The following is a 72,089-nucleotide window of genomic DNA, read 5'->3' on the forward strand; positions in this document are numbered from 1 at the left end:
TCACTATGAATCAGTTTTAAAATCTCAGATTCTCTAAAAACTAATTTGAATGGTTTCTTATGAAACTTAGATTCTACACACACTTCACGTTTTATTTGTTTCTTGATTTGAAAAATCAGGTATAGGACCTAATTTCTTCATTCTTTTCGAAACATCTACATTTACATATCATAATCTATTGTGTCATAAATCAAGTTATTGAACGAAGTAAGTAGAACTGGAATTCATCTTATTAATATCAATAGAGGATACATTCAGTACAAACCATCCATCACAACAATAACCCTTCCCAACAAATGTCCCATTCTTGGACAGTGCAACCTTCTCTGAATTAAAAACCAATTTGACACCAACTTTATTAAGGAGGGAGGCAGAAACTAAAATTTTTCTAACGTTAGGCATATGTATAACATTATTTAGTGCAATGGTATTTTAAGAAGTGAGCCTTAAGATCACTTTTCCTTTTCCAACTAATGAGAAGGTTTGAGCATTTTTCATGAATACTTGTCTGTCTCCTACAACTTGGTAGGAGGTAAACATACTTTGATCCTTACAAATGTGACACGTCACCCTAGTGTGTGTTACCCAATGCATTATGTTGACAAGTTTCACTTCAGATACCACCACAACTATTTTATATTGTCCATCTTATTCAGTTAAGTTGGCTTGAGCTTGAGAAACCTTCTTCTTCTGCCTACACTCTCCGATATGATGCCTAGGCTTGCTACAATGAAAATATTTTCCTTTATTTTTTACCAACTTTCCTTTCTTATTTTTAAGCCTACATTATTCAACACGATGACCTAGTTTTATATCGTGGAAACATGTTTTTTTAAGTATCAACATTGATCAATAAGGTGACTTGTCCTTCCACAGTGAGAACAAGATCCTTAAAAAGTTAATAAATAAGGAAATAACGTGTTTTTTGGCATCGACTTCTTTTAATGCATATTTCTTAGCAAATGCCAACCAGATATCATTGGCTCTTTCATATGCAACATGTACGTCATACAATTCATTAAAAATGGAATTTAGAATATAACATTTTGCAGTTGTAGTCATCCCTTACAACAGTTTTTTATCGACTTCATATTGAAAAGTATCAGATAGCACATATAGTACTTTTTTATGTATTTAAAGCAAATGTGAGTTTCTGTTTCGACCTTTTAAAATGGTTCCTAGAAAATTGTTCAATTTTAGATAATTCAGTAGTCAGGTATACTATTATGTTTATCATTGTTACAGATATATAAATCAACAAATCAATTTTAAGATTGTATGATTTTTGGTTATGTAATTATGTAATTATGAAAATTTTGAATTAAAATTAATTATAAAAAGAAATTAAAACAAAATTAGAAATTTGAATAAGGGGTAATTTAGAAAACTTATTTTATTCGAGGTGCGACGAAAGTCATTCGACTTGAAATTACTGTCCTCCTTTGGAAGATGTTCATAGTGCAAGAAGAATACTGGACAATCAACCTGCAGGATACCATTAAATGTTGTCTCATCACACTGGCGCACTTAACGTATGAAGACCCAAACCGTCACTATATGTCTAATCGAAAACTGAACCAGATGAACAAAAAATAAATCTTTGTAGAGATTTGAAGTGAGAAAGAGAGTCAAAAGATTGAATTAATTATAAATTTGGAACTAGATAAGTCCCTTATATAGACTTCAAAGGTTGCCTCAAACGGGTGTATAAGCACCCCTGCCAAAAGTCATGTTGTTGGGTTTTCTGAAGAAGAAACCTTTCCGTTTTCTAGCTCTGTTCAGAAATACAAAACAAATAACCATTCTGGTCAACTGGTGCAAAATAAAATTTTAAAATGTAACAAAAAAAAAACTTTTAAGCTTGTTAGTATACTTATGCATGTGCTTACCACACCACACCATGCCATGTCCACAGCCATGACCTAGCCCGGCCCACGAGCCCCCCCCCCCCCCCAAAAAAAAAAAAAAATACAACAACCCCATGGGAGCCACCATGTTGGGTATACATAATCTAGGCAATTTGAACCTTTCATGTTGCTTGGATTGGGGTACACCTGCACCCATCCATTTATTAATCGGTCTAAAAAATACCTAAACTATGCCCCACCTGTTTATCTACACCCATACGCGACCACATCGAGTCTGACCTTGGGTGCCCATGGGGTGCACCACAATTACACCTCTACATATCATCGTGATCAAATTCATTGAATGAACATAATATCTAGTTTGGATGGTTGGTTATTTCTCATTACAAACATCTACTATGTTTACACATGACCTGGCGCAATATATGTTGTCAAGTGAGAAGCCATCATTTGTCAACATACTTTTATGAATGACGAGAGAAAATCGTATTCGCGCCAAGAGGGACTGTCAGTGCTTATCTTCTAGTGACATGTAGCCTATCAAAAGGAGACAAACTCAGAGTCGTATGCACACCTAAATTAGAAAACGTGGACATCATTGGTAAGGAATATAACTAACGTACGAGCAACATGCTAAGGAAGCTTCCAAAGACCCATTCAAGTCAGATTCTTTGTACTCCAACCTGAGCACAACATGGATGTACACCAACCCAAGCACAACATGGCTATCCCATATCAAACTGAAAAAGGAAATTTCTCTAAGGATGTTGAATATTTTCTTAGAGGCAGTAAGGAACAGCAATCACACATGATGGCATTATACAACAAGGATTTCAAATCCTATTTAAATACGACCGCTATATAATTGAGGATTTATGTAAAAACCACGTTACGGCCACCGCCTCTCAAAAGCCTATAAAAGCAACACTCCCTCACTACAAACAATCAATCTTGCTATAATGCAATATTGTTTATCTTTAGTTTGGCTTCCTAGCTTTAGTCACTTAACTTTTGTCCATTGCATAACTACAATAGGTATTAGGAGTACGTTAAATATCCACAACCACCATTGTTAGATCCCCCGATTATCGAGTTCATACTTAACACATCGTCAATCACATCCTTCTGACTTCACACTATGATCGTCTCACGATTTTTTAATAGTTTCCACGACTGTTTTGCTAGTACAAGCCGTCGTATGTATTTTATCTTTTTTCTCTACTTAGTTTTATTTCTTTTGTTGATTATATTACTTAAACTTTCCAATTTTTTTAAAAAAAAAAATCAACATTTCAACCTTATTTTTAATTCTTTCCAACCTTACTTTTTTAAAAAATATGATACATTATCATCGTTGAAAGAAAAGTCCTTAGTTTCAAGGCAAAAATATCCAATTCTAAAGGACTAACCCTCCCTTTCTAAAATGTCTAGCCCTAATCCGACTAGTTCGTTGCTTGGTGTTACAAGCATTCAATTGATTCAAGTCGAGCACGACTCTGACACACCCAACACTAATGTAATCACACACGTTTGATTAAATTCGAGTTATTCATAACATGTGTGGCTATGTTTTTGGATTGAACAACAACATTATTTTTTTAGCATGACTGGTGGGTGTGCTATATCAAAGTTTCTCAATAAATCAATATGGTCACTACAATGAAATTAAAGGTTGGTAATCCCTCTGAGTTTGTAGAATATTTCCAAGAGGATGGACAACAGGTAAAACCCGTCGATGTGAATATAGGATTCTCTTCCTAACCAAGTGGCACGTTGGAAGAAATCACACAGAACATCTACGACATGCGATGAGACTTATGATAAATTACAAAAGGTAACAAGACTAATGTAGAGAGCCTTCCGAGGATAATTGAAGGCTTCTTCAAAAAGTTTTCATCAATGATGAACCTTCAACCTACCTATACTTTTCCCAAAGGAATTAGAGATAGAATGGTCGACTAAACCTCCAACTACGAGGATCAACCTGTAAGACCCTACCCTGAGTTGCATTTTGTTCCTCTAGATCTCGCGGTCCTACCAATCGAATCCCGACGACCCACGACCTGTGGGTAGCGTTTGCGGTCATCCTCAAGTCCGGTTACGTAGACCCGACTCGAATCGACTCGAAACCTATGTCATTGCGACCGCATCGGTGCCGCGTTCCAATGCTACATCTCATGCATGAATCCAACATGTGCATCTTGTGTTATTGACCCGACAATTTTTAGCCATTCATTATTGCATGGGGCCCACACATTTTTCTATGGTGGGCCCCACCTAATTGCAAGTTCCAAGAAGCCTACTCCGTAACCTCTTACACCTTAAACATAATCATTATTTTTCTTCCCCATAAGTAATCATGCCTAGGCTCTTACAAAGCAATCATACCTAGCCCCTACAACTCATCATAACCTACCCTCTCTCTCCTTATCTCTCTCCTTCTCTCTCTTTCTTCTCATTTCTAGCAAGCTAGAGCCCTCCAAACGTCCATGGCTTCCACCCCATTTCAGCCCATTGCATGCTCCATCTCTTCCATCCCAACCCTTTAAATCTCATCCTCACCATAGAATCTTCTTCCTTGAATCTTGGAGAGTCCCAATATTGAAGAAGGAAGGAGTAATCTTAAGGTGGGTGTTCTTCTTGGCTCCTTCTCTCCTTCTTCTTCTTCTTCCCTTTCTTCCTTTCTCTTTTTCTACATGCATGGAAGCATGTAGGGCCCACCAATCCATGGTGGAGGCCCTACATGGCTCCTAGAATAAGGCTAAGGACCTATATCATCCATGATTCTAACCATGGTGGGCCATTCTCCATGGACCCACCATGATGCCCTCTCTTTCTCATTTCTTGTATATCAAGAGCCATCTACACCTTGCATGCATGAGGGGAAGGAAATCCCCACCATCCAGCATTTTCTTTCCATGTAACTTGCCATGCATGTAACATAAAGAAATGGTAATGGTGTGGATTGTGTGTGGGTGGTCCATTAGTAGCGGGACCACCCACCTATGGCCGATTCTTACTCCTTCTCCCTCTCCTTCCTCTATAATTTTCTTCGATGTTTGCTGATGAGGTGAGGCCCACCAAGGTAGGTCAGCAACCTCTCAAACCCCAAGTAAGGTGGACGTCTAGGCCCAACCATGTATCCATGGTTTGGGTGACCTCCAAAACCACCCTTTCATGGAGGTTTAAATGAACCCAAGGGCCTGGAATTTTGTTGACATGTCAAAGTGGACCCCACAAGTTTAATCAAGGCTATGAGCCCTTTGATTATATTGCATGAGCCAAAATATGGACAGCACATTTGCTGTCCAGATTTCAGCCCAGTTGGAGTATGTGTTTTGGGTTGATGTTTAGCTCTATTTTCATACCCTTTTTTCCCAAATTTCCTTAGGATTTTTGCAGTGTGTGGACCCCACTTTGATGTGGTATGGGGCCCACACCCTACCTCCCATGATCGAGGCCAATGGGTTGGGCCAAAGATGGCTAACTGTCCAAAATTTTCTGGACAGTTCAGCAATGCAGTATGGCAGAAATCACTATATTCACCTGACTTTCTAGAAGAAGTGGGCCACCCCAGTGTACCCCACTTATTGTCCAGATGTATGGCCACCTTCTTCCCCAATTTTTCAAGGGTTTGGGTGGGTCCAGGCCTACTCCATGTAGTCCTAAACATAGGGACAACCTAAATTCCAGCAACAACCAGATTTCTGGACAGATTATGATTTCCTAATTCGTAAAAATACTTCCCATGCTCAAAAAATTATAAAATTTAATATAGAGGTGGTTCATCCTTGTTAGGACCTACCTACCAAGTTCCAGGCCAAACTGGCTACTAGAAATTTTATGCCAGGGGTTGGACTGGCCCACCTAGCTGGACGCCCATGGTAGGGACATCCAGCAAGGCTGGCCGTCCCCACCTCTTTTGTGGCCCACCATGATGTGTGTTTTATCCATGTAACCATCCATTTTTTAGGCCCACTTATGTGTGGTCCACTTGGTGTGGAGTACCCAAGGTGGGGCCCACCTTTAGCCATTGCATAGGGCTGGGCGTCTAGCCCATCGAGACGCCCAAGCCCATGTGAGACGCCCCATGTGGACTGCTGCTGGACCTTTAGTCCAGCAGTGTGACCCATGTAAGACCCGTATTCTAGACCATACCGTTCCGTAGGCTTCCACGGTACTCCCGGTCGAATTTCGGCAACCCTCAACCTGTTACCGGCATTTGCGCGCGGTCCTGAGTCGTGTCCCTTATATCTAAGTTGACTCAAACCAAGACTTATATCCTTGCGACCGCATCGTCGTTGCGGTTCCGATGCCGCGTCTTGCGAGTCGAGGCGATACCCAAGCCAGCAGATGTGGGCCCGCATTCAGTTTGAGAAAAATGCCGTGCGTTACAAATTCCAAGAGAATCCATCACATCAAATGTCAAGTACACTCCCATCACTCACCATCACTCACACCCATCCCCAAGTATAACCAGCCTCCCCAAAAGTTAACATTTTCTTACAACAAAGTACCTACTTATATCACTCACCATCCCTCTCTCACATCACTTCTCTCCCATCATGTCTCTCTCTCATTTCTCCCAAGCTCCATGGGAGCAACTCACGTCCATGGCTTCCATGGGAGAGAGTAGTGTGGCCCACCTTTATACCACCCGATCCCACCATCATAAGCTCATCTCAACCATTGAAATTGTCCCCTTGGGACTCTATCATGCATTGGCGGAAGAAGGAAGGAGAGATCTCGAGGTGGGTGAGTTTATTTGTTACTTTTTTGATGATTTGAGGGCCCACATGTGGTGGGACCCATCTTGATGTATGCATTTTATGAGGGAGGGCCCAATAGTGGCGGGGTCCCTCCCCTTCACACTCTCTCTCTCTCTCTCTCTCTCTCTCTCTCATGAGGGAGGGCCCAATAGTGGCGGGGTCCCTCCCCTTCACATTCTCTCTCTCTCTCTCTCTCTCTCTCTCTCTCCCTCTTTCTCTCTTTCTCTCTCTCTCCTTTTGTTTGTGATGTTGTGGCCCATCCGTTGATGCTTGATACTCAAACCGTCCATCCATAGCTGGTGGGTCCCACGTGTGTGGACCCACTTGAAATCAGATTAGTTGGAGTACCTCGCACCAGCATATAGCTGGATTGATTTCAGTAAGTTCTGCTGGTCCCACCACGTTGTGTGTGTTACATTCTACATCGTCCATCCATTTTTAGCGAGTGTGTGGGGCCCACCCATAGGTGCTGCACGTGTGGGATGGGACCCACCTTGATCCCCATGTTTGATCATCTAGACCATTCATTATATGGACATCTGGTCCCTGACGTTGAAAAAAAGAAAAAAAAAAGAGAAAAGAATAGAGAATGAATATATTATATAATATATATTAACTTGATATTATATAATATATATTAACTTATATATAATGTTACGGTGGGCCCCATGTGGGACCCACCTCATATGGACGTTAATTGGCCGGTGTAAGTCACACCTACTACATGGCTGATGTCAGCCAGTCCATGGGACCCACCTTAATGAATGACTTTCGCACCCACACCGCCCATCTAGGCAGTGCTGGGTGGAGCGCACTGTGATGCATGTGCTCTAATCTACGCCGTCCGTCCTGTTTTGGACGAGCAACAACGCTGCTGTAGCGACGTCACCAAGCTCTGCGGGTCCCATCCGGCATTGGCACCATCCATTCACATGAACGTTAGACGGTGGGGCTAGCCGTGATGCATGGGCTCCATCTGCACCGTCCGTGCAGTGGACCACATCATTCAGTCCACATGTGTGGTTTTGATCACACTGTTTGGTCCAGATTTGGACAGTTGGCCCCATCAAAATACTTGTGTTGTAAATTCACGCTCTGTCCATGTGGGGCCCACACGTGATGCTTGTGTCTTATAACCTCGTGGACCCTAAAATGTGACCCACCTTGAGGACAGGATCCAGGCCGTCCATTTATGGTGCTGCCGCGTACGTCAGCAACCTCTTTGGGTCCCATCTGAACCGTGGACCCTACATAATATATGTATTTTGTCCCAACCGTCCATCTGGACGGTGGGAACCCCACCTAGCTGTTGTATTGTCATCAGCAAGTTATGTGGGTCTGATTAGAGGTATGTGTTATATCCAAACCGTCCATCCAATTGGCAAGATCTTCTTAAGCTTGAGACTGAAAGTGAAGCAGATTCAAATCTCTGGTGGGCCACGTACGTGGACACCACCATGATGTATTTATTTCATCCACACCGCCCAGATTATACTGGACGGTGCTGGACAAGGTTTGGACAATGTTGATGTACATGGAAAATGTTTGGACAGTGTTAATCACATTCATGAGTCATGTACCCCTATGATAGTGTACAATGATACACATGTTACACCTGCAACTATTGGAATGATTTTTGGTGTAGTCCAAGCCCACTTGAGACCCATTGGTGCGGCTCGTTGATGCGGCCCGCTTGACGTTTATGAGGCCCATTGGTCTGATATATGAGGCCCTTGTATAAGGCCCGATATGATGTATTGTGGCCCATCCGTGGGGCCCACCCGGATGTATTTATGGCCCATCCATGTGGCCCACCCTGATGTATTTGAGGCCCATCTTGCAGGGTCCACCTGTTGTCTATTGAGGCTCATGCATTGTGGCCCATTGTGATGTATTTCCGACCCAGATGGCAAGGCCCGATGTGATGTATGAGTGGCCATTACATTGTGTATGAATCCCTTATGTGGGCCACTCCATAGGAGCAATGTTGGTTAGATGTCTACATTGATGGGCAATGATGGTTAGATGTCCACGTTGTGACCTTCCATAGGCTCATTCTTACCGATCTCGATTGTCGTGGCCGATTGTCGATTTCGATTGACGTGACCGATTTGCTGATTCGGATTATCGATCGATCCTAATTGTCGTGGCCGATTGCTAATTTCGCTTGACATGACTGATTTGCTGATTCTAATTGACGTGACTGATTTACCGATCGGTCCCGATTGTCGTGACCGATTGCCGATTCCAATTGACGTGACCTATTTACCGATTCTGATTATCGATCGATCCCGATTGTCGTGACTGATTGCCAATTCTGATTGACGTGACCGATTTGCCAATTCTGATTATCTATCGATCCTGATGTCGTGGCCGATTGCTGATTTCGATTGACGTGACCGATTTGTCGATTCTGATTATTGATCGATTCCGATTATCGTGACCGATTGTCGATTCCAATTAACATGACCGATTTACTGATTCTGATTATCGATCGATCCCGATTGTCGTGGTCGATTGTCAATTTCGATTGACATGACCGATTTGTCGATTCTGATTATCGATTGATTCTGATTGTCGTGACCGATTGCTAATTCTGATTGTCATGACCAATTTACTGATTCTGATTATCGATCGATCCCAATTGTCGTGACTGATTGTCGATTCCAATTGACGTGACCGATTTACCGATTCTGATTATCAATCGATCCCGATTGTCGTGGCCGATTGCCGATTCCGATTGACATGACCGATTAGACGATTCTGATTATCGATCGATTCCGATTGTCGTGACCGATTACCGATTCCGATTGACGTGACCGATTTGCCGATTCTGATTATCGATCGATCCCGATTGTCATGGCCGATTGCCGATTCTGATTGACGTGACCAATTTGCCGATTCCGATTATCGATCGATTCCGATTGTCGTGACCGATTGCTGATTTCGATTGATATGACCGATTGCCGATTCTGATTATCGATCGATCTCGATTGTCGTGGCCGATTGTCGATCCCGATTAACATAACCGATTTGCCGATTCTGATTATCGATCGATACCGATTATCAAGGCCGATTCCGATTGTCGAGGCCGAGTATCGAAGCCAATTTCGATTGTTAAGGCCGATTGTCAAGACCATATGATGTATATGTGACTCGTATTTAAGACCCAACGTGATTTGTATTAAGTTCTTAAGTGAGGCCCATGGTGTTGTATATTTAGCCCTTGTGTGAGGCCATGGGTCGACTATATGTTAGGCCCTATGTGGGCCATTCCTTGGGGGCAATGTTGGTTAAATGTTCACATTGTCGAGGCCGATTATTGATGCCGGTTATTAATACTGATTATGAGTGTGTGATAGCATAATATCATGATACATCCCCATTCGCATCATCTGTATGTTTGTTATGAGATGTGATTGACCATTGCATACGTCATTGGGCAGGATGTTATGAGACTCTCTAATAGGTGAAAGTTTTCTCACATAAGTGCACGGTATGCGCAGGAATGATGCATAACTGGATTGTATGACTCATGCATCTTGTATTGTGTGTTTTGATTACTGTACGCCCTAGCGACATCAGGGCGGTAGCCTCCACAGGCATATCGTGGATGGTCAGATAGGACACCGAAAATATGTTCTACATGGGGTGCTATAGATATCCCTGGGTGAAAGTCCCTAAACCCTCTTGGTTCCAGAGATTGCTCCAACGTCTAGACCGAGTGGATGCATAAGCGCATAAGGGCCGTATACCGATAGGCCGCGTCTCCCACTATGTCGTGGTCGGTTGAAAGGGGGTACAGCCTTACCTGCCCGAGAGGAGGGAGTAATGCGAGGCTGAGTCTGACCAGCTCGAGGAGGGTCCGCTATCGACGAGTCAGGCCCGATATTGGCAAGCGGATAGTGAGGTCTCTTCCACTCACCTTGTTGCGCACGATGGGGCGGCAACCTGGTTTGGAGTGTAATAGACCCTGGTGATTTCCTAAAGAGTAACCGTACTAATATGTGGACTTATTGAGAAGGAATTGCACACTCATTCATTCACTATCTACTTGGGCTAGTTGTGCGTAACTATTTGTTACGTGTACCTTTGCATGGCCAGGATTTCGGTTGGGCGCGCGACTAACCTGAGATCAGGAGTTTACCATGTTGAGTCTGACTATCCAAATTTAAGTATGGGACTGGTTTGGATAGAAGTCCCTTGTGATGGACCCCATAGCCTGCGATACTACGTACTATCATCCCGACTTCACACTCCAGCATGGTCATTTCATTCGCACTGCATATTACATTGCATCCGTAGTACTTAGTATTTTAGGTTGTTATGTTTCTACACTTATATGGCCTAAACGGACTTAGCAGGATTTACATATTGCATTTGCACCCTCGGCATCTGATATTTGGCTCTCTTTGACTCCTTATTTGTATAGCCGATCTGTATTGCGTACTCTGATATTTTATGACTCGTGGACTTACCAGTATAATTCTGCTTACTCTAATATCTTATCTTGTCAGTATTTCCATTTATTCCATTGTATGATTTATGACATTGTATTGCATACTTGGCACTTACCTTGTGCACACACTTACATCACCCTCTAAGCTTTCTATAAGCTTATGCACGATAAATGCATGCAGGTGATGTTAAGTTGCAGCAGTGTTGAGCTTGGAGCGTGCAGCGGTCTTCTGGAGCTTGATTTTCGATTGATATATTTTCCTTTCAGCATTGTACTCAAATGATTATATTAGTGGATATGTGATGATGATGTTACCTTTATGAATTAGGTAATCTTGTGGTTATGCTTATTACGAGTTAAATGTACGTTGGAAAATCCTCCTTGTAGGATCCCAAGATCGGAATCTGGCGTATGGACGCTAGGAGCCGAGAATGGGGTGCTACGGAGGCTATCGGCACCGGATTCAGCGATCGGGATTCCTGTAAATCTGATTTTCGGGTTTGGGGCGTGACAGCCCACCGTTTCCTGATAATTTTGGTGTGCTCCCAATGTGGTGGGGCCCCTATATTTAGTGCTGGACCACCCTGAGCCCTTGTGCAAATCAGGTAATCATCTTATTAGGCTCCAGCGGGCCCAAAAACTAGTAGAATAGAAATTCCAGCAACATATTGTAACTTTACATTTCTTTTGGGCTGAGATTTTAAGGTGTGGGGGCCCACCATATTGTGAGGACCTTACTAGGATAAAACATGTCTTAAACTCCCCAAATCTTGGGCTTAATTAGTGCACTTTTTAGGCCCACCATAGTTAGGTTTATTTGAGTCTGTGTATAGGCTAGATTGTTGGACCTTTTAGGCCTAGATGGGCCGGAATCTTTTGTTAAGCCCAATGGACCCTTGGGCTATTTTTCCCCATGATATTGTCTTGGAATTAGTGGGCCGGATTATACAAGTAGTTGGTCCCTTGGTTGCCCACCAAATCAACTCTATACTTGGGCCAAGTTGTAGGCCCACTTTTCTTGCCTAAAGCATGACATTGCCCATGTGGTTTCAATAGTCGGCTACCCACTAGGCCCACCACAATATATGGAATTGGTGACCCTTGTGTTGAGCCCTAACTTTCCCTATGGGCCCATAATGATGTATATGAGTTGGGCTATGTGTGTTGCCATTGGACCCATGTTTTAGGTAGGTCTTGGGCCATTTATTGGAGGACCAACATGGTATGTATGTAGCTTGATGTGACTACCCATTCTTATGTTGTTGTGTGGGTCTTGGCCTTGATTTGTGATCGATTAGAGATGGGCTACCTCTTGGGGACCAATTGTGGTTGGATGCCCACATTGGTGGCACTAAGGTAGGCTCATAGGCTTCTATGGGTAGTTAAAGGCCCACTATAGACCCTTGCTAGGCCTGTTTCATCTATTTAGGCTCATATCATTGTTCTCCTTAGTCTTGTGGGCTTCCCCAGACTATTGGGCCCCCACTGGAGGTTGATTCCTTAAGGAAATTGTCTAAGTACCTGGACTTGGTCCCTTCTTGGATAGGAGGAGTGTAGTACATTGTACATCACCGCATGGCGCGTCTAGATTCATCTTTATGACCCATGTACATCATTGTATGCTTGGTTGACATTGTGTATGTGGTCATGGTTGTGTCATTGGGCATTATATGATAGCTTCCCAGATAGATGGAGTTCTCCTCTTGAGCACGTTGGATGCTTGGGGATGATGCATGATTCATGCATCTGGCATTGCATTTCATGATATTTTTGCCCTTGCTTCATTAGGGCTGATGCCTCCACTGGTACATCGTGGATGGCTGTTATTAGACACCGGAAATACCTCTTGAGCATTTAGGGCACGTACGATGTCCTTGGGTGAAAGTCCCTAAACCTTCATGGTACCAGGAGACACCTCAATGCCGAGACCAAGTGAAATCATGAGCGCCCGAGTGCCTTATACCTTTAGGCCGCGTCTCCCACTATAGCGTGGTCGGTTGAAATGGGGTATGGCCTTACCCACCTGAGTGAGGGGGCAATAGGTAGGCTGAGTTTGACTAGCTCGTGAATGAGTCCACTACCATCAAACCTTGCTGGTGATTGGCTGTCCACAGGGGGGTAGTGAGGTCTCTTACGCTCGTTAGGCTGTGCGGCTAGGAGAGCGGCAGTCGGTTAGCAATGTATTTGACCCTGGTGGTTTCCCTATAGTGGAACTGTAAATGATGTGTGGACTTGATATGAGGACTGGCATGTACCTGCATTGCATTGGCATTGGTTACGTAAGCCTTATGTTGCATCACCTTAGGATGGTGCCCAGTACTCATGTATTGCATAGCTTAGCCTTGGTATGGCTAGTGGCATTAATATCGTTCATGGTTCATACCGCATTCTCTATATTTCTTTCTCAATACTGGTATTACACACCTACACCACCCTCTAAGCTTTCTATAAGCTTATGCACAATTAATGCATGCAGGAGATCCTAGGTCGTCGCAATAGCTGTGGAGCTTGTTGGAGAGTGCTGAGGACTTGTTGTAGTTTTTCCTTCTTGCAGCTTACGTATTTCCCTTTAAGCCTATGTACCTGTACAAAGTTTTAATTCCTAGTGGATTGTGTAATGCGTTCCTATGGTTACTTTCTGTGGTTACTATGTTATGATCTTAGGGATGCTCTTATTGGATTCATACTTAAGTTATAAATCCTCCTTGTGGGATCCCAGCATCAGAACTTGGTGAATGGGTGTCGGGAGCCGAGAACGAGGCACCACGGAGGCTGTTGCGGCCGAAAACGGCTATTGGGTTCCTTGTGAATCTGGTCACCGAGTCTGGGGCGTGACATAACCAATCTAAACTGCAAGGCCACCCCCTACCACCTTTGGTAGTAGTTAGGAAAAATGACCATTTGAGAAGCTAAAAGGAATATAGAGACCCCCAAAATATCTATATACCTGGGCAAAACTCCATATAGGGGTTGATTAGCTTGAAGGAGGGAGGGGAGAACCTCCTACAATATTAGCAATTCATCTAGGCTACCCTGGGGGATATAAGTGATTGTATTTAAAGCATAGTTGGAGTTGTCAAATTCCGTAGTGTTGGAGCATAAAAAAGTGAGTAAAAGAAGATTGAAGAAGAAAGGTTGAAAGAACAAGTTGAATGAGACAACAAATTGCGCAGGGGAACAAGTTGTACGAATGCGCGCAACTCGCCATAGTTGCGCAGTCCCACACAACTTGTCAATAAGATATTCATGCAGCAAATGCGAAGTGGGTTCCATAGCACGGGATTTAAGGGCTTACACGTGTGGAAGCCTATAAATACCCCCTTCCCCCTTCATTTTAGGGATTTAGATTCTTTCAGAAGATTGGTACCCCTGGCAGGTATCACATAGAGGAGAGAGGGAGAACATAAGGTCGGACCACGCAACTCCTCGAGCTGCACAACTCAGTGCTGAGTTGCGCGGATGATTGAAAGAAGGCTGGTATTTGATAGTTTTGAAGAAGTTTTCTTCATGATGTTTGAATATCTTGTCATATTATTCATAAAGACATATATGTGGAGGAAGATCCGCACAACTCATCTCCTATAGAGACTTGAATGATATAAGCCGAAATGTTATCAAAATTTACATTTCAATCCGTTCAATATTTGTATTTTCTTTATATTGAAATCAAAGGATAGAAATGATGTAAATGAATTCAGAACATAAATCAGATATGATGATCAGTCTCTTCACTTTGTTTCCTTTGTTAATGTTAAGTGAGATAATTCCCCAAATCAAACACTTTTCGTTTCTGGTCGAAACAAAATGGTGACTTTGTTAGGGAATTATTTTATTATCTTGCTTAATATCGACTTAGGGAACTATTTAGAGAATTTCAACTTGGTTTGGCATTATATAAACACCAAAATGGTGACTCTCAACAGGAATATCCTTCCTTTCATCTCCAAGATAAAGCGTATTTGTAAATAAATATTAATTGGTGTTATTTTGTCCTCTAACAAAACTACTCTGCAGCAGACAGGTTCAAATTTCAACCAATGACAATCGCTTCATTCCCACTGGATTCATAGTGGAATACGCTCACAATCATTCTCTGAGTTTGAAAGATTAGCTGATCCCAAGTACGTCAACACTAACTAAAAGTAATACTTCGCTATCTGTATCACCGCTCTCACAAGATAAAGGAGATGAATGGATTGTTGTTTCCAGTTGGAAGTTAAAGGCCCAAAATCGTGCAATTGTTAAGTCAATTCTCCCGCAGATGACCAGAGGACCAGTGATAAGAAATGTTGTGAGAAAGAATCCTGCGCTCGCTCCTCCGACATTTTATCCAAGTAGATCCCCTTATTCCCTAACATCACAAGACTTTCCAACCTTACCCGTTGCGAATGTCGGATGGACAAGAAGAGAGAAGGGTAAATCACCTGTAAAAGATTCACCATCCTTTGTATCTCCGCAAGCAACACCTCTGGTAGTCACGTTACAATCAATCGAATCTTGTGAAAATATAAGGGAATTTAGCGAGACTCCCCTCTTATCAAGCTCTATTACTCACTCCAATGTGCTCATATTCCACTTAGACAATAGTTTCGCCAAAGAGTGAAAAAGCTACTATATATATGAAAGGGACGAATTAGGATCCATTACTGAATGTTGATGAGCGTAAGACTAAGATGACACAAACTCAGAGGATTCTGATGGAAGAATGTCGGAATCTTCGAGAAGCCTTGGCGACTCTCGCCCACAATGTGGCTCAAGTTGTGGCCCCGCCAATGATGGTTACGATAAACGGAAATGAGCAACGGCCTGAAGGGTTGCAACCTCCGAAGACAGGATCACATGACTCTATGCCTGCCATGAGAGCAATAACTCAAGAAGAAATGCGGCAAGAGGTTACAGAAATAGTCAGGGAATGCGAGCATACTAGAAGATTCAGCTATAGAATGTCGTATCCGAGAGAGGTTGAGAACATAACATTTTCGGCTAATTTCAAGCATCCGGACTTTCAAAAATTCAATGGAGATGGGTCTCCAGAAGAACACTTAATGCACTTCATCACCTTGATGGGTAATTTTTCTATAATTTCACAATACTGCATGCAATTGTTTGGTTCCTCGTTAACAGGAAAAGCATTTCAATGGTATTCCAATTTGGCACCGGAATCAATACGGACTTGGGAACAAATGCAAGAGGCTTTCATGTTAAACTTCTTCTCATCAGATTGCGATGTTAGTATTACGAAATTAGCTAATGTGAGGTAAAGAGAGAATGAACCCGTGGAAAAATTCATCGATAGGTAGAAGACTTTGAGAGCGTCGTGCAGACAGTTGCCTAAAGAAAAAGAACAAGTGAAGATATGCTTAAATTCTATAAAAACGGGGATCACATTCGGACTCACAAGCGCTAACATAAGAACCTTTCGCGCCTTGGCTGCAAAAGCACATGCGCTAGAGTTAATGGCCAAAAAAATGCCAATCTTTCAAAATAGAATAGAAAGAAGGGAATCAAATAGATCAATGGTGAATGTCATTGCTCATGAAAAGAAAAGAGATGGATTCCACGAAAGACAAGAAGGGAGGAAAGGAGAAGATTCAGATCGCTACAGAGGTCGTGCGAATGATAAACGATCTCGATTATATGAATCTCACAAAGAGTATTCTTTCGAGAAAGAAGATGTTTTGCCAATGATGGAGCAACTACTGACTGTTAGAACTATTAAGTTACCTCAATCCAAATATCCGAAGGAAGTTGAGATAAAGAAAGAGAAGAACTATTGTCGTTATCATCGTTTCCTGGGACATCCTACAGAAGCTTGCTTTACATTAAAAGACATATTACAGAAGATGATAAAATAGGGTGAGATAGTAATAAAAAAAGGATGAAAAATGAGAGAGGAAAGTAACTGCAAATGTGGCGTCTGCAAAGGATCCATTAAAGACATGGGAAGATAAAAGGAAGGTTATTATGACAAGAAAAGCACCATTTTTTATATCTCCTACAGCAAGTCCCATCAGAAACATTCACTATTATCGTTTACATCTTCCTGCGCCGTCCACTGGAGGAATTAGCCTAAACTTCTTAGCCTCCATATGCTAAAGAAAAGACAAGTCAGTCAAAGCATTTATTGATAGATGGAGAATTCTGGAGGCATCATGTTCACAATTGATGAAAGAAGAAGAACAAGTCAAGTTATGTATAAAATGCATAAGACCAGATATTGCAATGGGTCTTATTGGTCCGAATATACAGACCTTTCAAGATTTGATCATAAAAGCTTGCAATTTAGGAAAGCTCAGTGGGAAAGTGTGTGATTTTTATATGAATTAGATATTTCAAGATTCTGAAAAAGACTTCAGTTGGTATTATCCAGGAAGAGAAAAATGAAGAGTTATCGAGATGAACAAAGAAACTTTAATGAAAGAAATATGAACAATTCTACAGTGGAAAAAATAAAGAAAGATTCGGACAATTCAATAATTTCGAAAGGTATATATTTGAAGAAGATGATATGCTTCCTATGATGAACCAGTTATTGGCTGCAGAGAAAATCAAGCTGTAATGGCCAAAACGCCCAAAAGAGATGAAGATGACGAAAGAAAATGATTATTGTTATTATCACCATCTTCTTGGACACCGAACTAAGAATTGCTTCATCTTGAAGAAAATTTTACAAGAAATATGATGGATAATGGCGAAATTATCGTAAGGAAAATGTATGACGTAAGAGAAAAGGTAACGGCACGCAATCTTGATTGAAGTCAGTCATGATTATTTGGAAGGAAAGTCACATTCTACTATGGACGCAAACCGTTATATCTTTCTGATTAAGAACGTGAGAATATAAGTATTCATGACAATGCCTGATTCACCAGAATATATTACCTCTAAAGATTGTTGCAATTTTGATTATGAAGATTATCAGTATAATACTTCTTAATCAAAAGTGGGCAAGGTAAGCAGAAGGATGAAAGAACTTTTCCTCAGAAGGCCAATGCCATGTATTATCCTTCTTGTATGAATAAAGGGCAAGGTTCTCAAACATATCAAGTGCGTATCAAGTATATCAAACTTATTGCTAATGATTATCGCCGAAATCAAAATTATCGCCAATTATCGCCAAATGCCGATGATTATCGCTGAATGCCAATATTATCGTCAAATTGATATTAACGCCATTGCTATTCGCTGCTGACTACTATTACAAAAGTCAATATCGTCGAACTGATACTATTGCCAAGTTGATACACTATTTTAAACATAAATATTATCAAAGATACTATTATTAGTAATGGCAATATATCATTTAGTGATTTATCATTTATGGCAGCGGAGTGCTACACATAAGTCCTATAAAAGCGATGGCGATTTATCATCTACGGCAGTGGAATGTTATGCATAAGACCTACCACAATCAGCGATATATCAAATATTATGTGGGTAGCAATGAGAAGCCAGTAGCCATAAAAAGCCCGCGAAGGCCATCACATGCTTAAACCTATGCGGGTAGTAGATGGAGCCATCGACTAAAAGCCTTGAGCGGCCAAAGTCCACAACGACTAATCACGCGTGAGACCAATGTCGTCTGTGCAGCTTCCGATAGCGTCACAAGGGAAGGTGAGAGAAAATGCCCTCTCATGAATGGGTCCAACCTAGCAGACAAAGAAAAAATGGGCTACAGTGTGTGCTTTTTGGCTCATCCTTAAATAAGCCAACCATGCATAAGACCCCCCATATTCCTAGTTTAATTTCGGTAGAAACTCATGAGGACGGGTCTCTAAAGCAAACTACCCTCTCATTGATGTACTAGAGACCTTGAATTTAGTACCCTAAGGTAAGCAGAAGGATGAAAGAACTTCTCCTCAGAAGGCCAATGCCATGTATTATCCTTCTTGTATGAATAAAGGGCAAGGTTCTCAAACATATCAAGTGCATATCAAGCATATCAAACTTATCACTAATCATTATCGCTGAAATCAAAATTATCACCGATTATCGCCAAATGCCAATGATTATCGCTGAACACTGATATTACGTCAAATTGATATTATCGTCATCGCTATTTGCTGCTGACTACTATTACAAAAGCCATTATCGTCGAACTGATATTATTGCCAAGTTGATACACTATTTTAAACATAAATATTATCAAAGATACTATTATAAGTAATGGCAATATATTATTTAGTGATTTATCATTTATGGTAGCGGAGTGCTACGCATAAGTCCTACAAAAGCGATGGTGATTTATCATCTACAGCAGCAGAATGTTACGCATAAGACCTACCACAATCGGCGATATATCAAATATTATGTGGGCAACAGTGAGAACCTAGTGGCCTTAAAAAGCCCACGAAGGCCATCACATGCTTAGACCCATGCGGGCAGCAGATGGAGCTAATGACTAAAAGTCCTGAGCGACCAAAGTCCATAACAACCAATCACGCATGAGACCAATGTTGTCTGTGCAGCTTCTGACAGCATTACGAGGGAAGGTGAGAGAAAATGCCATCTCGTAAATGGGTCCAACCTGGCAGACGAAGAAAAAGGGGGCTGCAATGTGTGCTCTTTAGCTCGTCTATAGATAGGTTAACCATGCATAAGGCCCACCAGATTCCTGGTTTGATTCCAGTAGAAACTCATGAGGACGGGTCTTTAAAGCAAACTACTCCCTCATTGATAAACTGGCAACCTTGAATTTGGTACCCTAAGGTAGTCTTGCGAGCCTCGTGAACTCTAGAGAGTTACTATGGCCAACCCTATGCGTAAAACCGACCGAGTTCACTACCCCGATAGCTTCACTGGGCCCCTCTGATGGATCGCGGTTTGTGAACTCCTTAGCCGCGATAAGTCCAACGAACTCATAAGAGTTACAGAGACAATTCATGTAAGACCTGACTCTAACTACTTATGAGTCTAAAAAACTGTGCCTGCTCCACTACTCATGAACTTAAACTGTGTGAAAGTGTCCAGTCAAGTCCAATTAAGTCCAGTCAGGTCCAGTCATGTCCAATCAAAGTATGTTCAGTCAAAAATATACTGTTAAGGTATGTTCAGTCAAAAATATACTAGTTCCACTACTCACAGAGTTTAAACTATGTGTAGCATCAAAATGTTGTAGACACATATGTTCGCCTATTTTACTTAAGATATGCTCAAAGTATGCAATTGTCTAATACGATAAAATAAATCGTGAAAATCTTAAACACTGATTAGACAAACATATAGAAATCTATTTCTCTTTAAACAGGTTCAAGTTACAACGACAAATACATTCAAAATGTCTACAATACCCTATTTAAAAGTTAATCTTCACGATTAGTTATTAGTCTTCGATTGTATTATATTTATCCTTCTAAAGAGAGCTATGGGATTCTTCCATCTCTTGTTTCTTTAACGATGAAGGAAAATTCTCTCGTAAAATTCTCAAAGGGTGAGGAGAATGAAATCGCAAAGAATTATCATTTTCTTCTGGAAGGTTTGATGATTCGAATATATTCTCTGAATTTTTCAAAGGAACACCAAAAGTTATCCATCCTTCGAGGGTATCAACAGGTTTTACTTCATAGATAGTATCTTTTAAGGAAACCCTTACACAAAGCTGACTTGGATAGGGGGCATGATCTGTCTCTTCAAAATAACATATGCCTTGGTATTTCTGATAACTTCTTACTTGTGGTAGAAGAATGCGTATGGCATGGTCTACTGGATTATACTCACATACCAAATAATATTGATGAGCCCACCAGCGCATCCAAGAATAAGAAGTATGAACTGGATAATTATAGCCTGGAATTGTGAAGCGAGATCTGGTATTGACATTCAAGAGTTGCCTCCATATCAAAGCCCAATTATATGGTCCGACACCATAACTCATCATGGATCTTGTAACAATGTCACAAGTCTCCGGTCCTATTTGGTCAAAACCAAATTGACAACAGTATCAGCTTGGATAATATGGTTTGTCACGCCCCAAACCCAGAAATCGGATTCACAGGAATACCGATCACCGAATCCGGTGCCGACAGCCTCCGTAGTACCCCATTCTCGGCTCCTGGCGTCCATATGCCAGATTCCGATCCTGGGATCCTACTAGGAGGATTTTTTTTAATGTACATTTAACTCGTAATAAGCATAACCACAAGTTTACCCTAATCACAAGGCAACATCATCATCATATATCCACTAATATAATCATTTAAGTACAATGCTGAAAGGGAAATACATGAATCAAAAATTAAGCTCCAGAAGACCGCTGCACGCGTCAAGCTCAACACTGCAGCAACCTAACATCATTTGCACGCATCTATCGTGCATAAGCTTATAAAAAGCTTAGAGGGTGGTATAGGTGTGTGTATAAGGTAAGTGCCAAGTATTCAACACAATGACATCATCATATAATACCGAAGATACCGGTAATCCATAAATCATACAATATTGGAATAAGAAGAAATATTGATAAGATCATGAATTATCAGAGTAAGCAGAAATATTGACAAGATCATACGATAACAGGGTAAGCGAAAATACGGACAAGTCTATGAGTCAATCAATGTCAGAATACGCAATATAGAACAATTATGCAAATGAGGAATCATAAATAGTCAAATATCAAATGCAGAGGATGCAATACAATATACATTCCTGATGAGTAACACAAATAACGTCAGCCGTACCTAGGCCATATAAATTTAGAGACACAATAACCCAAAATTTCGTATACCGCGAATGTTATGCAATATGCGGTGCGAATGGAATGACCATACTGGAGTGTGAAGTCGGGATGATAGTACGTAGTATCGCAGGCTATGGGGTCCATCACAAGGGACTTCTATCCAACCAGTCCCATACCTAAATTTGGATAGTCAGACTCAATGTGGTAAACTCCTGATCTCAGTTTAGTCGCGCGCCCCAACCAAAATCTTGGCCATTGCGAAGGTACACGTAACAAATAGTTGCGCACCACCAACCCGAGTAGATAGTGAATGAATGAATGCATGAATGAGTATGCAACTCTTGCTCACTAAATCCACGTATCAGTACAGTTCATCTCTGGGATCATCACCGGGATTTAGTACACTCCAAATGGCACTGTCTCTCTCCCAGCAGCACAGTCCAAGTGAGCGTAAGAAACCTCACTATCCGCCTAGCCAATAGTCTACCAATACCTATCCGGCACGTCGATAGCGGACCCATTCACGAGCTGGTCAAACTCAGCCTAGTATTGTCCCCTACCCTCGGGCGAGTAAGGCCACACCCCCTCCCAACCGACCACGACACAGTGGGAGACGCGGCCTCCTGATATTCGGCACTCAGGCACTCATACATCCACTCGGTCTCGACGTTGGGGCGTCTCCTGGCCACGGAGGTTTAGGAATTTTCACCCAGGGACATCTATGGCGCCCGTATGCTAGAACCAAACATTTCCGGTGTCCCATTTGGCCATCCATGATATGCCTGTGGAGGCTACGACCCTAATGTCGCTAGGGCATACAGTAATCATAATGCGAGATGCATGAGTCATACAATCCAGTCATGCATCAATCATGCGCACACCGCGTGCTCATGTGAGATAACCTCCGCCTATCAGGGAGTCTCATAACAACATGCTCAATGACATATGCAATGATCAACCACATCTCATAACAAACATGCAGATGATGCGTATGGGCATGTATCATGATGCTATGCTGTCACATACTCATAATCGATATCAACAACCGGCATCGACAATCGACCTCGACAATGTGGACATTTAACCAACATTGCCCCCAAGGAATGACCCGCATGGATCCTAACATATAGTGGACCCATAACCTCACACAAGGGCCAAAAATAGAACACCATGGGCCTTACTCAAGAGTTTAATACATATCACGATAGGCCTCTCACATGGGCCTCATATACATCACAATGGACTCCATCGCCTGAACCTCAAATGCATCATGATGGACCTCAACTACGGATCGCATATACATCTATAGGTCTCGACAATCGGCCTCAGCAATCAAAATCGGCCTCGACAATCGAAATCGATAATCGGCCTCGATCGATAATCAGTCTCGATCGATAATCAATAATCGGCCACGACAAATCAGAATCGGTAATCGGCCTCGATCAATAATCAGCCTCGATCGGTATTAGGCAATCGGCCAAGACAAATCAGAATCAGTAATCGGCCTTGATCGATAATCAGCCTCGATCGGTATTAGGCAATCGGCCAATCAAGGCCTAAGGGAAGGTCACAGTGTGGACATCTAATCAATATTGCTCCCAACGAGTGGCCCACATAGGGCCAAACATATAGTAGGCCCATGACCTTACACAATAGTCCCATAAATCAAGTGGGTCGCATCACATGGGCCTAATGCACATCGCTATGGGCCGCATCATACGGGCCAGAAATACATCTCAATGGGCCTCATCACATAAGCAGGAATATTTCACAATGGCCTCACTAAATGAGTCGAAAACACATCTCAATGGGCCACGACGTATGGGCCGAGTATACGTCACAATGGGCCACGACCCATGGGCCACAACCCGTGGGCCTCAAATATAAGTGGGCCATATTAATGGGGCCCATATATAAACCTCAGGTGGGCCCTGGTCATGGGCTTCAAATACATAACATGTGGGCCCTACCCATGGGTCTTATATGCATCAAATGGGTCACGCGTCATGGGCCCAATACATGTCACAATAGGCCTTACATCAATGGGCCGCACTAATGGGCCTCGTACACATCAAGTGGGTTGCATCAAATGGCCGCACAAATGCATAATAGGTAGGCCTTGTACATGCAGCAGATGGGCCCCACTAGATGGTTAGTGTGGATATAGCATGCATACATCTAATGGGTCACTCGTCCCACAGACGGTGGGGATAAAACATACATCGAGGCTAGTCCTCTATGATCTGGACGGTTAGGATGGAATATATGAGGTGGGCTCTGCTCATGGGCTCTAAATACATTTTGATGGGCCTTAACCCAAGGGCCTTGAATACATCTCAATGGGCCTCAACCCATGGGCCCTGATATATATCATAATGGGGTGCCTACCCTGGATGACGTGGTTAAAAATACATCAAAGTGGTCCTGACAAATGGGCCACAAAATACACCAAAGTGGGCCCGACAATTGGGCCACAAAATACATCAAAGTAGGCCCGACAAATGGGCCACAAAACACATCAAAGTAGGCCTCATAACATGGTCATACGTACATCAAATGGGCCACACCACTGGGCCCCATGTATATCAAATGGGCCACACTCAAATATAAGTGGTGATAATGATTTCCACTACTAAAATTTCTAAGGCCCGCCATAACATTTATTTCCCATCTAATCTAATCATAAGATCTCAAGGATTTCAAAAATAGCCGCTCAATCCTCACCGTGCACTATGGTCCACTTGATAAATAAATCTGTATTATTTTCATCCTAAACCTTAAAATCATTTTCCAAAAATGGTTGGATGGTTGGATGAAACACATGCATCGTGGTGGGTCCCATAGGGATGGAAGGCATAGATAAGTCACATATTCTGTGATGGAGGTCCACAATTGTGGACACAACACATACATAAATGGGTCTTAAGTAAGACCCACAAAAATGTTTATTTTCCACCCATCCTAGGGTCCAACATACCGTCCATCCAAACTGGGGCCAACATGATGTTTATTTTCCATCCAAACTGGTCTGATGATAGGGTCACATGGGCCTAAGGCCCGCTGTAGTATTTATTTGCATCCAACCTGGGCCACTGTAATATTTATTTGCATCCAACCTGTTGATAAGGTCATATAGACCTGGGGCCCACTACAATATTTATTTATTTATTATTTATTTTATTTTTTTACCTGTTGATAGGGTCACACGACATTGGGACCCACTACAACATTTACTCGCATCCAATCTGTTGATAAAGTCACATGGCCCAGGGGCCCACTGCAATGTTTACTTGCCATACAGTTTATAAGGTCACGTGGGCCAGGGCCCACCATAATGTTTATTTACATCCACGCTGGGATGTTTATTTGCCATATAAACCGTTCATGGGGTCACGATTCGAGGGCCCACTGTGATGTGGTCCACTGATCCAGCCCGCCCATTATGCGTGTCCCACTTGGATGAACGTTCAGACCAAGTTTCAGCTGCATCCAAATTTCAGGTAGGCCCCGCCAAGTGTTTTTATATGTTTAGGTATGTCTCCACATGATTTTAAATGGTGTGGCCCACCTGAGTTTCGGATACAGCTGATATTTGGGGAAACCTCCTGGTCCGAGGGGACCCATCAAATGCACGGTGTTGATGGTCGACACGCATCACGGTGGGGCCCACAGCTGGAGCCGTAAGGCCCAGCTCGTCCGCTCTCCGTCAGCGTCCGCAGGCAGCGGCAGCAGCAGTGGCAGCAGCAGCGTCGGCGCTGCTTCCTCCTTTGTCTTGTTTTTTTTTAAAGAAAATAGTTTTTCTGCAGATTTTCTATCGTAGGGCCCACATCAACCCGATCCGACCCAGCCATAGGATTCTACGACTCATGATCGACGAAATGAGACTAATATGCAGCATATTTGGCAAATAAAAACATCAAGATGGTTTCTTTAACGGTAACCACTACTATTTCCTATGGTATGGCCCGCTTGATTGTCAGATCTTTTGGCTCAATGTCTAAAATGGGACGAGAAACGAAATGGACGGTGTGGATTTTATACATACACCAAGGTGGGGCCTGCATCAACAGCCCATCCCAAAAGCCCCTCTTTTTTTTTGAACGAGTACACCCACTGTTAGCTCATGCTTCACAGTGGCAACGTCCAGCGTCCCTGGACGCTGGACGGTTGCTTACGACATGCATTTTAAGGTGGGCCCCACCTACGGACATGTTGTCCAGGTGGGTCACCCAAAAAGTTGGATGATGTGGGTAATACACACATCAAAGTGAGGTCCATTTGATGAACGGTTTGGACATCTCATAACTCATTAAGTGGGCCACACAATCACATCTTCATACACAAAACAAATGAACAAGAGAGGGAGAGGGAGAGAGGGAGAGAGAGAGAGAGAGAGAGAGAGAGAGAGAAGCACCCACTTCTCATTCTTCTTCCTCCCTAGCCTTCCAATGCTCCAAAAGTGCTCCTTCAACGGTGAAGATGATGATCCAAGGGTGGAGATGAGAGATAAGGTGGTAGGGAGTGGGCCACACATGGCTCTTCTCATGGAGAGCTTGGACGTTTCCTCTCCTTGGGAGTTGCTTGGGAGAGTGAGAAATGAGAGAGAGAGGGAAGAGTGGTGATGGAGTGGAAAGGGATGGGTTCTTTTGACTTTTGTAAGAAAAGAATGGGCTAAGCATGGGTTGAATTGACTTTGGGTAAGAAGAAGTAAGGGTGAGTGATGGCTTATGATGGGATGTACTTGACTAATGATTGATGGGATTGATTTGAAAGGTTGTAGAGATTCCCTCGGTATTTGCAACGCGCGGCGTTTTCTCGAACTGAACGCGGGCCCACATTTCCTGGCCTGAGTATCACCTCGGCGAGCGAGACATGGCGTCGGAATCGCAGCGACTGTGCGGTCGCAAGGGTATAGGTCTCGGGTTGAGCTGACTTTGGAATACGGGATACCACTCGGGGTAGCGCACAACTGCCAATAAAAGATCGCAGGTCGCTGAAATTCTACCGGGAGGACCACGGAAGCCTATGGGACGGTACGGGCTAGAATACAGGTCTTACATGGTTCACGCCAAAATGTGCTACCTTCCCTCAGTGGAAGAGTACTGGATCTAATAGAAACAAGAAATGAATGCTCGTCAAAAGAGATGGAATCATCATCGACAACTTCTATACCCCCGGATGGTTGGTAAACGAAACTTGATAAAAGTCGATAGGATCACTATTCTCTATCTTTTGGGTGACCCAGCCCTTCGACTTTTCAATCATCCTCCTTAGTTAATAATGCTGAAGAGGAAGCTGATGAGGATTTGAATATGCTATCTCAGAGTCAGCAAAAGTCCAAGGAAAGTACACTCCTATCCAGCCTATGAAGAAATGCCAGGGAGCACAAATTGAAAAAGATTCGGTCATTAAATCTGCAGGGCCAGAAATGACGTCCCCAAAAGCGCGATATAGGGAACACAGGACTGAAGGAGCTAACGAATATTTCTGACCTTCTGCCATTGCACCCGCGACTACAAAGAGAGATGGTCTGACGACGTCTATTTGTTCCAAATTGGGAAATATCACCAAAATTAGCGAGTAAGCTAGGAAAGCGACTAGTTCACAAGAAGAGCTGTGTTCGATGGTACTCTCAATATTCTCGTGAACAGGCTTGAGGTCTTGATGATTATGGTCTGCAAAGCTGTCAAAGCAAAATAATATGGGTATTAAAACAAAGATGAAGACTCAGAAAGAGAGAGTAGAAAGAAAGAAATATACCGTAGTCCTCGAGAGAAATGAGTCAACCATTCAAGGGAATTAATTTCATTGGGCTGTGGGAAGTTAGTTATTTCTCTGAAAAGTTTGAGAGTGGTCTTTAAAATTTCAAACTTACTATCTCCTGCAAATATAAGAGCAAACTCCTCATTTGAAGGAATGTATACATTGAAGATATTGCCCATAATGGGGAGACCTGATATGCAAAGAAGATCCCATAAGGTAATGCTTATTTTACCCAAAGGAATGTGAAATGAATTGGTGATTGGAGACCAGTGATTGAGGAAACCCCTGAAGATAGTTGCGTCTCCGTAAAAAATGTTCTGATGTGGCTATGATTGCGTCGAAGAGGTTAATCTGTTCCAAAATGGCAGTATGTTTTTGAGCAATGGCTCAAGCCCAAGCACTATAGAAATCTCGAGGCAATAGAAGACCTTTAATTAGAAATTTGTCTGTCCTCCAGGTTGAATGACCATTAAAGAAATGTTGTTAAGCAATTTCGAAGAAGTGAGTAGGAAATGGTTGATGAGGATTGTAGCAAGGATGTAAAAATCGCATTTTATAGATCATGCTAGTTTTCTGACATAATTCATTCTCTTCCAACATCCTTCCTAAATTCTTGCTTCCTTCATGATCCAGTTATCCATAGAAACAAGGCTATTATGGTGGGTAAATGGTTCACTATGAAGAATCGACCAATGACGGCGCAAATTAATAGGAATGATTGTTGTTTCACTCTCAGAAGGGTTGTTAAACTCCAATACTTCATTAATCTCTATGCAGTCCCAAGTATGTTGGGAAGTTTGTTTAAATTTTGAAGCAGATGAATGATTCTTTCTTCTTGAAGATGAAGCCTTCGAATGTTTCATGTTTAAGGGATAGAGGTTATCAGATCGAATATAAGATTTTGAGAAGAAATGAGAGGATTCGAGGTCCATAAGGAAATTCGACAAAATTTCAGAACATGGGGAAACTCTACTAAGTACAGCCAAGTTGCGCGACCAATAGAGTTGCGTGGGATGTGTGTTGGGCGAGATGTGAGTTACGCGAGAGCTGAGTTGCACGGTAGGAGTTCTCCGATCAGGAGAAGAGCTTGAAGTGAAGAAATGATTGGAACTCCAGTATTTATAGCCCAAAGTAAGACCCGATTGAAGTTGAACGAGACTCGATCTAAGGAATTGCACGGGTCCGTGCAACTCAATTCCTAAAGAAAATATTTTTTATCCTTCAATTTGACTTGACGATCAGTCAAACATTGGATCAAGGGGGCATCTGTTGGAGAATAAAAAATCGAGTAAAAGAAGATTGAAGAAATAAGATTGAAGAAGAAAGGTTGAAAGAACAAGTTGCACAGGACAACAAGTTGCGCAGATGTGCGCAACTTGCCACGGTTGTGCAGTCCCGCGCAACTTGTCAATAAGATATTCATGCAGCAGATGCAAAGTGGGGTCCACAGCACGGGATTTGAGGGCTCACACGTGTGGAAGCTTATAAATACCCCCTTCCCCCTTCATTTTAGGGATTCAGATTCTTTCAGAAGATTGGTACCTCTGACAGGTATCACAAAGAGGAGAGAGGGAGAACATAAGGCCAAACCGTGCAACTCACATTAAGTTGCGCAGGCCCGCGTGACTCCTCGAGCTGCGCAACTCAATGCTGAGTTATGTGGATGACTAAAAGAGGGCTTGTATTTTACAGTTTTGAAGAAGTTTTCTTCAAGATGTTTCAATATCTTGTCATATTATTCATGAAGACATATATGTGGAGGAAGATCCGCACAACTCATCTCCTATGGAGACTTGAATGATATGAGCCGAAATGCTGTTGAAATTTACATTTGAATCCGTTTAATATTTGTATTTTCTTTATCTTAGAATTAAAGGATAGAAAGGATGTAAATGAATTCAGAACATAAATAAGATATGATGATTATTCTCTTCACTTTGTTTCCTTTGTTAATATTAAGTGAGATAATTCCCCAAATCAAACACTTTTCGTTTCTGGTTGAAACACGTAGACAAAATACTAGTTAGATCTTAAGTTCACATCAGTCCTCTATGACACTTTATGAAGATCGGGTCAACTCTCAAGACTTAAGGACTTGGCATGGTTTCAAGATAAAGATCAATGTATATGCCAATCGTCAGGTTATATGACTCTAGAAAGACCTTAGTCTAGATTATTTTTGAATCGTGGTATTTAAATATTTAATATGCTTAATTTACAGTATAAGTTCACTGAAGTTCAGTCAGCCCAACTTACTTTAGCTAACCCAACTTCATATTCGGTAAAGTTTCCAAACTTAATGGAAAATTTGTTGCAAGTTCGGTCAGCCCAACTTTGGGTTCGACTAGCCGAACTTAGGATTGGGCCAGCCCAATGGTGTCTCGGGTTAAGTTTTCAGCAATGAAACTTTCAATTTTCAAAAGGATTCGGCTAGCCGAATTTTTAATAAATCATATCACGCGCAATCCGATAACTGTTGAAACAGAATCGTTGGAATCCTACCAGCCGAACCTATTTTTAGGCTGACCGAATTTCCAAATCTTTTGACTATAAATATGAACCTTCTTCATTTATTTCTACAACGAAAATTGGTGATAAACCTTCCTCAAGTCAGAGAGGAACTCAAGTCCTCCCAAAGCTATCTGTGTGGTAAATCGTATTTTATTTTAACTTATTTAATTTCCTTTCTTATGTTAGTTTTAAATACAATTAGAGAGTAATGTATGCTTTACTTGAGAAATAGAGAATTGAATCTGCAGGAATTAGGGTTTATATTCATTAAGAAATATTAGATCCATATATTCTTTTTGGTTAAGCATATATTGTTTCATCGACTCTCAAGAAAGAAGATCGCTGCTCGAAGCCTCGACTAAATCTTCAAAGCGACACTCTAATTCTAAAGATAAGTACTGTTATTATTTTATTTCATTTGGGTTTGTTAAGGTAGCCCGAAAATCTTATTTGAGTTGATTTGTGGTAAGCCCATGAAAATCACAAAGGGGGTTAATTTATGGTAAGCCCGTGAAAATCACAAAAGGGAGTTTTATTGTGATAAGCCCGTGAAAATCATAAGAACTATAAAAAAGTTGTTAAGGTGAACTTGTAAAAATCTTAATATAGTGGAAGCCAAAATTACGAGGGTAGTAATTTTGGAAGTGGAGTAGGTGTGTGTTAAACACCGAACCACTATAATCCCTTTTGCATTTATAGTTAATGTTTTATTTGATTCTCCATCTCTTTTTCTTTTTTGAAAGATTGTTTGCAGAGACGTTGTGAAATAATGTTCTCCTGCCAAAAATCATAGGTGAAGTTTGTCCTACAAATTAATTAGAATCAAGGTCTCAATAGATTATACAATTGAGAATATATTTTCTACATTTTATTATAAGTGAAAGTATTACAAATGCTAAAGCCTTGAATTCTATAACTCATGCTCTATCACCAGATGAATTCAAAAGAATCATTTCGAGTTATACAACAAAACAAGCTTGGGATATACTTGAAATGACACATGAAAGAACCAATATTGTGAAAAAGTCTAAAATCTAAATCCTCACAACCAAATTTGAGGAAATCCGTATCTAAGAAAATGAGTCATTCATGAACTTTTATACAAAATTGAATGACGTGGTTAATTCTATGTAGGGTCTTGGTGAAAGCATCCCTGAAAGCAAAGTTTGTGCAAAAATACTGCGATCACTTCTTGATAGGTTTAATTCTGAAATTACTATTATATAAGAATTGAGGAATACTGATACAATGAAGGTTGAGGAGTTAGTTAGATCTCTTTAAACTAACTAGTTAAATTTTAAAGCTCTTAAGATCTAGCTCATTGCCCTAAAATTCTCCAAGTCAAAATCAAATGTTCTAAATGTAAATTTAGATGACGAGAAAAATGAGGACGATATGACTATGTTGGAAAAGATGTTTTATAAAATTTTCAAAAATAAGAAAAGAAATAATTTTAAAAAACTGTTTGATAAAAGAAAAAGAAAACTCAAACTATTGAAATCTAAATCTAAAGACACCCAATGCTTCAATTGTTCTGAATTTGGGCATCTTGCTTCAAAACGTCCTAAGAAGGATAAATCGAAAAGAAAATGCATGATTGTCACTTGAGATAAATCATCAGAATCTGAAACTAATTAAAAAACAAACGATTTAGACCAGAAAATTGTAAAAGATCTTAATGCCTTTATGACTATAACCAGAATCACTTATTCAGATGATTGTGAAATATCTGATTATGAAACTACTAGAAGTAACTCTGAAAATGAAGATGTTCTTCAAGTAGTAAATGATGCCCTATACGGAGAAAGTTGTAAGATTGTGGCTAAATAAAAATTCGAAAAGAAAAATGTGTTGAAGTACAATTAGAACTTCAAAAGATTGTTTTGGAAAATTTTCATTTTTTCTGATTGTTTTGAAAAATCAAAATTAGATTTAAGTCAGAAAATTTCTGAATTGCAAAATCTTAAATTTAAAAATGATAAATTGAAAATTAAAGTTTATTAACTTCAGAGTTCAATGGATAGAAATATACCTAAGGAGACCGGAAACTTGAAAAACTATTAACTTCATCTCGTCGATGTGGTGACAAATATGGACTTGTCTATATTAGAGATAACAATGTGAAATCTAAGAATTCTGCTCCTACCTTTTTAAAAGGAGAATCCTTAAACTCTAAAGTAGAAACTCGAAAAGAGTTAAACTGTAAAAAAAAAATCTTCAAAAATACAAAGTCCTTCAAAAATACCTTGAATGTAAAAACATTTGCCAACAACTACAATATCAAATGAGCGATAATTGAAATCCTCCTCTTGCTGTAAAAATAGTGGACTTGCTCAAGGAGTTATTAAAATCCAACTTAAGGAAGAATGGAGCAAACAAAAATAGAAAAAATCCTAACTACCAAACACAATAAAAAGTAAGAGACCCTCCTAAGCCTAAAACTGTTATGAAATGGATTTCAAAGGTTAAGTGTCTTGTTATCCAAATAGCTTTTAAAGCAAGTAGTCATTCAAGATGGTACCTGGAAAGTGGATGTTCTACACATATGACAGGTGATAAAGTCATTCTCTCAAATATCAACAAAATCAATGGTGACTTAGTTACATTCGGATATGGTAGCAACTGCAAGATCATCAGCAAATGGAATGTACAACTTTCCAACTTACCTATATTTGAAAATGGATTATATGTTGAAGGTTTGAAATATAATCTCCTCAGCATATCTCAAATATGTGACAACAATCATAGTATGAAATTTTTTTATCATGGATGTGAGGTAATGAATAATAAAGGTCATGTAATATTAAATGATTGCAAAACATCTGAAAATTGCTATATAACTTGCTCAACAAATCATTCTTATTACATGGTCCAAACAGACGAGACTGAATTATGACACTAACATCTTGGACATGTTAACTATAAAGATCTATATAAACTGAGCAAAATAGATCACTTACAAGGTTTACCCAAACTGATTGTCAAATAGGTAAGAAAATTAGGATTAGTCACAAGAAAGTGAACTCTTTAGCCACTATAAGACTTCTTAAGCTTCTCCACATGGACTTAATTAAACCTACTAGAACGGAGAGTAGAGGTGGAAAGAAAGATTTTATAGTTGTAGTTGATGACTACACTAGATACTCATGGGTAGCCTTTTTAAGACAAAAGTCAGATGTTCTCGACGAAGTCAAAAAGCTTATAAAATGCATCCATACTGAAAAGGAATTATCTATAATCAAAATAAGAAGTGATCATGGAACTGAATTTGATAATAACAATTTTAATAAATACTGTAATGGTCATGGCATATTACATGAATTTTCTGCTCCAAAAATACATCTACAAAATGGATGAAATGGCAAACGTAATGCTAAATAGCATGAATTACCTAAATACTTATAGGCTGAAACTGTAAATACTGTATGTTATATAATTAATTGTGTATACGTAAGAGTAGGACAAAATAAAATAGGTTATGAATTATGGTTTGAGAAGAAAGCCTACTATGAAATATTTTCATACTTTCAGAATCAAATACTATATTTTATGTGAGCGAGAAAATTTGGGCAAGTTTGATGCAACAAGCGACGAAGGAATATTTTTAATATATACTTTAAACAGCCGAACATATCGTGTTTTGAATAAAAGAACTAGAGTGATTCAAGAATCAATAAATATTATAATTGATAATCAACCAATTAATTCCAGACTTGACCAAGATGATGATGGTAATAATATCATTGTGATTAATTAATCTGAACTATCATCTAAATCAGATATTATTGAGTTAAGGTTAGTTAAAAACCATCCAACTGATCAAATACTTGGTAACCCTTATACTGGTGTTCAAACTAGAACACAACTAGAAAATGTTTGTAATCATGTTTGCTTCACTTCCCAGATAAAACTGGCTAATATAAATGAAACACTAGCTGATGAAAGTTGGATCTTAACTATGTAAGATGAAAGTTGGATTAACTATGTAAGATGAACTAAACCAGTTTGTAAGAAATGATGTATGATATCGTGTTCCCATACCATCGGATAAACATATATATAATTGGTACCAAATGGATTTTCAAAAATAAATTTGATAAACTTGAAAACATTATTAGAAACAATGCATGCCTGGTTGTGCAAGATTATACTCAAATAAAAGGTATTGACTATGATAAAACCTTTGCGCTAGTTGCTCGCCTTGAGTCTATTAAAATATTTATTTCCATTGCTTGTTACAAAAATTTTAAAATATATTAAATGGATATTAAAAGTGTTTTTTTAAACGGTAACCTAAATGAGAAAGTTTACATTGAACAACCAAAGGGTTTTGAAGATCTCAAACTTATTGATCATGTATACTGTCTTAAAAAGACATTGTATGGTTTGAAACAAACCCCTATAGCATGGTATGAAAAATCGACTAAATTTCTGCTTAGTCATAGCTTTCAAATGGGTAGTATTGACAAAACTTTGTTTTTCAAAAAATTTAATGATGATATCTTAATAGTTTATATATATGTTGATGATATTATATATGGATCTACTTGTGTTGATCTTTCTTCAAAGTTCGGAGATTTGATAAAATCAGAATTTGAAATGAGTATAGTCAGTGAGCTAAGTAACTTTCTTAGACTTCAAGTCAAATAGTTCGAAAATGAAATTTTCATCTCTCAGACCAAATATGCACTGAACTTAGTAAAAATGAACAATCAAGTAAAAGTGTTTGATTCTTGTCTTTATCGCAACATGATAGGTAGCTTATTTCACTTGACTGCCAGCAGACATAATATTTCATTTAGTGTTGGCATTTGTGTTAAATATCAATTATATTGTTAAATATCAACTATATTTTAAGCAGTTACCCATTTACTATTATTAACGTGAGAAATAAATGACTTTACATGTATGAAATCCATGTCATCCATCACATACATCACCCTTTTTTGAGCCTCGACCTTATAAATCAGGATGATTAAGCAGTCATGTGGGCTGCTCATGTACCTAAAACCTCTGAATGCACATGGTATCCACATGCGTTTTTTAACACGGCAATTTTGGGGTAATTCTTTCATTCTAAGAGGCAAGCATGAGTCAATAGATTGGATAGGTTGTCCATCTATTTTTTCCCATCATTATAGGACATGAGCCCAAAAATGAGACGGACTAAGATTCAAGTAGAGCACATGATAGAATTTCAAGGCTCATCTTTATAAACTTATTGGGAACTGCAGGGCTTTTGATTATGGCGAACAGACATCCCGGTGGGCTGCAGGAAGGTTTCAACGGTGGGGGTTATCACCTCTTCCTGTGGTGTGATCCACTTGAGCCTTGGATCTCTGCCATTCTTGGGATCACACCCTGAGAGAGTCTGGAAAAATGGATGGACGGCATAGACAAAACCCATACTCCATGATGGCCCACAGAGGCCATGCCTTGACCGAGTCGGGGCGGGACACAATCGGTTTCCGCGACCTGACGGGGAACGGTTACGGTGGATGCCTAACTGTGGGGTCCACCGTAAAGTATTTTCCTTACATCCATCTATTTTTATAGCCCATTTCACGGCCTGATGTGAAAAAACGAGGCATATTCAAATCTGAGGTGAACCCAAAGTTGGTGATTGAATATTTACCATTAAAAACTTCTTTAGGTCCATCGAAATGTTTATTTTCCATCCAACCTGTTGATAATGCCACATAGACCTGGATGAAGGGACCACATAAGTATCAGCTTGATCCAAAGCTTTCGTGGTCTACAAGAAGCTATCAATGGTCAATCACCACTTTTCCTGTCGTGGGGTCTACCTGAGATTTTGATCTTCTTCAATTTTGGGATCATGCCCTAAAATGAAATGTCAAAACGGATGGACGGCGTGGATTTAAGTCACATACATGACGTTGGGCTCCGCATTCAGGGATCCGGGGATCCATTGAAGCCGTGCCCCCGGGAGGTACCTACCGCGAGTCACCATGCTGATTTCAAAGCGCCCGTGTATCATCCATATCACTCTTCCAGAACATAGAAAGTTAAAAATGGAAAAATAGAAAAACAGAGTTCTGGGGATAAGAGGGAGTGAGGGAACTTCTAACAGTCTTACCGGGAAACGAAAGGGAAGTAATGGCGGCAATTCCCTCTCCTCTCTCTTGTATTTGCAGAAGCTATTCTCGTCATTCAATCTCACTTCCTTCTTCTGCTTCTCCTTTTCTTTCTTTACCATCTCTTCATTCCTATTCTCACACAAGAGCCATCGTCGCCTTTCCTTCTCTTCCTCCAAAGCTGAAATCCTTGCAGAAGACGACGCCTATTATCATTACAAGGGCAGTTTCTGAGGAAACCCTAATTCCAGAAGAGGAGGGTGCAGCTCCGCCCGAGGAAAATGCCACAGCTCCACCCGAGGAAAATGCCACAGCTCTGCCTGAGGAACAGACCGTCTCCGTCCCCGTATCCCCTTCCGACGTCCTAACCATGTTCTTCAAGGTACGCATTCCTCATTTTCTCTTCCTTTGTTCATTAGATATCTCGCTTCTAAGTTCAGGACTCTCTCTCTCTCTCTCTCTCTCTCTCTCTCTCTCTCTCTCTCTCTCTCTCTCTCTCTCCAACCGTCGAATTTTCTGTTGTGTTTTTCCTCTCTTTTTTTTTTTTCTTTTTCTTCTTCTTCTTCTTCTTCTACTTCTTCCTTCTCTGTTGGGAATCATTTTGCCTCTGTCCTGACTCAGGATCCAGCACGTTTCACCACCCACTGGAGCCCATATTGAGATGGTTCCATGATTTAGCTGTTCATATTCTCATAGCCACCATTAGAGTTGAATGCATGCCATTGAAAATTTTCTTTTCATTGTCAGTTTCTAGATATGGGGCTGTGGATCACTTGATTGGAGAGACCTGTTTCAGCAAGCTTCGTAGCAAGAAGAATTCACTTTCAACAATTTCATCACCAAATTGCTTTAGATTCATCTAATGGTGATGTTCACAATCATCCATCCAGCGTAAGCTGGCATGGAGTAGGGTCCACATTGATGGTTCTGGTCATCAGGCCACCCGGCATGTGGGTCCCCAGTGAGCTGTGACAGACACTCTGGATTCTCGGCTGGGGCTGCAGCCATGTGCAATGTGCTGCACAGTTTACATCTTGGAATGGAGAGATCTGTCTTTGTTTGGGTTTGGTTTTGTTCAATGTGGCAGCAGAAGAATCCCGCTGCAGGATTCTCTTTGGGATGAGGAAGCTTCCACCTTGGGAGAGATGGGCTGTAGTCCCCTGTCCACATGGCACGATATTGTGCGTGCTCTAATTTTAGCATGAGCTGTAGCTCTCTGCTCTTGGAAAGGCAGTGGCTACTCTTCAGGTTTTCAGTGGCTTAGATATCTCCATTTCAAGAGAAATTATAGTTGCACGAAACATGAAGAGAAGCAGTAGCAAATTTGGGTGCGGAAGCGGGGAAGCATCTGTTTCAAAATGCTAGAAATCATAAGCAACTAGGAAGCATGAGTGGGAGCATGAGTGCAAACTGCGATCTGAAGTGGGAGTGGCACTTGGCCGGAAGGCTCATGCAACTAAGAGAGGAACTAGAGTTCTTGAGCTCCTATGCTGTGGAGTTTGCAAGTACATTCTATGTTTTTGAAAGACTGTTAGTTACATGTTGAGAGGGCCATCTCTTCATGAGAATATGTGGCAGCAGGGCTGCTACCCTACGCTTGGTGATTTTACACCACACTACTATGTGTTCTCTTGTTTGACATTTTAATTTGATCTGTTTCTTTCATGCATTCTCTGTGACTCGTGTGTAAAGTGTGATCTTTAGCACAATGGTATGGGTACTTAAAGGCACTGACCTTTAGCAAAATAGATTGCATCGATCTGAATTACCATAAGAAGACTAAAGAGACCCTAAGGGCCTGTTTGAAGATGCCTAAAAAAGAGTTCATCTCATTTTAGTTAACAGTATTATGTTTATATGTATTGCTCTCTAATAAATAATTACTCCTAACATGAATTCATCATATAGATCAAGATCTCTAATGCATTTGCACTGTTAACTAAAATTGGATTAGCTCATTTAGGTGTCTACCAAACAGGGCCTTAGGTTTTCTTATGAGGTCAAATGGCCATTATAAAGGATACAACAAAGACAAAACCAAAAGGACAAAAATGCTCTTAAAGGCGGCACATATTCACTTCAGGTCAAAACTAGAAAATACGACACAATAGCTAAAAGTGACTGTACTGTCTGTATATGCAATGTACATCTCAATGGTGATTATGCTTATTGTCCTTTCTATACCAGTTCATATGCGGTTTTTGTCAGTTTGGTTCCATTTTGGCCTGGTTCCAGGTAGTTTCAACACAGGCACAATCTATGATGTTATAATTTTTACCAAACATCATTACAATTTGTTAAGCAAGCTATATTTGTATTTTTTATATTATTTCTTAATTTTCCATTTTATGGTTTTTTTAAAAAAAATTACAAATATTTGTTGTTGTTGGTTTTTTTTTTTTTTTAAATCTAATGATTGAATCACTCACACAGTCACACCATTTAGAATTGCGTGTATGGTACGAGGAAGGATATTGAAATGGTAACGGTAATCAACAAAAATAGTTGTGGAAGTTTCATTTCCGTGGAGATGGTAGCACGGGTGTAAAACTCATCCAAATCAGGTGTGACTCAAGTGAGTCGAGTTGGACTTAGAAGCCCCAAATATGATTTGATACCACAACTTGGGTTCTTCAGGGGCCAACTCAGCTGAGTTGGGCGAGACTTGGGCAATACATCTGAGTCTAGCCAAGTTGACCCAGTCCAACTCATTTCCAGTATCTCTACTATGTTTGGGTAGCTTCTCTACTAACAGTCCAACATGTGTGAAGCTTGTTACATAGCTATAATGGAGGTATGACACTTGATAACGGCCCTATCATAGCTGTAATGGGGGTATTTCATACTCTGGTTACATATGGGGCTTGAAATGCAAGCACTTGAAAATTGCAGATGGGGCATGTAGAAACAAAAATTAAACTGACTAAATTGTAGAATGAACTGTCTCCAAGTCAAGGTCCTAAAGTTAAATTGGTTGTGCAATCTTAACCTCTAATCCATAGACAATCATTTGTTGAAATATGACCATTATATATTTTTCATTTTTAAGTTTTGGTCCTTAATAGAGTGAATGGCGGATTAGGATGCATGTCGCTGGCTCCAATTAATTGGGATAATGCTTGGATAGTATTTTGCATAGTGCTTGTAGCATAGCAATAGCGTACGCTACGTAGTGTGGCTACAATGCATGTAGCATACGCTACAGGAGTCGTAGCATATGCTACAACTATAGTGTATGTTGCATACACTACGCCATATTTTTTTTAGTTTTCTTAAACTGTAATTTTTTAGTTTTTATGTAAAATGGTGGTGACCCATTCTTTTTACATGTGGCAATGATGTTAAGCTATCTAGACCATCAAAATAGTGGGTCCTATTGTAGATGGAGAATACTTTTAACGATCTATTAGATGATGAAGATGACCTTTAGACTTTAGAGTGTAGAGCCTATTAATTGAGATTTTGAGGAATGTGACATTAGTATTTTGTACTCAATACTCATAGCCTGTTAGATTTTTATCTCTTTTCATACATGTGACTTGTGGTTTCAATTAGACATTATTAATTAAAGTGGTTTGCTTAGAAAGTTGGTGATGTGATAATGATTTGATTTGGTTTATATATGTGGCTTGGCTTTTGATTAATGATAATTAATAAGTTGTTTGAACATGCTTATACTTGAAAAAATAAATAATTTTTTAGGCATTTTTATGTGTTTTTTGCTTTTTTCTTATTATTTATCATATATTTTCTCTCTTTTTTTTAAAATTTTAAAAATAGAAGTATCATGTAACTTACACTACACACTTTGCTACTTACACTACATGTTATAGAGGGTTACGCTATGCAACACGCTACTACTATTTAAAACACTAGGCCTAGATGATGATTATGACATAATTTTCATTTTTAATCATCAAATAGATGTCCCCCTATCTGATTGTCAGATAACCAAATCAGCCTAAGCTTTTTGTCATGGCCCATCTAAATTGGGATCCATAATTTTTAGCGGTTTAGTTTGAATTACTTGTATGCTACAAATGCAATTTCTTAGTAATTACTAAGTGCCTACATATCATCCAAGATCCAGCACAGTATGCCAGAGTATCAGAGTCCTTGTCCGTGGCAAATGAAGTGGGGCCAACTGGTTCTACAATAGTAGGATGCAAATTTCCTACAATCCCTCTTACAAGGAACCAAGGTGTTCGATATCGGTATCGGTGGGCGTAACGGTGCCCACTGTTACCGATACGGATACGCCCCGTATCGGCCAATACAGGGGCGTAATGGCCGATACGGGGTGTGTAACGGTGCAATTTATTTATTTATTTTTTTTGTCAAAAGATTATGGAAAAATATCCATTAAATCTGGAATATTCTAAATATTCCAAATATGCATTCAGTTATAATTTGGAACATGTTTATGGTGGTGTAACGGTACATTCTTTAGTGAGAATGCTATATCGGGTTGTCTGATGGATTTATGAACCTGATAACCTGGAATTAATTGCAAACCTTTTATATTTAGTTTTCTAACTATATAATATGTATATAAATTTACTATAATGAATGTAATACCAAAACATCTTATATTTCAAGTTTTCCTTGTATTTATAGTGCTAGCACATTGCATACTTCGTGACTCACATGCATTTTATTTCAATATATAGAGTTTAGGGACTTTTGCATCCTATTATGTAATTCATATACTTAGCAATTTGATGTCATTTTCCCCCACAAATCTTTTTAAAAATTAAAATTAAATTGAGGTAAATAGTGTTGTCTATTCGGGGTTGGTTTGGGGACCATTTGATGCCCCAAACTAGCCTCAAATTAATGCAATCTGTTGGCACTTATCCCACTAATGGATTGGTGGACGTTTATTGGACAGTGAAAAATGAAAAATATCCAATGGTACTATTTCAAAAAACAAGTGTATGCAAACTAATGGTGAAAATTGTAGGAGTTATTTAATTTTGGGATTGTGACTTAACAACAATGGTCCCAAAATTTAATTGGTTAATTTTGAGTTGATATATACGTCATGTATAAATTTTTAAGGCCATGTACTGGGGTCCACTCGATTATGTATTATATATCCATGTCATCCATCCGTTTTGGCAACTCATTTAAGGGCATTGGAAAAAAATAAGGTAAATCCAGATCTTAGGTGGATCACTAGTGGGCCAGGTAGGCCACCTCGATGTATTTGTATATCAATGCCATCAATCTGTTTTGCCAACTCATTTTAAGGCATGGTCCAAAAATTCAGGTAGGTCTAAATCTTCGGTGGACCACTAGTGAGTATCCCTTTAAAAGTGGGGCCCACCTCAATGCATTGGTTGTATATCCATGTAGTCCATCCTTTTTGCCAACTTATTTTAGGGCATGGTGCAAAAAATGAGGCTGATTCAAATCTTAGGTGAACTACAAAATAAGGATTTAATTCCCACTATTAAAAATTTCTTAAGATATTTTTGTTTGGATCAAGCTACCATTTGTGGTCTCCCTTCATCAAGGTCAAAGTCTATGTGACCTTATGAATAGGTTCGATGGAAAATAAACATTATAGTGGACAGCATGGATATACTACACATAAATCAAGGTCTGGCTCACGTAACAAAACAGTGCAAGTGCACTGTGCAGCGTGCACTGCAGACCATTTTAAAAATGAAATTTGAAGTCGTTTTTCAAGAACGAAATGAAAAGGAGAGAGAGAGAGAGAGAGAGAGAGAGAGAGAGAGAGAGAGAGAGAGAGAAGAAGAAGAAGAAGAAGAAGAAGGGAGAAGCTTGCTTCTCTTGTTTGAGGGAGCATGACCCAATGGTACTGGTATCACCATAAGCTATAATGGTACTAACAGATGTGAGGCCAACATGATGCTTGAATGACAGGCACAAAAAAGAGGGGGTGGCCGTTACGACCCCGTAATGCCGTTACGGGCACAAAAAAGAAGGGGTGGCCGTTACGACCCCGTAACATGTAACAGTCATGGCCATTACCGTTACGTATTGGCCGATACGGCCGATACGTAAGCGTTTTCGAACACCTTGCAAGGAACCCATGTAACCAAAAGCTACGTGCGGCCTACCACCAATTTGTGTAACATCCACTCCATCCTTCAATTTCTCCATCTCTTAGGACTTGAGCCCAAAAAATGAGGCAGATCCAAAACTCAAGTGGGTCACAACACATGAAACAGTGGGGATGGAAATGCCTACCATTGAAACCTCCTAGGACCCACCGTGATGTATAACCATCCAACCTGTTCATAATGTTAGCCTAATCCAAAACTCGTGGTTCCAAGAAGGTTTCAGTGGTAGGCGTTCAATCCCCACTATTACTTGTGGTGTGGTCCACTTGAGTATTCAATCGGCCACATTTTCGGGATAATGTCCTAACACGAGCTTGCGCAACGGATGGATGGAATGGATGTCACACAGACATTGCGGTGGGCCTCTACAATTAGAAATAGTGGCGACTCGGCTCAACTAGGCCTGAGCCTACCAACTCGTCCAATATGACTTGACTTAGGACCAAAGGAGTTTGTCTAAGTCGCCGACTCTTTTAACCATGGGTGGTGATGATATTCTCGAAGTTTTTAATTTTTAAAAATGTATTTGAAGAACATCCAACTCACCATTACTATTTGTTGTATTCCTTTGTTGAAGACTCTTGATACAAGATTAGAATGCCACCCATGATGCCTGAAGAATAATTACTCATTCTAAAAGGATAAGATAAGCTTCATAATGAACACAATGCCTGAGAAGAGGTAGATGTCCATGAGGCCTAAGGAAGAAGCGTAATAAAAAAATCAATAAAGAAACAAAAGGAAGCGTTAAGAGATGAATCTAATGGTGGATCCATGGATAGATCTGCAGATGGATCTGTTGATGAATTGATGGCCGAAACAAGAGAATAATTAGCAAAGGGGTTTGCTGAAGGATTAGCAGATGAATCAATAAATTGACAAGAACCAATTGAAGAATCATTGCTTAGATTAGCAAGTATGAAGGTTTTGATCGTGCCCCATCAATCTGAACTGATGATTCAAGATCTAATGATGAGATAGAGACCATGACGATAGATTCGCTCAACACTCAGCAATCAGACAAAAAATGCAGTATGGTACCATATCTTTGAATCTGGTGAAGATAGGGACTAATCAATGGGGGAGCCCCCATCATACTATCAGGACAAGCACACAATTGAGAAAGATGATGAAGATCCAGTCGAGGAAAATGGTTGCACGCAAGCACAAGAGGAAATGGAGTGGAATCCACTACCAGCTCCCATCGAAGATTAAAAAATACGAAGGTGGATCATGGGGCGATGACTTAGCACGAAAGCAGAACTTGATGGCTAGTTCTTGACAAGCCAGGGTGAATTGATGCAAGCAGGGCCCAGAGTTGGTGGGCACATGCCGATTAAGTGGGGGCCCATAGGCAACTGGATCAAAATAGTGGGCTACACAAATTCACAAATGAAATTATCAGATTGGTGGCCCCACGCTGGTGTTCTCATCAGACTATGGACCCGCAGTCCCCAAATTGTGCACTGTTCACATTGTGTATTGTGCATTCGTGCATTGTTCATCCATGCACTTGTGGATTGACACTACTAGCCTGTTAGTTTCCTATTTTTACTCAGGGTTAGTAGTTAGTTTCCTTTTTGATTTATATGTATTTGGTAAGCAAACTAATTATTGGAAGAGTTAGCTAAGGAAAATTATTGAGGAAAGGTCTAAATATAAATACAAGGCCTTGCACATGAAATAGACATGTTATGTTTAGTAGAAATCACAAATTTTTCCCGTGATTGGAATATGTGCTAATGGTGATTCTTTCATTCTTTTGTAGTGTTGTGATGCCATAGAGGACTGTTGAAAGTCTCTTCACTGGTCCTTAATCTATTTTATTTTTTTGATTTTTATTATTTTGTGGCCATTGGTGGGGACCTTTCCGCAAACAATTACTACAATTTTTTGGTACATTTAATCCTACACACTTCTCATTGGGGACCTTTCTGCAATAATGAATAAATTTTTTTGGTACATTTAGTCCTATGTGCTTCTCATTTAATTGGGACTTGGAGTTTAGGCCTGTAATGCATCACCCTAGAATTTTAGCCTCTCAGTGTTCCAAGTATCGGTATCGCTACAAGTTTCACTGACTAGGGATACAAAAACAATATCGATATCGCCGATAATATCGCTGATAACCAGAAATGCAGGGAAACATGGGAAAAACGATGGAATTTTCAACGAAACTTCAAAAGATGTTAAAATGTATATATTTGCATATTTAGAAATAAAACAATTATAAACAAAATGCATACATAACAAGTTTCCATTTAATGGAGCTGTAAAAGCATCTACTGTTGTAAGAAATCAGTTTAACCATCCCATCCAGCCTATTTAACAAAACATCTATCGATATCGCAAAATATCAACAACACATGATATTTTACCAAGAAATCATCAACAATTGAAAATGAAACAAAAGATCGTGGTCTCAATATCGCACATATTGCAATATCGATAATATCAAGATACTATTAATATTATCAATGACAAATTGAATACTACATACAACCATGTGCCCATGGGGAAAAAAAAAGAGTTGAAATAAAAAAAAAAAAAAAAAAAATTCTAATAAACCGAATTCTGATGATATCAATACGTTGGCAATATTATTGAAATATCATCAATACACTTATGATACAAGCATTATCTAGAATTTACATAGTAAAAAAAAAATATTGGCAATACAAGTGACACCTATAATTTACATAGTTGAAAATATTGACAATTACATTAGTGATATTGATACGTTGGCGATACTTAGTGATACATTGCTAATTCCTAGAATTTTCGATACTACCATCGTTATCGGTATCACTACAAGTGTTATCAATATCGCTGAGCTAGAGATAAAGATGATATTGGAGATATTTCGATAATATCGGAGATAATTCGAACACTAGCCTCTCCCCAGTTAATATCGAGTTTGGATTGGGTATTACCCCCACTAGGACCTAGCTAGAGATGGATAGTCTTGTCAAGGGCTTTGCAGGGCCCACCATGATATATGTGTTTTATCCAAGCTGTCCATCCATATTGAAAGATCATTTTAGGGCATGAGCTCAAAAAGGAGGTAGATTGAAGGCTTGAGTGGACCATGCCACAGGAAGTAATGGTGACTGTTGATGCAGAAATCTGGTCCAGACCCTTTAGACCTACGAGTACTTGCACAGGAAGAAGACAAAGGAGACTCTGGCTAGAGCAGGGGACCCTCTGATGCCAAATTCAGGCTAGGAATCTGGGTCTTGTAGTATTGAAGGGTTTTGGGTCAGAGATTCTGCATACCTTTCACCGTAGGCTGAGTACTTATTTATAGCCTTTTGGGGGCGGTGGTGTATATGGTAATGACTCTTGAATGATGATTACGTATTACAAAAGATATCTTCCTCCGGACATGTTGTAATTGATTTCCTGAGCTCCTCGTGAATATCTCGGAGGATAATTCTTAATATACTGCAAGTGTATTTGATTCCGAAGTGGTGGTCAATATCCAAGCCCAACCTCCAAAGTTGGTTCCGGAGGCCTAGAGGTTGGTACCCGAGGCCGAGGCCAAGGTGATTTTCCGGCCCTCAAACAATCCATAGTCTTCGAGTCTATTCATCTGGTCAGTCCATTTTTACCGATAACAGTAGCCTCCTACTTCCGAGCATTCTTCAGAAGCTCGGGAAGTAAGTTAGTGTGGACTGACACTGTGCCATAACTTACGCCGAAGAGGTCGGGAGGTCGAAAGGTCGGACGAATTAGAGCTAGTGGGAGGGACTTTTTTTCCCTTTCTTCCCTTCAACTGAGGGGAGTCCTAGTCGTCGATCGATCAAAAGTCGGGCGATGTAGAGCTAATAGGAGGGACTTTTCTTCCCTTCAACTGAGGGAAGTCCCAGTCGAGCGATGTAGAATTAATAGGAGGGACTTTTCTTCCCTTCAATTGAGGGACGTCCCAGTCGTCAATCGTGTAGCTCGGATAGTCGGAATTTGAAAGAAATTCTCCTCCCCTGATCTGGGGAGGTTCTTTCATAGTAGAATTCACAATAGAGGACTTTCTTCCCTTACACTAAGGGAAGCCCTCGTAGTCGGTCGTCGTGTAGTTCAAATAGTCGAGAAATCATTTAAAAGAAGTTTCTTCCCCTAACCTGGGGAAGTTCATTTATTGTAGAGTGTCCCGAGCACCTTTTTTCCCTTTAAGAAGGGAGGTCGCCCTTGTCGAGTAAGCCGGTTAGTCGACGCGGTAGGCTTGGCGGATATTGCAGATCAGACCTCGTAGTTCCTTGAGTTCTGCCTTCCAAGGGCCCTCGTTCTTGGTTACCACCTCGGGAGCCTTTCCACGCATCTTCTTCTCCAATGTGTGATGCAAGTCGGAGTCAGCGGGCATGGCAGTTCCCGAAGTGTGGGAAAGAGCCTGGGCTGGCAGCTTAGGAGGTTGCTTGTTTCTCTGCGAGTTGACCGGCGCTTGAGGTGGTGCAGTGGTAGCACCCTCCTCTGCATCACGACCAAGGGGTGGATTCTGTCTCTCCAGGAGTTGCATGAGTCGATCCATGTTTTTATTCAGGGCTTCGACTCGGTTCTCCAAGGAGACTAATCGACTACCCCGAATGCGTTATCGAGGAGCGGGGCACTGCTGGAGTAGAGTCGGCATGCTGCTGGTAGGACTAGGCACCCTGCTCGGCTGATAATTCAGGAAAATCTGGGATGGCTGCAGGAATAGTAGCTAGAGCTTTCTTCTTTCCTTTCGCCATTGTGGTTTTTTAGTAAAGCAGGAACGGCTTTGATGTCGTTCCCACATACGGTGCCAAACTGTTGATGCAAAAATCTGGTCCACCCTCTTTAGACCTACGAGTACCTGCACAGGAAGAAGACAAAGGAGACCCTGGCTAGAGCAAGGGACCCTCCGATGCCAAAGTCAGGTTAGGAATCTGGGTCTTGTAGTATTGAGGAGTTTTGGGTGAGAGATTTAGTGTACCATTCACCGTAGGCGATACTTATTTATAGCCTTTTGGGTGCGGTGGCGTATATGGCAATGACTCTTGTATGGCAATTGCGTATTATGGAAGATATCTTTCTTCGGACGTGTCGTAATTGATTTCCCGAGATCCTCGCGAATATCTCGGAGGATAATCCTTAATATACTGCGAGTGTATTTGATTATGAGGTGATGGCCAATATTCGAGGCCAACTTCCAAAGTTGGTTCCTGAGGCCGAGGTCAGGGTGATTTTCCAGCCCTCAAGCAATCCATAGTCTTCAAGTCTATTCATCTGGTCAGTCCATTTTTACCCATAACAGTGGCAACGAACCCAACCGTTGAAACCTTCCTAGGGCCCACTGTGATGTTTATTTGCCATCTAACCTATGCATAAGGTCACAAAAACCTGGATGAAGGGAGAATATAAACATCATATTGATCCAAAACTTCTGCGGCCCCCAAGAGGTTTTTTGCGGTAGACTTTCAATCCCCACTGTTTCCTATGGTGCAGTCCACTTGAGCATTCGATCTGCCTCATTTTTGAGCTCATCCATTTTGACAAATCATTTTAGATTATGAGCTCAAAGCCGTTGACAGGACCGTTCGTCTCTAGTTAGGTCCTGGTGGGGGTGGTACCCAATCCCCGCCCATTAATATCAGCCATTATGACTCCAGTTTTGGTGACTTGCAATGGTTTCAGCTGAGTAAGAGTCATCATTAGGATTTGTTATAAATCCTTCCTACAATGTATTACAAATTCCTAGATGCACCAGCAGTACCCAATAATTGTCGGACATGGCTCTCCATCCAAAATGGTGTGTTTGGTGATGTAGCAAGAATTTGAATCTTTGAATATGGTCCAAACTCGTAGCATTGTTTTATTGGTTCCTTATTTTCTGTTCTCGGTATCCTGCATATATTGAACTTTCATCACAAAGACTTGCTTCGCTTTCTTGTAGAATGGTTTTTGGTATAGGAAGTGTTCATTTTTCTTATGAATGATTGGGCTGACCTCTGATGGGACCATGGATCTCAGAGCTCCATTTCCCTTTTGTCACTAAATAGATGGCTCCTTGTTTCTTTCCTATCATTTCTTAGTGTTAATATACATAGATGCATTTTAGTCTACTTATTTTTATCTCTAATAGTCTCATGAACCTGAGTCTTTAAAATGGTCCAAACTCCTAGTATTGTCTTATTCATTCCCTGACTTCTATTTTTAGTGTAATGCATTTTTTGAAAAAGACATGCTTTCCTTTTTTTAGTATAGTTTTTGGTACAAAAAAAATCATTTTTGTTATGAATGATTAGGCAAATTCTTATCGGGCAACAGGCCTCAGAGTTCCAGTTCTCTTCCATCTACTCCCTGTTCATGTTTACTTCATTTCTTAGCATTTAATATACACAGATGCCTTTTAGTCTTCTTCTTCTTCTTTTTTCTTTTTCTTTTTCTTTTTTTTTTTTTTTCTTTTTTTCTGTCTCTAACAGTCTTTTCATTTACATTATTAAAGGTAGAAGGAACCATGAATGAATCAGCAATCCCTACAGTGAGCCGGGCTTTAGAGGTGTGACACTACCTTTTTGAATTTTCTAACCTGTGTTTTGCTACACACAAAATTGATTATGTTTCCCTTGTTGGGCAGGAAACAGATGGAGTCAGTGATCTAAAAGTTCAGGTCCTCGAGGGTATTGCAAGTGTTGAGGTACATGCATGAATTATCTGTGATATTGATCCTCATGGGTATCACTGGGATCTGTTATTATTAAAATTATGGAGAATTCAAATTTTTGTTATTGTTTAAAAAAAAATTACTGTGATTTATCTGGAAGCTCTTCCAATGGATGGTACCTTTATTGTCTCTCAAAAGATAAAGAAAAGAAAAGAAAAAAAGATGGTATCTTTAGAATATTTATTTGTTCATCTTTTCACACAATCTTTGCCTGAGCAAGGTAAGGATTCATTTAGAAGCTAAGGACTTCAGGAAAGAAGAAATAAAAGAGGGTTAGGAAAGGAGAAAGCAAAGGGAATGAGGGAATGAGCCATTCCCCGGGTTCTAACTAATGCACAGAAAAGGTAGACATCTGAGCATGCAGGCTGAGGAAAATAAATCCTGAAGTTATTCAATGCATTCACACTGGAATTCAACTTTGCAATATATCAAGAGTTAATATTGTTGATCAAGTACAGAGTCTTTTTAAGGAATAGAAATTTAGTCTCTGTGCTGATCTTTTTTTATTGGTAAGAACAGCTTTATTAAGAAGACAACTAGCAAACTCTGTCCATTACAATAATTGATAACACTAACAGTCCTCAACATACAGAATGGGTCTAGTCTCACCCGATTTTAGCTGGATCATCTGCCATGGAATTAGCTTCTCGGTGGACAAGGCTAAAAGAGATAAGAGTTATGCCCAATAAGATCCTATATTTCGTGTACACAAAATGCCTCTTTTTTGTTTGGAAGAGTAATAATCCTTTATTCAGAAAAGGAAAAGAAAACAACCAAACCAGCAAACATTGGGAATACAAAATGCCTCATTACAAAATCCCCCCACTAAAGAAAAACAATAATCCCACCACTGTTCGATTGATCTGAAATCCCAGACCACACATTCTTGCTGGGTCACACCTGCTTTTGCATGCAAATCAGCAATATCATTTGCTTCCCTTCCGATCTGTTGGGAGTCTCTTTTTCACAACTCGAGTCCATCCACCATTAGCCTGACTATCTGTATTTGTTGCCGAGGCAGGAGCCCTACCCCAGATGCTCGAGAAACCACCCCTATGATGGAATATAGAGACACCGACACGACCTCAGATCGGAGAACTAGGAAGATGAGTATCAGAATCAGAAGATTGGGGGGATGAGGCTGGATAGCAGGAACTAAAGTCCCCAGAACTTTCCTTAGATCACCTAATAGAGACCTGCCTTCTCGAACCCCCAAGAGAGGACCCTGTTTGAATCAGAAACATGTTTCAGAGATTGGAACACACACACACACACACACACACACACACACACTAAAATAATAAGAAAACTTGGATAAAATAACACTCATCATCAATCATTTCATTAATCCGGATTATTGTTACATTCCTTACATTACCCTTGATTCTAAAACAGAGTACAACTAATTGTAATGATTTTAAGTGGCAATTGACAATGGGTCAGCAACAATTTCAGCAGCATTTTGACATGTAGAGCATCCGTCGCAATGACAGAAGAGTTGTGCGGGGTTGAAACCCCTTGCTTCATGCCAATACACGAGCTAAAAGACCTAAATTGGTGGTCCATAAGAATACTGATACAGATATCCACGATAAAGCTGCATAAGATGCGTAGAACTTTAGTTGCGAGGGACCTTTGTTGCGTGGTCGCGCAACACAGCTCTATTGCGCGATCGCACAACAAGCTTCATCCTTGGCGCTTCTTCCTCTTCCTCCTGACATCGCGAACCTCTTGATACCTGAATTCTACGAGTCTTTTATTTACAAAGCTCTAAAATATTTCAAGTGTCCAAATGAGAAGAGTGAGGGGGTATTTATAGGCATTTGCATGTATGAAGCCCCAAATGAGCGTAACATAACTCTGTTGCGCGGGCGCGCAACACTTCTTGGTTGCACGAGATTCGTATTGTGCGATCGCGCCACTGATCTCCCAATCTTGTGACATAACCCTTTTCGCTGGCTTATTTCTTCTGTTGCACAGTCGTGCAACACAACTCTATTGTGTGATCGTGCAATACATTTTTGTTGCGCCTGTGTGCAATTGATTTTGTGTTCCAACAGACCCCCTTAAAGGATGGAGATCATGGAGGCGCTTGCTAGAGACTTTATTTTGAGATTTGAAGAGACGACTGTTCGAACGATACCTGGAGGGACCACCCCTAGAAAGGGCTCTTCCTATTTCACAAGAGGTAGAGTCTTCTCTATTAGTGCCGGATTGAGAGGGATAACCCCTGTTACTGCCGCCCCTTCCATCTCTGCTGCTGCTACTGCTCTTTGAAGGAGACCTTAACAGCTCTGATCTTTCACAGACTCTTTAGAACTTATTTTCTAGAACCTGGGAAAATGAATCCCCTGCTAGGACTTGCTCTCAACTAGAGCTTCCTTACTCTTGTCTAGTCTTCTCTTGCCTTTTAATCTTCTCTCGGATCTCCTATCATCACCATGAGATCTCTTAGGGTCGAAGATCTTAATGCACTCCATTATTGCCCTTCACTTGATCTCAACATTACTCTCTTCTCCGATAACTGAAATAACATTGATATTCAAATAAATGTTTGTTCTTGGGAAACTTCGTAGTCAACAATCTTTAATAATTCCTCGTTCCCACTCCTATTGTTACTAAAATTGCACTCCATATACTATGTTTTATTCCGAGTAATTTTAAATCCTTTAGATTTTAAAGAACCTCTTCATAAATCTAGTTTTATGGTTACACCCTCCGTCATCTTGTCAATCAAAGTTATGTCATTTGCAAACAACATACACCATGGGATCTCTTCCTACAAATGCCTCATTTAATTTGTCCTTGTCCATAACCAATGCACAAAGGTATCGGCTCAATGTTGACCCCTAGTACAAGCCTAATTGGAAAATCACTCGTCTCTCCACTATTGGTCCTCAGATATGTTATTGCTCCCTCATACATATCATTAATCATGTCGATATCTCCTCTTGAGACACCTTTCTCTCCCAACACCCACCAGATTAATTCTTAGGACCTATTGTAAGCTTTCCTTAAAGTCAATAAAGACCATGTGAAGATCCTTCCTCTCCTCCCTGTATTTCTCCTTCATTTGTCTAGTAAGAAATAGCTTCAGTGGTAAACCTCCCCAGCATGAAACCAAACTAATTTTCTGATACATTCATTTTATGCCTTTGTCTTAGCTCAATCACTCTTTTCCATAATTTCATAGTATAGGATAGCTCATAAGTTTAATCCCACGATAGTTAGTGCCACTCTATATGTTTCCTTTATTCTTATAAATAGGTATTGCACTACCTTTTCTCCATTCTTTTGGCATTTTCTTCGATCTTGGGAATGTCAGATATTCCATGCTTCGATTCATGAAGGAAAAAGGTCGATGAAAGCATGTGGCGGAATCAAGAGTGGAGGAAGAAGGGGGATTATAACAGTGGGAATTGAGAGGAGGGATGCTCGAGAAGTGCTAGTTTGATTGGGGGATGAGAGGAAGGATGGGGAGAGGGAGGAGTGCAGGAAGCGAAAGCAAGGAATTGAAGTCGGAAGAAGGGGAGGAAGGCGGTTCGATGGAAATCAAGAGTAGGGAACAGGGGCTGAAAAAGAAAAGGGTTAGGGAAGAAGGAGCTTTTGGAGCTCTCAACCTTGTTCCAATTTGTTCAAGGTTGATGAGCTTAGAGACAACAGGAATTTCAAGTGGCAAAGGCCAGAAAGTCTCCTGCAGACTGGAGGGAACTTCTCAACTTAGAATGTTCAATCAATTACGATTTCGAGGTAAGTCAAGTGGGGAAAGAGGGTAAGGGAGTCAAAATTGTAGATTAATGATAATTTCATCTGAGAATATTTAAGGATTGGGCTGCAAAGTTTAAAAGAGTCTCGGTTAGGAAAATGTGTAAAAGATCAAAAGCAGATGTCATCATGCTGCAGGAAAGTAAGTTACAATCTATGGACAAAGGTATTCTTGACTCAGTCTAGAAGGTAAGGAATAAGGAGGGGTCAGCTTTGGATGTTGTTGGCTCCGTGGGAGGTATAGTTGTGTTGTGGAACTCGAAGATTTGGAGGAAGGAAGATGGTGTTTCTGGTAAGTATTCAGCATCAATAGTTCTACAGGACAAATCTTCTAACATTTAGTGGGTTTTCTTAGCTGTGTATGGCCCTTGCATCCCAGGTCAAAGGGAGCAGTTGTGGGGGGAGCTAAATAGAGTCAAGTAAAGGTGGAGTTTGTTGTGGTGTGTTGGTGGAGATTTTATTGTAGTTTGATTCAATTGTTCAATTTTAGTATTTTACAAAAACCTATTCTCTTGCAATCGGTGGAAGAGACGGTGGCTAGACAACTTGGAATTTCCTCAATTATCAAGTGAGGTGGCGCCTTCTCTTGAAAATCTGATTTATGAATCAGAATCTAAAGCAGCTCTTTACTCAATGTATTGAGATAAGGCCCCAGCTCCAAATGGCTTCCCGATGATGCCTTTTCTAAAATTTTGGCAAGCGGTTAAAGGAGATGTGATGGCATTCAGTTCTGAATTCTACGAGCGAAGTTGTCTTTCAAATGATCCAGGGGCGTCATTCATAGCTCTCATTCCTAAAATTGAAGGTGTGGAGGCGTTGATAGACTTTAGTCCCACTAGCCTAATTGGGGGTCTATAAAATTTTAGCCATAAGTCTTTGCATTCAGGGAGTGCTTTTGTGGATCATTTCTGAGAACCAGGGCACTTTTATTGTGGGTAGGCCTAATTGGGGATCCCTGACAAATGCCCTCCTCAGAATTAGCTTAACGCAAAATGGAAGACAGGCACGATTTTGGGATGGAATTGCTTCAAATCACATGGATTTTCAGATTTAGGATTCAATACAAAAAAGAGAAGTAATACCTCTCTGAATCATTCCCTCCAAGGCACAAATTTCCTTTTTGATAATCTTCCAGCAACTGGAATAAAAATCTGTGTGCGTGTGTGTGTGTGCGCACGCGTGTTACTGAACAATCTGAAATAGACTGCGTGAACTAATTATTATATATCATTCCCATTCTCAAGGTAGAACTGAAGCTATAATAAACAGTAAGTTATGATTATGTTTTTTCAGATATGTTACCAAATAATCTGCATTTTTATCACTCTGAGCATGTAATGGCTGGGCTTTTATGCTGGCATGGCTGGGGAAGCGTTCCTAGGAGTCATGATCTTGGGTCCTTCATGGTATATTAAGGAAAAAGGGAAAACAAATCTTGAACTTTCTCTCATCTACAAGATCACATTTTGAGTCGTGGGAATTTCACAAGATCATGCATGGTTCAATTGAATTCGTCGAACACAAGGGACTGACGTTATGTGCATAAATTTAGGTTTATTTAGCTGTTGACTTGCAAGAATTTGTAATGCCTTTCCAAGTACAGTTACCGCAGCTTAGGTTTTCTGTAGGGCTGTACACGAACTGAGTTAGCCCGGTTTGCTAGCTCGACTCAACTCGAAAAAGCTCGATTCGACTCCGTTCAAAACTGAGTTTGACTCGAGTTGAGCTGATTTTTTTAGCTTGAAAAAATTTTGAACCGAGTTCGAGCTTGCCCGACCTCGACTCGACTCGGATCGAACCCCAACTTGAATCGAACTTGGATCAAACCAGTTCGGTGACTCGGTTACTTTGATATTGATGTTGCTCACCAAGTGTTTGATGAAATGACTCAACAAAGTGTCGGCTGGTGGCAAGGAAGTTATGTATATGAAACAAATAACTTTTTACTTGATTTTGATGTTGCCTACAAGGTGTTTGAAGAAATACCTGTAAACAGCTGCTGTTGTTTTACATACAGTAAGAAATTGAAAGTGCACTCCATGTGTTTGTGAAAATGCCGCACAGGCTCGATCTCGGCTCGAACTCGGCTCGAATTGGCCCGAGCTGCTGACCAAACTGAGCTGAGCTGACCAGTCAGGCTTGAGGACCGAGCCGAGCCGAGTTTGAGCTGGGGTCAGCTAGTGGCCGAACCGAGCAGAGCTGTGCCAAGCTCGACTCGTGTACAACTCTAGTTTTCTGCTCCAGCAATTATTTGTCCAGCTCTCAGACAATCCATATATGGTGTCGTTAACTGGAAACGGTCCCATAATCCAAACTCATCAAACCCTTCATCTAGGCTGTGAATAGGCACACGGACTGGGCCGGGTGGCACCTTCATCTGTTCAGCCAGGAATTTAATTTCAGGCCCAGCTCATGGGCCTAGAAATGGAACCCGAGCTTGGCCCAAGGCCTTGCCTAGAGGTGTGCCGGAGCTGTATCTCATTCATCCATGTCTTTCCTGCAAGAAACTAGATATCCGAATTTGACTGAACCCATGTAAATGCTCTCTACGTAATTGTTTTTACTTTGAAGGCAGAACAGAATTCGAAAAAGGCACCTTTGATATTTATTTTGGAGTGTTTGTGTCTGTGCATGCAGTTAACAAAACAGACAACGGTACAAGCTACTGGGGTGGCATCCAATTTGATTGAGATCATACAAGGAACGGGCTTCAAATTGCAGACCCTGAATCTGAGTTTTGAAGATGAAGAGGATACCAGCAACAAGTAGATTTTGTGTATGATGATACATCGACCAATTGCTGGAGTTGCAGTTTTATCCGGGGACTATGTAGTTATTAACATCTCAAACTCTTGCGGCCCGTTTCATTTACACATTGCCTTGTAAAGAGTGCAGGCCTCCACCTGAGAGGAATCACAGATACCTGCACTCTACTCAGTTGTTCAGTTTGTGGTGGTGGAGCCCATTTTTCATTGATCCAGACCAGGATCTTTTGGGCCCTAAAAGTCTCCCAGGTTGGGAGATCCCGGCCATTGATCCCAAGCATTTTTTTAGTTGAATCAGGTTTGCATCTTATTTTTGTTTCTGTCCTTACTCAAATATCTATTTTCAGGTCTTGCATTCCAAAAACATTGGATTCTGCCTATGGAGGAGATTTTCTGGGCGATGCCCATATACACTAGGGTCAATAGTTGGAGTGGGCTTGGTAGTTGAAAAGTGGGCTCTACTTGTACAAACTGAAAGATTTGAGTATGCTGTGGATATCAGTCAAGGATCATATAAATCTTCCCAATATCTAGTTTCTGTTTTAAGTGTTCCACAATCTCTGATGAGCGTGTGGAATGCAAGTAATGTGTGGCCCATCATTGGTGAAGGATCCAAGTCGTGTGCTGGATGGGTTCCACTAAGTGTTCTGTCTCGAGAAACCAGCCTAATATGATATTGATGCAGGCCAGAAATGAACAGAACGTGAACCGTTAATATCTATGAACTGTCCTATAAAATAAAAAAATCATACTCTCTCTCTCTCTCTCTCTCTCTCTCTCTCTCTCTCTCTGGAAAGATAAACTTGCCGAAAACTATGGGGAATGAGGAAATGTATGCGTGGAGGCATCATCATACAGGTAAATTAAAATAGAAGTGGGGGAGAATCAAACCATGATCGCAGCTCGATTGGAGGGTGGATGCTTGCAAGGACATTGACGGTGGTATTAAAGTCACGGTAGATATGGGATGATTTTCCAACCCTGGGAGCTTGGGGGTATACCCCTGCTACCCCTGCGACTCTAGAGAAAGCTGACAGTTTCTCATCCTTAGGGACCAATCTCCTTTGACTGTATTGACAACGTCAAGCAAGTCTCATTCAATCTCTAGCCATCATGTACTAATCTCCTTGGCTAGCTGTAAACCACCAGAGAGAGCATAAAACTCTTGCCATGTAGCTAGAGCACCGTCTGTGAGAGATGAAGGATGCAACCAACACCATTATCCAATTGAACAATTGCACCTAACCTACCACTAGGAGGATTCCTTATAGATTATCCATCAGAGTCAATTTTAGGAGGGGGCCATTTAACCGATTTCATGGTGATTTCCATTAGGACAACATTTCCTTGATTTAGGTGGAGTCTCAAAGAATTGGGGTGACTTTGTTTGCGGATTCTTGAATGGGTAATTTCTTTCCAGCACAGTTTTGAATTTGCAAGTACACAATCATTCCTACCCTTTCAAAGCTCAGCACTGAATGGGAAAGGGTCCAAATTGGATGGTTAGATGTATCCTTTTAGTAGTGGATACTTTCTTAAAGAAGAAAAGGAAAATATATTATTCACTTGCTGTCACTTGTTGGTATGCATATTTTGATAATGGTGAGTGGGAATCTTATAGGGTCTGTATGGATAGTAAATTATGGTTGTAATGAATTGTAAAAGTGCAATGATTATAAATTGTAGTAACTAGTCAATGGATAATTTGACAAAAAAATCTTGTGTTTGAAAAGGCATAGTAAAAGTGCCATAATAATTATTTTATATTACTAAGATGTCAAATCAACAAGAAAATATAATAATTTTTATGTTTGGCTACTGCAATGTATTCAAAATTGTAATGATTACAAGTTCCTTGCCTCCTATTACATTTACATTTGACCTTAAAATTATAGTTTAAATAAATCTTGTAAAATGGTCATCACATTTACATTTGACAGCAGAATTATAGTTTAAATAAATCTTGTAAAATGGTAATGATGACGCTTTTACATTACAATATTATGTAATTTATTATCCAAACATGCCTTTCATTAAATTATGGGAACCATGTGGGGTGCTCTGGTTGCATTGCTGTCGTGCTTAAAGAAAAAAGATGTCATCAACAAGGTCTTTCCAAAATTTCAAAGGGGCCTAATGGGATGCCTCATTAGACTAATTAGGAAACATTTCTACCATGCATGTTTGAGCCCAATTAGTATGGATTAACAAAAGTCACTGCAAGGGTTTTAAATCAAATTAAAGATATTTTAGTAACTAAGATATCAAGCTGGCTGGGAGACCTACTTTTGTCGAGTAAATTTAATCCATCATCTTCGTAGTATTCTCCTAATTAATTGTGTTAGGTTGTATAAATCTTGGAGAGGAAATGATTGTTAATTTTCAACCTTAGAGGTTATTTGGATGGGAGTACATGAGGTAAGAGGTGCATTTAGATAGGAGTAAATTGAGATAAATGGGGCTAATTTGAAATCCTCAAGATTTGGGAGAAAATTGGATGAAATGCCTTTTTGGGCCCCCTTAGAGAGTCACGCGAGTAAATAAAAGTGTCGTTATGTACTTGTCTTCTGTACACGTGGCACTCTGAAGATACTATGAAACAGTCCAACTATTGGCCACATCACTAAAATCACACCAACAAAATGATTAAAAAAAAAAAAGTCTAAACGTTGACCATCTAAATGAACAGCTAATAAACATTGGCAAGTTGTTTGTTTGTGATCCTTACATTTATGGCCCACACGAGGCTCATGATTTCTTATTTTTGGCTAAAGTATATATTTCATTGGGCTTATTACAATCATTCTATCAAATGTCACGTACCTACATTAATTTGAGATATTAAAGCTGATTTTGGATATGACATATGTTCCCGTGAATATATTGAAAAATTCCAATGCATTTCAACTTCTCCCATTTACTTCCATACAAACATAATATTTAGATTTCAATGCATCTCACTTACATTCAACCAAACACAATTGAGCAAGTCATTTACACTTGAAATGAGAGTAAATGTGAAATAAATTCCATTTACCTTCATTTACAAGCTCTTAAATGAACTCTACAAAGTAAACCAACTTTTCCTCCTAATTTTCTGTTATGTGTATTTCGACAAAATCATATAAAGTTTGGAAAAGTGAGAATGTCTTTCTTTGGTTTTGTCCTTTAGTGCTTTTCTTTAATCCCATTTTGGATAGCATGGGAGATTATAAAGGGTTTATAAATATTTGCCCAACATAGACTTTTGTAAAGTGTGTTGAATTATGTCCAAGCCCGTATGCATGCACAAGGGGTACAGTCGGTGGGAAACTTAGCCCAGAAATCTTTAACTGGGCATGTGTATACATACTCACTTGCAGGGGTGGGTGCTATCGGACCCCAATTAGCATGGATTAAAACATTTTTTATCCGTTACTTTTATTGTGTTTGTTGGATGTGGCCCACTTGATAAGGTCATTTCTATTGTGCGAAACATGCCTCCATTATTGGGCATATCTGATGTTGTCAATTCGCACATGCCATCGTGTGCGATTGCATATGCCTGTGCGCATATGCGATTATTGCAGTCGCATATTTATATTTCTTTTAATTTTTTAATTTTTTCAAAAAAAAATTTAAAACATCATAAAAATAGGGGGAAATAAGAAAAAAAAATGAATAAAATATAAGAAAGTATGGAGAACTTTCCTAAGTTAATAGATAAATAATTTTATATGCCCTTGCAATACATTTAAGTAAAATAAAATCAATTAAACAATAAATTAAATATTAAGTCATCAACATTCAACAATGTAGTTAACAAATATCAATCGACATTCAACAGTACAGTCAACAATTAACATCAACACACTTAGTAAATAAACAAAATGAAGAAAATATTTATTTATTATTGATCTACTATATACATTGATTTATTTGTCATTGCGGCATTTGATCACCACAACCATCATCGTCGTCATCATCATCATCTAAGCCATCTCCTTCTTCCACATACACTTCTTCTTCTTCTGTTTCTTCATCATTTGTATGTATTAATACTTCATCAACATCCAATGGTGGATCTTTAGCTCGAGCATTGTCATCTCCTCCTTCTATCTCATCAATCTCTTCAATGGGTTGACTGCTACTACTCGCCCCCCGACTCCCCCCATCTTTCACCTTTGAACGGTACTTTCTCCAGGTGTCGATCCGTATACGATATCTTCAACTTGCGCCCATGTCAGGTCCTCTCCAGTAAATACTAGGTCATCCGTCTCTATGAGCCAGTCATTATCTGCATTCAACTCATTTAAGCAGATAGGGTCAAAGAATATAGACTTTTCTTTCTTAGTTTGGAATCGTTCTCGCAATTTTTTATTGTATTGGACGAAAACCAAGTCGTTGAGCTTCTTTTACTCAAGACAAATCATTTTCTTGGTATGAATCTGCATGAAAGAAAGTACATTTGACATTAGCTATTTAATTAATTAATTTAGCTTACGCCTTACACTAAAAAATTAAACTTTACAATTACTAAATTTACAGCCTCGAACATGCTCCAATTGCGCTCGTAACCACTAGCAGAATATGTGAGTCTAAGAATCCTTATAGCCAGCTTCTTTAAAGTAGGATCCTTCCTGTTTGGGTCCACTCCATAAGCAGCCCACCAGTCAGCTGAGAAAAACAGTTTAAGTAGGTTAGAGTCACTTTGTATATTACATTGTAAAAATAATAAATAAATAAACTATATGTAAAACATTCAAAGTACTTACTGGGCAATTTCATTGTGTAAGGCCCGTATCCTAAACCGTACCGTTCCGTGAGGTTCCGCGGTCCTCCCGGTCAAATTCCGGTAACACGCGACTTGTAATCGGGATTTCCGCATAACCCTGAGTCATATATCATATTTCAGAGTCGGCTCAACTCGAGACTTGTATCCTTGCGACCGCACCATCGCCACGGTTTCAACATCGCGTCTCGTACGTCGATACAATACTTAGGCCAAGAGATGTGGGCCCGCGTTTATTTCGAGGAAAACGTTGCGCATTGCGAATTTCGAGAGAATCTCTATCAAACATCACATCAATCCATCAATCAACCAAGTCAAGTACAACCTATACCCTACCCATCTCTCTCTCACCCAAAGTCATCTAAACTCATACCCATCTCTTACACACCCATCACTCATCCATCACCCATCCCTTTTCATCCCATCACCCATCACTCTCCCTCTCTCTCATTTCTCTCTTCACTCAAGCAACTCCCAAGAGAGAGTCAATGTCCAAGCTCCCCAAGAGAGAGTTAAGAGTGTGGCCCACCTTCTTACCCCCTCATCTTTCATCCTAGCCCTCCAAACTTCATCATCCTCCATCAAAATCGAAGCTTAGGAGCCAAGGAGTCGATGGAGCTAAAGAAGAAGACGATCAGTGGGTGATCTACCGTTGATTTTCAATTTGATGGCCGACTTGTGATGGGACCAAATTTGATGTATGTGTTGCATCTTATGAGGGGCCCATAGTGGCGGGGCCCCTCCATCACACCGTTTCTCTCTCTCTCTATCTCTCTCTTTTATTATTAATGGCCCACCCGATGGTTTGCATATTTTATCCTTGTTGTCCATTTAGTGGACCACACCACTGTCCACTTGTGGGGCCCACCCTACTACCTATCCGTATAGACAGGCCTTAATGAAGGAAAATCACAAATATCAGCTTGTTTCCAAAGCTGTGGTGGGCCACACGTGTGAACCCACCTATGAAGTATGTGTCTCATTCATACCATCCACTGTCCAGACCCCTGGACGGTGGAGCCCACCTTGATGTATATAAATCTACACCGTCCAATCGATCCATGGAAGGTGGTACCACCTGATACATGTGTTGTATCCTAACCATCCATTCATCTAAGCATGGTTGGCTGGTGCAAACCAGCTATCTAGCTGCTGTAATTGCGTGTAGAGCCCACCTTGTCATGATGCGTTGCATCTACACCGTCCAATCCATGGAGGGTGGATGTGTGTCGACTGGACTATCTCATGCAGCAATAGCTGCTATGGTTATCATCAGCAAGTGTTGTGGGTCCTATGACGTCAGCAAATTCTGTGGGGCCCACACACGATGTATGTATCTTATATCCACACCATCCAGTACTTTCTAGATGGTGGAACCTGACCACACATGTGGTATCCACACCGTCCATTGCTTGGATGGTGGGCCACTCGATGCATGTATTTCATCCAGTCGTCCATCACTGGACGCTAGACACTGTTGAACTGCAAAACAATATATATATATATATATATATATATATATATATATATATATATATATATATATATATAAAATAAAATGATAACTATACATATATATTACATCATATATAACATATTATGGTGGGACCCACCCATCTGGGAAGCTGATTAGCTAGAGTACCTCACTCCCGATATATAGTTGCTGTATTGAATCAGCAAGTTCCGTGGGTCTGATCACATCCACACTGTCCCTGCACGTGGGATGGTGTGACCCACCATGATGCATGTATCTTATTCCCACCGTCCAGATGGACGGTGGGGACCTCAGTAATGTATTTGTTTTATCTACGCAGTCCATCTGGATGCTACTGCATGGGGCGTACCATGATGTATGAATTTTATGTCCACGCCATCCATCTACTGGGCCCACCTTGATGGATGTGTTTTATCCAACCGTCCATTTGCTGGGTCACACCAGCACATAGCTACCATAGTGAAGTCAGCGTGTGTGGGCCTGATCATGATTTATGTCTTAGATCCAAACCGTCCATCCATTGTCCGAGCTCGTCTTAAGGCTTGAGAGTAAAAGTAAGATAGCCGTTTATCAGGTGGACCACATTGCAAATCAGTGGGGGATTAAATGTTTACCATTGAACCATCTGGGGTCACAGACGATCTGGATCAATGTGAAATTTGTTTTCCCTCTTGATTCAGGTCTTTGTGACCGTATGAACAACTTAGATGGAAAATAAACGTTATGGTGGGCCCTGGTAATTTTAAAGGTGGAAATCATTACCTCCACTGTTGTTTGTGGTATGGTCCAATTGATCTTTTGATATGATTGGGTAATGCTCTAAAATGATCTTTAAAAATAGATGAATGGTGTAGATATAATATAATGTATGGGTCCCACCTTGATGTGATGTCTATTGGGCCCGTAAGAGAGGCCCATTGTGATGTATTCGGGGCTCATGGGTTGTGGCCCATTGTGATGTATTCGGGGCCCATGGGTTGTGGCCCATTGTGATGTGTTTGAAGCCCATGTATTGCGGCCCATTGTGATGTATATGTGGCCTTTATTTGAGGCCCAATGTGATGCATATGTAGCCCATGAGTGAGGCCCAATGTGATGTATTTATGGCCCATGTGTCGAGGCCCAATGTGATGTATACGCGGCCCATGAGTGAGGCCTATGGTGATGTATATTGGGTCATTGTGTGATGTCACGCCCCAAACTCGGAAAACGGGCTTACAAAATTCCCGATTGCCGAATCCGGTGCCGACAACCTCCGTAGCACCCCATTCTCGGCTCCCAACGCCCATACGCCAGATTCCGATCCTGGGATCCTACAAGGAGGATTTTCAGTATGAATTTTTTTTTGTAATGGAGCATAACCACAAGCATAACCAAGTCACAAAACAACAACACCACATATCCACTATAACAAAAACTTTAAATATAATGCGTAAGAAAGGAAAATACAATATAATGAAAGTAAAAGAAACTCCAGAAGCTCGGCTGCACGCTCCAAGCTCAACGCTGCTGCAACCTAACGCCACCTGCACGCATCTATCGTGCATAAGCTTATAGAAAGCTTAGAGGGTGGTGAAAGTGTGTGTAAGGCGAGTGCCAAGTGTATAATATCAGAGTAATGCGGAAATATGCGGTAAGTCCATGAATGCTATCATCTATATCAAAGCTATGTGATGCAAGGCATGAATGCTATCGGCCATACCAAGGCCATGCGATGCAAGGCCTATGTAGCCAAATGTCATATGCGAGATGCAAAACAAGCGTGCGAGTACTCATCAAGTACCCATATCAATACAGTTCCTCTCTGGATATCACCGGGGTCTAATACACCTCACACTGACTGCCTCCTCCCTAGCTGCACAGTCAAGCAAGTGGAAGAGACCACACTATCCGCCTGACCAGTAGTCTGCCAATACTTACCCGGCTCGTCGATAGCGGACTCATTTACGAGCTGGTCAAACTCAGCCTAGCTTATAGCCCCCTCACTCGGGCGGATAAGGCCACACCCCCTTCCAACCGACCACGAAACAGTGGGAGACGCGGCCTACTAGTATTTGGCACTCGGGCGCTCGTGTATCCACTCGGTCTAGACGTTGGAGCATCTCCTGGTACCAAAAAGGTTCTGGGACTTTCACCCAAGGACATCCTAAGTGCCCACAGTGCTAGAACCAAGCATTTTCGGTATCCGATACGACCATCCACGATGTGTCTGTGGAGCCACGGCCCTGATGTCGCTAGGGCGTGCAGTGATCAAGTCACACATATGCGAGATGCATGAGTCACACCGTACAATCATGCAGCAATTCCGCGCGTACCACGCGATCATGTGGGGCACTCCGTCTCATAAAGAGTCCCGTAAATGTCTCAGCCCAACGGCTTATGCTATGATCAAACATTCCTCATCTCAAGCATACATATGATGCGTATGGGCATGAATCATAGAAGTGCACTAAGCATGTTATAAAGTAATGAACTATCAACAAGTATGGGCCTATCAATGGGCCTTAAGGAGAGTTACAATGCAGACATTTAACCAACATTGTATTTACAATGTGGACGTCAAACCAACATCGCTCCCAAGGCATGGCTCGCCATAAAATACCATTACACAAACCATATGGAATTACACATTGCAATGGACCCTAAGGACATCCCGTTGGGCCTCGACCCATGGGCCTTAGATACATCAAATGGGCCGTATCACATGGGCCTTACATTCATCAAATGGGCCGCATTAATGGGCCCCCACCAACGGGCCTTATGTACGTTGCAATGGGCCATATCCCATGGGCCTTTGAAAACATCACAATGGGCCTCGCATATATCAGGATGGGCCTCAACAACAGGCCACAAATACATCAAGATGGGCCTCCTTAAATGGGCCTTATAAATATCAAGGTGGGCCTCCTCAAATGGGCCTTAAATATGACAGGTGGGCCACATCGCATGGGCCATATGCATATCCAATGGGCCACACTCAAATACAAGTAGTGGTAATGATTTCCACACTAAATTTCTAAGGCCCACCCTAATATTTATTCATCATCCAATCTAATTATAAGGCCTCACATACCTGAATTAAAAGGAAAAAAACCAATATCATATATGGTCCCAAACTTAGTAGACAAGGATCTTAACGGTGGGCCTTCAAACCCATTACTTTCTATAATGTGGTCCACCTATTCCTAGATCTGTCTCATTTTTATTTTATTTTTCTCTCAGGCTTTAAAATGAGCTTCCAAGTGATTGGATGACTTGGATGCAACACATGCATCATGGACCATGGATCTGATTCATTCTTTAGCTCATGCTCAAAAATGAGCTTGCAAAATGGATTGACGGTTTGGATGCAACATATGCATCATGGTGGGTCCCACCGTCCAGGTATGGACGGTGTGGAAAAACACATATAGATCATGGTGGGGTCCACTGTCCAGAGAGTGGACAGTGTGGATAACCACATAAATCATGGTGGAGTTCACCGTCCACGGCAGTGGACGGCCTGGAGAGAACACATACACGGTGGCTTCCACCGTCCCGTGCTGGGGACGGTGTGAATAAAATATATACATCACTGTGGGTCCCACGTGGGGCCCACCATAACGTTTACTTTCCATCCAACCTGTTGAAGAGGTCACGCAGACCTGGATTGAAGTGGAAAAACAAATTTCATATTGATCCTAAACTTCTGTGGGCCCAAAAATGGTTTCAATGGTAGAGAGTTTAATCCCACTGTTTCCTTTGATGTGGGCCAACTGAGCCTTGGAAGAGGCTGAAATTTGGAGGGGGCCCACTTCGAGCAGGGTCCCACCTAATGGACGGATTGGATGGAAAATATACATCACTGTGGGGCCCACGGCTGGAGCCGTGGGTCCCTGCTGGCCGCCCGTCAAAGAACGCAGCAGCGTGCTGCTGCTGCTGTGTCAGTGGCAGCAGACGCTGCCCCTTCTTTTTTTTTTATTTTTTTTTTTGGAAAAACAGGTATTTTTGTGGTTTTTCACGTGTGGGGCCCGCTTCAAGGTAATCCACTCTAACCATCAGATTTCATAGTCCATAACAAGTTCATCAAGCCCAATATTGGACCTGTTTCAGCGTATAGAAAAATCTGGAGAACTTTAAACGGTGGAGATCACTGTTTTGAAAGGTATGGCCCGCCAGAAGCTTGGATCAGTTTCATCTTTTGGCTCAACGCCTAAAATGATCTCGAGAATAGAATGAACGGCGTGGATTGAACACTTACATCAAGGTGGGGCCTACATGAATGGCACACCCAATAAGCTTTGGAAAAGCTAATATTTGTGTTTTCAAGTAACGTCCAGGGACGTCCCTGGACGTCCGGACATAACACGTGAATTGGGGTGGGCCATACTTAGGCGGGCCATCACATGGTGGGGTGGTGTGAATCACATACACAAGCAAGATGGCCTCACCCACAAATGGATTTGGGTCCAAACCATGCTTCATGGTGGGGTCCATTCAGGTGGACCATATGGCCATTCCATCACACACCAAGATAAATAAATAAAAAGAGAGGGAGAGAGAGAAAAAGGAGAGTGGGACACGCGTGATGGAGGGACCCCGGCACTATGGGCCCTCCATTTCAAGCATCCAATCGTACATCAAGTGGGTCCCATTGCATATGGGTCCACCAAATTGAAAATCAACGGTGGAGATCCTTTCTCCACCAAAATAGAAGGTCTAGATGACCCTATTCATGCAAGAAAATAAACATCATGATGGGGTCCATGGAGAATGGCCCCATCATGGAATGATCTTAAGCATCAAAGTGGGCCATTGGCCACATCAAGGGTCCAAAGTGAGATCCATACCATTGATCGGTAGGCCTCACTTGGCCCATCATAAGAACATGAAAAACCTAGTCTATAGAAGCACCCACCGGTCGATCTTCTCAGTCCGTTGGAATGCCGGTCTCCTAGAGATTCACTTCAACGGTGGAAGATGAAAAATGAAAGGCTAGGATGGAAGGTTTGGGATGGGAAAGTGGGCCACCAAAAATGTTTGGCTCTATGTGTTGTATTCAGGCCTTTGTGTGAGGCCGTAAGCCCATTATATGTTTGGCTCTATGTGGGCCAATCCTTGGGGGCAATGTTGGTTAAATGTTCACATTGTCGAGGTCGATTGTCGATGCCGGTTGTTAATACCAATTATGAGTATGTGATAGCATAGCATCACGATACATGCCCATACGGCGTCTGCTGCCACTGACACAGCAGCAGCAGCACGCTGCTGCGTTCTTTGACGGGCGGCCAGCAGGGACCCACGGCTCCAGCCGTGGGCCCCACAGTGATGTATATTTTCCATCCAATCCGTCCATTAGGTGGGACCCTGCTCGAAGTGGGCCCCCTCCAAATTTCAGCCTCTTCCAAGGCTCAGTTGGCCCACATCAAAGGAAATAGTGGGATTAAACTCTCTACCATTGAAACCATTTTTGGGCCCACAGAAGTTTAGGATCAATATGAAATTTGTTTTTCCACTTCAATCCAGGTCTGCGTGACCTCTTCAACAGGTTGGATGGAAAGTAAACGTTATGGTGGGCCCCACGTGGGACCCACAGTGATGTATATATTTTATTCACACCGTCCCAGCACGGGACGGTGGAAGCCACCATGTATGTGTTCTCTCCAGGCCGTCCACTGCCGTGGACGGTGAACTCCACCATGATTTATGTGGTTATCCACACTGTCCACTCTCTGGACAGTGGACCCCACCATGATCTATATGTGTTTTTCCACACCGTCCATACCTGGACGGTGGGACCCACCATGATGCATATGTTGCATCCAAACCGTCAATCCATTTTGCAAGCTCATTTTTGAGCATGAGCTAAAGAATGAATCAGATCCATGGTCCATGATGCATGTGTTGCATCCAAGTCATCCAATCACTTGGAAGCTCATTTTAAAGCCTGAGAGAAAAATAAAATAAAAATGAGACAGATCTAGGAATAGGTGGACCACATTATAGAAAGTAATGGGTTTGAAGGCCCACCGTTAAGATCCTTGTCTACTAAGTTTGGGACCATATATGATATTGGTTTTTTTCCTTTTAATTCAGGTATGTGAGGCCTTATAATTAGATTGGATGATGAATAAATATTAGGGTGGGCCTTAGAAATTTAGTGTGGAAATCATTACCACTACTTGTATTTGAGTGTGGCCCATTGGATATGCATATGGCCCATGCGATGTGGCCCACCTGTCATATTTAAGGCCCATTTGAGGAGGCCCACCTTGATATTTATAAGGCCCATTTAAGGAGGCCCATCTTGATGTATTTGTAGCCTGTTGTTGAGGCCCATCCTGATATATGCGAGGCCCATTGTGATGTTTTCAAAGGCCCATGGGATATGGCCCATTGCAACGTACATAAGGCCCGTTGGTGGGGGCCCATTAATGCGGCCCATTTGATAAATGTAAGGCCCATGTGATACGGCCCATTTGATGTATCTAAGGCTCATGGGTCGAGGCCCAACGGGATGTCCTTAGGGTCCATTGCAATTTGTAATTCCATATGGTTTGTGTAATGGTATTTTATGGCGAGCCATGCCTTGGGAGCGATGTTGGTTTGACGTCCACATTGTAAATACAATGTTGGTTAAATGTCCGCATTGTAACTCTCCTTAAGGCCCATTGATAGGCCTATACTTGTTGATAGTTCATTACTTTATAACATGCTTAGTGCACTTCTATGATTCATGCCCATACGCATCATATGTATGCTTGAGATGAGGAATGTTTGATCATAGCATAAGCCGTTGGGCTGAGACATTTACGGGACTCTTTATGAGACGGAGTGCCCCACATGATCGCGTGGTACGCGCAGGATTGCTGCATGATTGTACGGTGTGACTCATGCATCTCGCATATGTGTGACTTGATCATTGTACGCCCTAGCGACATCAGGGTCGTGGCCTCCACAGGCACATCGTGAATGGCCGTATCGAATACCGAAAATACTTAATTCTAGAGCTGTGGGCACTTAGGATGTTCTTGGGTGAAAGTCGCAGAACCTTTTTAGTACCAGGAGATGCTCCAACGTCTAGATCGAGTGGATACACGAGTGCCCGAGTGTTGAATACCAGTAAGCCGCATCTCCCACTGTGTCATGGTCGGTTGGAAGGGGGTGTGGCCTTATCCGCCCGAGTGAGGGGGCTATAAGCTAGGCTGAGTTTGACCAGCTGGCAAATGAGTCCGCTATCGACGAGTTGGGTAGGTATTGGAAGACTATTAGTCAGGCGGATAGTGTGGTCTCTTCCACTTGCTTGGCTATGCAGCTAGGGAGGAGGCAGTCAGTGTGAGTGTACTAGACCCCGGTGATATCCAGAGAGGAACTATATTGATATGTGTACTTGATGAGTACTGCACGCTTGTTTTACATCTCGCATATGACATTTGGCTACATAGGCCTCGCATCGCATGGTCTTGGTATGGCCGACAGCATTCATGCCTTACATCACATAGCTTTGATATAGTAGATAGCATTCATGGACTTACCGCATATTTCCGCATTACTCTGATATTGTACACTTGGCACTCGCCTTACACACACTTTCACCACCCTCTAAGCTTTCTATAAGCTTATGCACGATAGATGCGTGCAGGTGGCGTTAGGTTGCAGCAGCGTTGAGCTTGGAGCGTGCAGCCGAGCTTCTGGAGTTTCTTTTACTTTCATTATATTGTATTTTCCTTTCTTACGCATTATATTTAAAGTTTTTGTTATAGTGGATATGTGGTGTTGTTGTTTTGTGACTTGGTTATGCTTGTGGTTATGCTCCATTACAAAAAAAAATTTCATACTGAAAATCCTCCTTGTAGGATCCCAGGATCGGAATCTGGCGTATGGGCGTTGGGAGCCGAGAATGGGGTGCTACGGAGGCTGTCGGCACCGGATTCGGCAATCGGGAATTTTGTAAGCCCGTTTTCTGAGTTTGGGGCGTGACAGAAGTTGGTATCAGAGCATAACTTGGGAATACCTAAGGATCACATCACATATCTGCTATGAACTTAGAGTGGATAGGTTCCAAGTCGGAATAACTTCGTGATTTTTTGACTTAGACCCTTAACCTTCATGCCTTCGAGGATTCTCAAGGCTGATAGACCCTTGTTCCTTCCTGTAGGACGTAATGGCTAGAAGATCAACCCGAGCGAATCCCGCTCCACCATCTGCGACTCCCGCTCCTCCACCTGCGGCTCCCGCTCTACCACCGACGACTCCCGTTCCGCCACCAGATATTCCTGATTTTCAGCCCGAGGATGCCACTCCTTTACCTGAGACCGGTGCGGATCCGACCGTACCCGTGAGTGCCACCCAGGTGCAGCAGATGCTTCAGGCGATGACCGCTATTCTTCAGGGGCAGAGCAGACGTCCCACTGTTACACCAGCTGAGGCCGAGCAGGAGCGTGCGAGCGCCCTTCTCAAGGACTTCCGACAGCACGATCCTCCGCGTTTCCGAGGCGAGCCTGACCCTACTGCAGCAGAGATATGGTGCTCCGAGGTGGAGAAGATATTCGACACCATGAGATGTACGACCCAGCAGCGAGTCCCATTAGTTGTATTCCTTCTCCAAGGTGAGGCTCAGCATTGGTGGGCATCTGTTGCCCAATCAGTAGCGGATAATTTTGAGTGGACCTGGGAGGACTTTGTAGACCATTCTGACCGAAGTTCTTTCCCGAGAATGTGCGACAACAGCGTGCACTAGAGTTTGAGACCCTGGTCCAAGGAGACATGATGGTGTCCTAGTATGAGGTACGTTTCGTCGCGCTGTCCAGATTCGTAACATACCTTGTTGATGATGAGGGGCGAAAGGCTCGCCATTTTGAGAACGGCTTGCACTCTACCCTCACGAGCCGTGTGATCGGACACATGCTTCCGACATTTGAGCAGATCCTGGAGAGGGCCCAAATCTACAAGTTAGATTGGGCCAGTTTGCAGAGAGCCCGTGACCTGAGGGGAGATTAGAAGAGGAAGGAGCCCTCCAGTAGCTCCCAGCCACAACAGTATCGTTTACAGCAGCGACGCACGACCCGCCCAGCATTCCGAGCCCCAGCAGTACCCCCAGCACCACCTTCGGGACCGTTCACAGGTACCTGCTTTGGATGCGGTAGGACGGGACATCGCGTGCACGAGTGTCCCCATTCGCCGCAGCAGCCGCCGAGGGCACCGCATCCACCTCCACGACAGTCACCACAGCATCAGCAGCCGAGGGCACCGTATCAGCCTCCGCGACAGCCCCCACATCAACAGCAACGACCGCAGAACCAGCTTCCAGGACCTCCCCCGCAGCAGCAGAGACTTCAGAGGGGACCTACACCTCCCCAGCAGACCCAGGGCAGATTTTATGCCGCCCAGCAGGATCCTCAGTCATCAGGAGCAGTTGTCGGCGATTCGCGTGACTTGGCCTCTACACCGACTTCCTAGATTGTTCATGAATGAGGCGTCATGGGAGTTAGAACTTGAGATTTGTGGGCGTCATCCCTATCCCTTAGATGTTTGATTTTATTAGTATGTTGTGTTCTGATTATATATATAGTGGTGTGGTTTTCCTCTCTTGATAAGCTCTGTATTGGTATGTTATGATTTAAATTTCGAGGACGAAATTTCTTATTAGGTGGGGAGAGCTGTAAGACCCGTATCCTAGTCCGTACTGTTCCATCGAGTCCCGCGATCCTTCCTGTCGAATTTCGACAACCTGTGACGTATAATCGACGTTGCGATCGACCCTAAGTCGTATGTTGTAGATTTGAGTCGGTTTAATTCGAGACTTGTACCATTGCGACCGCACCGTCGTCGCGGTTCCAACGCCGCGTCTCTCGCACCGATCCGATACCCTAGCAGGAAGATGTGAGCCGGCGTTTATTTCAAAGAAAACGCCGCGTGGTTGCAATCCTAAGAGAATCTCTACAATGTGTCAAATCAATCCCATCAATCAATTCCATCCATCACCTCATGTCAAGTACAAGCAACCCATGCTTTCTCTCTCCAAAGTCAACCCATTCTCACCCTCTCTCTTACACACCCATGCTAGTCAAGTACACATCACCTCACCCATCACTCACATCCATCACTCTCTCTCTTTACATCCCATCTCCCTCTCTCTCTCTCTCTCATTTCTCTCACATGGAGAAGCTTGGACGTGAGCTCACTTGGTTGCTTGGAATTGAGTTGAGAAATGAGAGAGAGAGAGAGAGGGAGATGGGATGTAAAGAGAGAGAGTGATGGATGTGAGTGATGGGTGAGGTGATGTGTACTTGACTAGCATGGGTGTGTAAGAGAGAGGGTGAGAATGGGTTGACTTTGGAGAGAGAAAGCATGGGTTGCTTGTACTTGACATGAGGTGATGGATGGAATTGATTGATGGGATTGAT

At 41.4% G+C, this 72,089-nt stretch overlaps 1 protein-coding gene across 1 annotated transcript; it reads left to right on the forward strand.

The window, feature by feature from the left end:
- Window positions 1-36,067: 36,067 nt before the first annotated feature.
- LOC131255458 (uncharacterized) lies at window positions 36,068-55,544 on the forward strand. The gene is made up of 4 exons (XM_058256186.1): window positions 36,068-36,522; window positions 48,690-48,743; window positions 48,822-48,881; window positions 55,311-55,544. Exons 1-4 carry the CDS (start codon window positions 36,163-36,165, stop codon window positions 55,440-55,442), a joined length of 606 nt encoding a protein of 201 aa, XP_058112169.1. The 5' UTR covers window positions 36,068-36,162; the 3' UTR covers window positions 55,443-55,544.
- The last annotated feature ends 16,545 nt before the right edge of the window (window positions 55,545-72,089 follow it).

Source organism: Magnolia sinica, chromosome 9 (genome assembly GCF_029962835.1).
Source record: "Magnolia sinica isolate HGM2019 chromosome 9, MsV1, whole genome shotgun sequence".
Taxonomy (NCBI): Eukaryota; Viridiplantae; Streptophyta; class Magnoliopsida; order Magnoliales; family Magnoliaceae; genus Magnolia; species Magnolia sinica.

What these genes read in the sequence shown, in the direction of transcription:
- LOC131255458 (XM_058256186.1), top strand. Translation starts at nt 36,163, where the DNA reads ATGGCGGCAATTCCCTCTCCTCTCTCTTGTATTTGCAGAAGCTATTCT. An exon ending in TCCTAACCATGTTCTTCAAG is followed by an intron (nt 36,523 to 48,689) that starts GTACGCATTCCT and finishes ACATTATTAAAG; the next exon opens with GTAGAAGGAACCATGAATGA. An exon ending in CAGTGAGCCGGGCTTTAGAG is followed by an intron (nt 48,744 to 48,821) that starts GTGTGACACTAC and finishes CTTGTTGGGCAG; the next exon opens with GAAACAGATGGAGTCAGTGA.